This window comes from Quercus suber, unplaced genomic scaffold, assembly GCF_002906115.3.
Source record: "Quercus suber isolate HL8 unplaced genomic scaffold, Cork oak 2.0 scaffold_26, whole genome shotgun sequence".
Lineage (NCBI taxonomy): Eukaryota > Viridiplantae > Streptophyta > Magnoliopsida > Fagales > Fagaceae > Quercus > Quercus suber.
In genome coordinates this window covers 1419360-1491448 of record NW_027069491.1, presented here as the reverse complement: position 1 = coordinate 1491448, position 72089 = coordinate 1419360, and the positions used below count along the sequence as shown (strand labels likewise).

Sequence of the window (72089 nt, the reverse complement as noted above, 5' to 3'; positions counted from 1 at the left end):
CAATTAACAAAATGGAGGTGCAGGTCATCCCCCTAGGAGTCAACTGGATGACACCGATCATATCCTACCTCAGGAATGGGACATTGCCAGAGGATTGCAATGCTTTCCATAGGCTGGAGGTACAATCATCACGTTTCATCATGATGGGGGATGTCCTTTATAAAAGGGGTTTCTCCCGTCTGTATCTAAGGTGTCTGATCCCCGATGAAGCAGACTATGTCATAAGAGAAGTACACGAAGGAATATGCGGCAACCATTTGAGGGCATGCTCGCAGGTTCACAAGCGATACAAGTTGGATACTACTGGCCCACTATGCAGAAAGACACCCAATCCAAAGTAAAGGCGTATGACAAGTGCCAACACTTCAACAACATCATAGACAACCGACAGAGGAACTTGCACTGATGAGTGCCCCTTGGCCTTTTGCCTAATGGAGATTAGATATAGTTAGGCTCTTTCCCATCGCCGTACGACAGCTCAAGTTCCTTGTCATAAGGATCGACTACTTCACCAAATGGGCCAAGGCCGAACCATTGGCCACTATCATGGAAAATAATGTCTGTAGGTTCATCTAGAGAAGCATCGTTTGCCGCTTCGAAATCCTCAAGGTCCTCATCTCTAACAATGGAAAGCAATTTGACAATGAAGCATTTAGAGATTTCTACCAACAGCTAGGGATTAAAAACCACTACTCCTCTCCCGCTGACCCCCAGGCCAACGAATAGGTTGAAGTCACAAAGCGATCCCTACTCAAGATGATCAAGACTCGGCTTAAAGGGGCAAATGGCATATGGCTAGATGAGTTACACAGTGTCTTGTGCGCGTATAGGACAACGGTTTGCATACCTACAGGGGATATGCCTTTCCGCCTTGCATACAAACACGAAGCTATCATCTTGGTGGAAGTAGGACTAACCAACCATCGAGTATCCCACCATGATAAAGGAAGGAACAAAGAAGGAATGCGCCTATAGTTAGATCTTCTTGATGAAGTCGAAGCAATGGCAAAACAGAGGATGGCTCATTACCAGGACCTTATGGCAAAGCATTACAACACCAAGGTCAGGCCTCATCATTTTCAGGTCAGGGACCTAATCCTAAGAAAGGTGACAACAGCCACCAAAGATCCCTCACAGGGTAAGCTAGGCCCAAATTGGGAGGAACCCTACAAGATCATCAACTGCCATAGGAAGGGGACTTACTATTTGGAAACCCTCGACGGTTTGAAACTCCATGACCCGTGGAACATCGAGCACTTGAGGAAGTACTACTAGTAATAGTCAGATGCAGCTTATTTTATCGCTTTCTTTTTGTTTTTCCATTTTTTACATCAAAAGTTGAATGTCAAAGACTCTAAGGATGTCGAGTTTCTTTTTAGCTCTTTCTATCATTAATAAGACTTGGATGCATTATCAAAAACGTTGCTTTACTCTCTACCCTTCAGTGGACTACCTAAACCACACTAAGTCCTACCTACATGGTGGATGGATGACCAAGGATACCAATGAGTACTTGGTCCTACAACTTTTACAAAGTCCTACCCACGAGGTGGATGGATGACCAAGGATACCAACAGGTACCTAGTCTTACAAATTTTACTAAGTCCTACCTACGAGGTGGACGGATGACCAAGAATACTGATGGGTACCTAGTCTTACGAATTTTATTAAGTCCTACCTACGAGGTGGACGGACGACCAAGGATACCGATGAGTACCCAGTTCCAATAAATTATACTAAGTCCTACCTACAGGGTGGACGGATGACCACAAATACCAACAGATACCTGGTCCAAAAAATTATGCAAAGTCCTACCAACAAGGTTGACAGGTGACCACAGATACCCATGGGTGCCTTAGTCCTACTATGGATTAAAAGGATATAGAAAGTCGATGGAATCAATACAACACACGCATGCCATAATGAAGCTAAAAATTACACAAGTACAAACAACGGATAAAAACTATATAATTAAGCCTAACGGGGCAAGCGTTTAACATAAAAAGCCCAAAAACCAAAAAGGGCATTCACTATTGTCTGACAAATGAACTTACAAAAGCAAAATTTAAATACAACTTGAAAAGAAAAAAAAAGGGGAGGGGGGAGGGAGAATTAGGACAAAGGAACATCAGAGGTCATCGGGTTTGCAATAGTCGGGCCATACTTAAGTAACAGATCCATGGTTGACGAGACTATAGGAGCGATGGGGCCTTCAGGGGCAAGCTGAGTAATGATCACGCCGTTATCCTTCACCTTCTTCTCAACCGTATGAGCAGAATCATCGGTCTTACTGCCGTTGGCATCGTCCCCCCCAGGAGTCAGCAGTATGGTGTCGTCTAGAACAATCTGGGACAAGTCCAGGTCAGGGTAGACGGATCCAACCTATTTTAGGCAGTCATCAAACTCGTTGCCATAGTATGTACTGCATGTGTCAAAGAAGGGCTGCAAGACCTAGAACTCCGCTACAGCATCAGCCTTGACCTTGTCCACCTGCTCATGAAAGGTAGTTAGCTTTGTCACCAAGTTGGTCTTTGCCTTCTCTGCCTCCATCCTAAGATTGGACTCCTCTTTCAACTTTGCAAGCATGACCGTTAGTTCCTAATTGAGAGTACAAATGGCCTCCTTGTACTAATCCCGCTCTTTGTTCTCAATCTCTTGATGCTTGCGAAACTGCTAGATCACCCCCTTCTTGGCCACGCATCTATCTTGGAGGGCCTTCATCCTCACCAATGCCTAAAAATAAAAATAACGACGGCGGTTAGAATGGATACACAAGAATTACGAAAGTAAGAATGACGGATACATACCCTTGACAAATTGAAAAGTCCTAAGGCCCTCAGGTCTTCCGTTGAGTGCTTCCCACGAGGGCCCAGGTCCGTTTCCTTGATGATTGAATTGACCATCTCAACAGCATACTCCTTATGCATAACAAGCCTTTAGACGAGATCATTAACGATGGGGCCTTTACCCATCATCAAACCCTTGCCAACACCATGCCAAGGGGGAGGAGAAGATTCATGCTGCTAGACCCTAGTGGACGAACCTGTCCCCTTCTTGGGTGGATGGTCGCCCTTGGATTCACTTTTCCTCTTGTTAGATGCTTTAAGGACCACTTTGGGGACCGATGCCAACGCTTCCCCCTATTGCTTATGAGCCACAACTGATTTTCGTATCAACACCTTCTGTCAGCCTATAACCATCTCTGGTTTTTTTTTTTTTTTTTTTTTTGCAACGGGACCAATGAAAAAACGGACGAACAGGTTATTAAAAAAAAAGGTTTAGAAAAATGTTGACAGGTAAGGAAACTTATGATGTTGTGAAGAAGCGTGTAGTCGTCAGACCACAAGAGTCGACTTTGGACCACCGCAAAAGGCGTGGAGGGTGTCAAGGGTGGCCAACTCCTTCCACTTCCTCTCTTTCAAAGGGATCGCCCACACCTTCTAAAGAAAGTTCTCCTACTCATCAGTTATCTCGAGACAGACAAAAGCTGAAAAACGAAAAGATTGTGTTAGATACAAGACTAGGCATAGTAAAGACACAAAAAGCCAAAGGCTCACAAGACTCCTTAACAATCCCCCATGTGTTATCAAACCCGACGGGCATGCTAGCCGACTCCTAGGGTTTGACAAAAAATACATATTGTTCTAGTTTCTATTAGAATCTAGCATGTCAGACATAAGCCTAAGTGACGGCTTTCTAGCTAAAAAATAGCAGATGCCCTTTGGTGAGGATATTTGCTAGGGCTTGTATTAATAAAAGAACTCGTCAAACGTAAGCCAACAATTCCCTTTACTCAACTAACCCTATATCACCTCAGCACCGATAAAAATCCTCCACGCGTTTAGGGTGATCTGGTTAACAGACAGGCCTAGGTAGTTGGCAAGTTGACGGTGCAGTTCTGTCAACGACAACTACAACCCCGCAATGAACATAGCATCATACATGCCTACATCTGCTGTTTTACCCGAGTAACATCTCTCAAACTTGTCTGGCAGACAAATAGGGATGTTGTCAGGGATTTGGTGACAATCGCGAAGAGTATTAAAGACATTTTGACACATGGTTGAATAGAAGTCATTCGCCACCATATCTTGGGTAGAATAAAGGGTCTGCTACCACTACCATTTGTCTTGTCTATTGACTCGTCACTGCCATCATGACTTCCTTCACTCTTTTTTTCCTCCTCATCTTCCCTCTCCTCTCCTTCCTCCCTCGTCATTTTCTCCTTCTTCTGCTTTATACTCTTCCTCCTCCCCTTCGTCAAGAGAATGAGCAGACGGTTCCTTTTCTGGGGACCAGGTTAAGCCCTCCTCAAGCCCACAACCTAACAGGTAAACCTTGTCATAGCCCGCACCCTCACGGACTGACAATGACTATTCACGTATCGCTTCTCTACCACCTGACATCTATTCACCAACAACCAATAGAGGTATTCTAAGAACCTACTTGACGGGTCTCTATATAGATGACAACCAACTAAGCATGAAAGAAAGAGATGAAGGTAACTTACAGAGTAGATGGTAACTCCAAGCAATGAACCCCTTGAAAGTGAAGGAGTGATGTAAAGGACGGGCACTCAAAGACAATAGGCGAACTCAAGCACTCTGGTCTCTAAAGCTCTCTAAGGGATGAAAATAAAATAAAAGGGACAACTGAAGGGAAGGGGAACTATTTATAGAGCGAAGAGGCATGACAAACGAAGCAACGCCTTTAATTGGAAACAAGGCCAACCAGCAAGTGCCACATGTCACTTGGCATTTAAGCTTAGGGTTTCCTACACCATTTAATGACACACTCTCTAATAAAACACCTAATTAATGATCATAAATACTCTAGTACTTTATGGCCCGTCAGCCAAAGCTAACGGTACCACGGAGTAAGGGGAAGCTGATAGGGATATTTTAGTCATAAATTTAATACCTCCGAAGCATCACACAAAAAGGTTGATGGCACCTATGTACCCGTTAGCTTCACGAAAACCAACGGAAGACTTAGGCTAATGGCAACAAACGTGACAACCCCCCAATGAAAATTAATGGGCACCTCTATAAGCTGACAAGAAACCATCGAAGGGGTTAAGGGCCTGATAGGGTGGAGAGACCGATGGATCCAGTGTGGCCTATCTTGGTCCCCACGAATACCTATACATGGAACTATCTTGCATGACAAGCAAAATAAAACCCATTACTCACCCGTATCTCTCTCATATGGAAAGGCACCCCAAAATCTTGGAAACCTTAAGTGCTAAGCCCTTTCAGCAAGGAAAGATCCTTACTTTGAAGGGATTTCAATTCACCACTCACTACTATATAAGCACCAGACCTCCACCTCTCATAGGTGACGATGCAAAAAATCAACAGTTGAGCTCCTTGTCATAGCAAATGGACGATGCTGTGAATGGGGTCATCTCTAGAGATAAGAATCCTGCAAAATGAACTGAGGGGAAGAGTTACATGCCAATGTGGCGTCAGACAAACCACCTCCGATGGTTAAGTCAGTAAGGGAGAATGATTATGAAGAGAAAATTAGTTAAGAGTGATTTTGTAGAGTATTTGTGTGTACCTTTAATTTCTTTTGTCATCTCTTTTATAGTTATGTGCGTCATTAATGAGTAATGATGTGCTATATTTATGCTCAACGGCTAGTGCGTTACAGAATCTTTGTTAGGAAATCACAGCTTATTCTATGATTGTTGCTCCATCCATTACATTTTGTCATCAATGTGCATAATAAATGCATAACGTCTTCTTTGGGTGAATGACAATCTTCATGTAATGACTACCATAAATTTCTGGTTCATCAGCTACCCTTTTTGTTCGTTTTCTCATTTTCTAGATAAGATAAGAACAAATCTGTCTAGCGCTTTGTATTCCATGTACTCTGCATTTATGATGGTTTTGATGTTTAAGCAGTTGAACGCCACGTGTATGGCTAGGATACGCTCATCGTGTGGACATGTCTCGGTTTTCCCACACGTGTTTTGGCCACTTATTTAGCATTTTTCCCTCCTCTTTCCTTTTATTTGTATTTTTTCCTTATTCAGTTTCCATTCTAGGGTTTGTTTCTTCTCCGAGCTCCCTTTCTTTGTCCTGTGTTCCCTGGTAAGTCTTTCATGCTTCTGCTTCTTTTTTGGTTCTTCCTTGGTAGATTATTCTGTTGTTAGGGTAGCTTGTCCCTCGATAACTTTCTTTTTTGCTCATTTAGGCTGTTTACTTGATTCTGTAGAGGGGGAGTGTCTTGAGAGAGTTAGTTTCTTCGCAGGGGTGGACTATCCATACACTTCCATTCTTTCTTCGTTATTCCCTCTAGTTTCTCATTCTACTGGGATAGCCAGGTTATTAAAGATGTCTGAAGTGAGGTCTAATGATCTCGAGATAGGGTTATCTTCGTCTGATGATCGCGTGATCTTTGAAGCTACTTCTATTTTCGCCCCCTATAAAGCTTGGACTATCTCATTTTCCCTCACGGGGAAGGACGAGCAACAGATCAGGGATAGATTTTAATTCCCTAATTCTGTAAAAATTAGGATCCCAAGTGAAGAAGAAAGAGCTTGTCACTCTTATGCCGATGTGGTTTGTTTTTATGAGGCCAATTTTACCAATGGCCTTCGTTTCCCTATTCATCCCTTTGTTAGGGAACTTTTTTCTTACTTGCATCTTGCTCAAACACAGTTAGTGCCTAACTCCTGGTAGATTCTCGTCTCTTGTATGGTGGTATGAATGTCCGCCAATGATAGGGATGTCATTAGGAAGGACAAATCCCTCCATTTTTATCATTTGAGAAAATCCAAGGACCCCAATTATTATGAGTTTAATCCGTGGGATAGGGCTTCTAAGTTAATCCTTGATTACCCATCGTCTCTCCAAAACTGGAAGCCAAACTTCTTTTTTATTTTTGGAAGTGATTGGGAGTTTATCCCTAGTGGGGACCTGGACAAAGCCTCAAGTTTTTTCGTAGTTGGGGAGTTCCTTTGTCTGGTGCATCTTTCTCATCTTTTCGATTGATTTTCTCTTTCTTTATGAGTGACAATGATAGATGGCTTACTAGTCCTCTTATTTTGCAGTCTCCTAGCATCCTCGTCTAAAGAAGAGGTACCAGCATTGTGTTGAGAAAGTAAAGGAGTATCTTGAGTCTATCAAGGATTTTGACGAGCTCATTTCTCCTCAAACTTTGTCTTTACACTTTCTAGGTCTAGAACCGTCCACTAAGGTTCGGAAAAGTTTGGAAATTGTGAAAAAGAGTGCATGTTTCCACCTTCTTCATTCTTTTCTTCTTTTCTTTCTCCTTTTTTTTTAACTTTTGTTTCGTCCTTTCAGGAATGGCAACTACGTTTAGCCAACAGAAATTAGCTGAGGCTCAAGAAAAGAAGGCCAAGGGTGGAATCGTCAATGGTCTCTTGTCTAATAAGAAGACTGGTGATGTTTCTAAGAAATACCCTGTGATGACAATTCCTCTTGCTCACTCACCTGCTAAGCACCCTGCCTCTCTTACTTCGTCACTGGAGATGATTGCCTCTAGTGGGGAGGAGATTAGGAAGAGAATAAAGGCTAGTGCTAAATCCTTCCTTCCTACCTTTTGGGATGACGCTGACACAGTGGCTTTGAAGGCCCACGAGGCACTTTCTATGGACGATCTGAGCCCTCTGATGGCAAAGTCATCCGATGAGGTGATGTTGTCTCACATCCAAAAGCTTGTGCAGGTATGTGTTGTTGGTCATCTCTGCTTCTTTTTTCTTTTACTTTTCTTTTGCTGAGAGAAGATTTCTTTATAGGCTTTGAGGGAGTCCCTATTCGTTTCTAGGAAGCTCTTGGATTTAGAAAACAAGGTGGCCATGTCTGAGCCTTTGGTTAAGTCTTTATTCGTTGAGAATGAAACACTCAAGAATAAGGTTACTATCCTCACTGTCGAGGCTGAGAATGACAAGGAGCGCGTGGTAACCCTAGAGATGAGCCTACAAGTGGAGAAGGACTTCTACAAGCTGAATGACAAGTAGAATGGTGACCTGGAGCTGAAGCTAGAGAACGTTGGGGCCACGATGATACAAGATTTCAAAGACTTTGATGAGTACTCTGATGAATTGTGCAAGTACTATGTGAAGGGCTTAGATCTTCTTGTGAAATGGATGGCAAAACACCACCCTAGCTTGGACCTTTCTAGTTTGGCCGTGGATGACGTTGAGAAAGAGCTCCTATCTGCTGAGGCCACCATGGAGAAAGTGACGGAGGAAGCCACAGACTTTGCTGAAGGAATGAAGGAGGCCATTGTTATATCCCCTGCAGACCCGATCCCTGATGAGCAATAACTTTGCCTTTTTCTTTTCTTTTTCTTTTTATTTCCTTGCAAGGCAAGAACAATATTTCTTTCTGGAACCGTTGTTTTGGGCAACTAAACAATTCTTTTGGGCCCATTGTTGTGGGCAATTAAACAATTTCATTGATGATGATAGACTAGGTTACGGTTTTCCTACTTTTAGTTGTAGTAACCAACTCTTTTATGTTTTGAAAACCTTGTGTGATGATGTTAGTTGTGCTGGGACAACTTTTATTTTTAGCTTATATTTGAACAGCTTTCTCGTACTTGACCTGCATTTGAATAGCTTTTTATTGAGTCGTGTTTGAATGACGATATTAGTTGTGTTTGAACAACTAAACATTTTTTTTTAGCTATGTTTGAATAGTGTTTTATTGAGTCATGTTTGAATGATGATGTTCGTTGTGTTTGAACAACTTAGTATTTTTTTAGTTGTGTTTGAATAGCGTTTTATTGAGTCATGTTTAAATGACGATGTTTGTTGTGTTTGAACAACTTAGTATTTTTTAGCTGTATTTGAATAACGTTTTATTGAGTTATGTTTGAATGACGATGTTAGTTGTGTTTGAACAACTTAGTATTTTTTTAGTTGTGTTTGAACAGCGTTTTATTGAGTCATGTCTGAATGACGATGTTAGTTGTGTTTGAACAACTTAGTATTTTTTAGTTGTGTTTGAACAGCATTTTATTGAGTCATGTTTGAATAACGATGTTTGTTGTGTTTGAACAACTTCGTATTTTTTAGCTGTGTTTGAGCAGCGTTTTTATTGAGTCATGTTTGAATGACAATGTTAGTTATGTTTGAACAACTTAGTATTTTTTAGCTGTGTTTGAACAACGTTTTATTGAGTCATGTTTGAATGATGATATTGCGCTCTACTTGTGACTTAGAGTTATGGTATTGGAGAGTCTTTTAGGTTAACTGTTTTTGTTTCGTCTTGAATGACAATTATGTTGGTTGTATTCGAACAACTCTAATTTAGTCGACTTTGGTAGTTGTGTACCAACAGATTTAATGGCTATGATATCGTTGACTGTGCGTGAATAGCTTTTTGGTTCAAAATTTTAATGATGAAGATCCTTGAGATGTCTCCCAAAGATGACTCCTAAGCATTGCACACATTTTGATAGTGATAGATCATGGATGACTGTTGATAAGTATGTATTGCACATGGTAGATCATAGCTAATTATTGACAAATACGCATGGATAATGCTTTCATGTATTATTGACTTTATGAATGACAAAAGTAATGGTTGTCATACTTACTAATATGAAAATTAGGCAACTTGAAATGTAAAGCGTTTCTTACTGGTAGTACTTCTTCAAGTCTTCTATGTTCCATAGTCGAGGTAGTTCTTGGTCGTCTAAATACTTCAAGTAGGAAGAGCCTTCTCTGGAATGACGAATTACCTCGTAGGGGCCTTCCCAGGCTGGTCCAAGTTTTCCTTGGGATGGGTCCTTTGTTGCTTGTGACCCCCTCCTAAAGAGGAGGTCCCCTGTGTTAAACCTTCTTCCCTTAACCTTTTTGTTATAGTATCTTGCCATTGCTTCCTTATACTTGGCCATTTGTTTCATAGCTTCTTCTCTGACTTCATCAATTAGGTCTAGATTGCTGTTAAGCTCCTGCTAATTTTTCTGATCTTCATATGTTTTGGCTCGGTAGCTCGTCAATCCTACTTCTACCGGTATGACGGCCTCAGTGCCAAACGTCAGTCTAAATGGTGTTTCTCCTATTGGAACTCTCATGGTAGTCCTATATGCCAAAAAGACATTTTGTAGTTCTTCAGGCCATGCCCCTCAAGCCTAGTTTTGATAATTTTGAGCAAACTTCTATTCGTCACTTCTGTCTGGCCATTGGCCAGAAGGCGTCTTGGAGAAGAATAGTGATTCTTGACTCTTAAGTCTTGGCAAAATTTTCTAAACTTGGGGTTGTCTACTTTACATTGTCTAATATTATGACATGTGGGACTCCAAACCTACAATTGATGTTCTCCCACACAAAGCTTGTGACTCTAGCCCTTGTTATCGTCGTCACTGACTCTGCTTCTACCCATTTTTTGAAGTAATCAATTGTGACTATTAGAAATCTAAGTTGCTTCTTCCCTAAAGGGAATGTACCTCTAATATTAATTCCCCTTTAAGCGAAGGGCCATGGTAAGGAGATGGGTGTCATCGTCTCTCCTGGTCTCGTCTGGATATTTGCAAAGAGTTGGCATTTGTCGAATGCTTTGACAATGTTGTATGCATCTTTTTGTAAGGTTGGCCAATAATACCCTACTCTGAGTGCCTTTCCTGCTAAGGATCTTGCCCCAGCGTGGTTTCCACAGTTTCCCTCATGTGATCATGGAGCACATAATCTGCTTCTTCTAAACTGGCGCATCTTAGATATGGGAGTGAATAACCTCGTCTGTACAACACATCGTCAATAATGACGAAGCGAGCTGCCCTGATCTATATCTTCCTTGCCTCTATTTTATCTACAAGGAGCCATCCTTCTTTCAAGTAACAAATGATGGGAATCATCCACTTGTCTTGCTCTTTTATCTTCATAACTTGTTTACCTTCTGTGCTCGACCATCCCCTTATCTCTACACATATCAAAGGTCACATTGTAATCGTCCGACGAGGCTAATCTTGCTAGAAAGTCAACTTCTGAATTTTTGGCTCATAGGATTTGCACAAAGTCCAGACTGCCAAAGTGCTGTGAAAGTCGTTGGACGATCTTTAAGAATTTATGCACCCTTTCTTCTTTGGTTTCATAATCTCCCTTCACTTGTCCAATTATTAGCAAGAATCAGCTTGGACGATAAGATTCCTTGCTCCTAGAGCCTTTGCTAGACTCAGGCCTGTTAGCAATGCTTCGTACTCTGCCTCGTTATTTGTTGTCGTGAACTATAACCTGAATGTATCTTTCAGTGCTTCTCCTTCTAAAGGTATAAGAACTACTCCTGCTCCTCCCACTTTCTTTATGGCTGACCCATCTGTTTGGACCGTCCATATTTCCAAGGGGGGTTCTTCTTCCTTGTAGGGTAAGTGAATTCTGCAATGAAGTCCGCCAGTACTTCGGCTGTGATTGCTACTCGAGGTCAATATTCGATGTCAAACTGGCCTAATTCAATTGCCCATTGAATGAGTCGTCCTGCTGCATCTATCTTGTTCATCATCTTTCTTATGGGCTGGTTTGTCATAACGACAATAGGGTGTGCTTGGAAATAAGGACGGAGCTTTCTAGAGGCAACCAATAATGCAAAAGCTATCTTCTCCATCCTTGGGTAACTTGCTTCTGCTCCTTGGAATGCCTGACTGGTATAATAAACTGGCTTCTGAACATTCCTTTCTTCTCTGATCAGTGCCAAACTTACTGCAGTATTGGATACTGCTAAGTAGAGAAACAATTTCTCCCCTATCATTAAAGAGCTTAATAGAGGTGGTTCCATCAAGTACTCCTTTAACTTGGCAAAGGCTTCCTCACATTCATCATTCCTTTGAAAAGGTTTTTTCAATACCTTGAAGAATGGCACGCACTTGTTTGTTGCCCTAAAGACGAATCTATTTAAGGCTACAACTTTCCCTGTCAAGCTCTGTATCTCCTTCACTGTTTCTGGTGATTTGACATCGGTTATTGCTTTTACTTTTTCTGGATTTGCATCTATTTCCCGTTGGGACACCATGAATCCCAAGAATTTTCTTGAAGCAATAGCAAAAACACACTTTGCAGGGTTTAATTTCATATTGTACTTATGTAGTGTGTTAAAGGTTTCTTTAAGATTGTCCAAGTGGTTGGCTTCATATTTGCTTTTCACCAGCATATCATCCACGTATACCTCTATTTTCCTTCCAATCTGGTGAGAGAACATACAGTTCACCAATCATTGGTAGGTGGCTCCTGCGTTCTTCAGTCCAAAGGGCATAACCTTGTAGTAGTATAACCCTTGGCTAGTGACGAACGAGGTCTTTTCTTAATCGTCTTTGTCGATAAGAATCTGGTTGTAATTAGAGAATGCATCCATGAAACTTAATAGCTTGTGTCCAGCAGTTAAGTCTTCCAGCTGGTTAATCATTGGCAAAGGGAAGCTATCTTTTGGGCAAGTCTTATTCAGGTCTATGAAATCGACGTACATTCTTCACTTACCGTTGCTCTTTTTTACCATGACCACATTTGCTAGCCAATCTAGATAGAAGACTTCCTTAATGAAATCAACTTCTAGCAGCTTCTCTAACTCTTCAATTACAGTTTTGTTGCGTTTTGGTGCAAATATTCTTCGTTTCCGCTATACAAGTTTGCATTCTAGGTTGACATTGAGACGATGTTGTATGACCTTTCTATCAATTCCAGGCATATCCTCGTGTTTCCAAGTGAAGACATCTTGGTTTGCCCTTAAGAAAGAGACCAGTTTCTCTCTCTCTGAGGCTGGGAATGCTGTTTCAATCTTCAATACCTTCATCAAATCTCCTAGGACGATCTCAACTTCTTGTGGTGTTTTTGATGGTTTGGGAATGGGTTCTGGTTCATTGATCACCCATGTGTGATTCTCTCCCAATGCTAGGGCAGCTTGATAGCACTCTCTCGCTAGGACTTGGTCTCCTTTGATTTCTCCTACTCCATGGGCTGTTGGAAACTTCGCCTTCAAGTGATATGTTGACGTCACTACTTTTAGTCTGTTGAGTGCAGGTCTTCCCAAGATGATGTTGTATGTTGAAAGGTAATCAACTATGAGGAAATCAATTTCCTTGGTGACTTGTGCTGGGTAAGTTCTTGCGATCACAATTAGAGTGACAATACCTCTAGGGACGATCCTAACTGTGTTGGGTAAGTTCCTTGGTGAAAGGCCTGATCCTTTTCTTATCCAACTTCATCTGCTGAAACACGGGCAAGTAGACGATATCTGTTGAGCTTCCGTTGTCAATAAGTACTCGATGGATGTTGAATTCTTCTACTCTGAGCATGATTACCAGTGGATCGTTATGGGGTTGCATGATGCTGCAACTGTCTCTCTCAGAAAAGAAAATATCAGGCACATCATTCTTTGGCATCTTCATTGGAGGGACCTGCGAATGGGCACTGTTTATTTCTCTCTCCTGTGCTTTTTTCAAGGACTTTAATGTTCCACCTACCGTCAATCTTGTTGAGATCGTCTTTATTTCTCCTGCTGGGGGTTTGCTATACCTTACCTTTGGAGTTCTATCCTGGTTGTCCTTCCATTGGTATTTGTATGGCTCTGTCTTTCTGACGTATTTTTGCAACTTTCCTTGTCAGATTAAAGTTTCCACCTGGTCTTTCAAGTGCCCACACTCATCAGTACGATGCCCGTGGTCCTGGTGGAATCTACAGTACACTTGCTCTTGTCCCTCCTCTCTATTGGAATGCTAATTGGCTTCGGCCATTGCAGGGAAAGGTCATCTTTTATCGGCATAAGGATCTGCTCAATTTGCATTGTTAAAGGAGTGAAGTTGGTGAACTTGGGTTTCCTATCTAGAAGCTCCTTCTTCTTCTTATCTTGATTGCTGTTTATTCCTTTGTCTCTCTTCTTTTTCCGTTTCATCTCCTTTGCAAGCACTACATCCTCTGCATTCATGTACTTTTGGGCTTTATAGAGCAACTTCGCTACTATTTTTGTTGGACTTTTAGTGATTGAGAAGAAGAAATCTCCTAGTAGTAATCCTACTTGGAAGGTTGTTAGGATGACTTAATCTTCAGCTTTGTCTACTTGCTGCAGCTCCTTATTGAACCGAGTGACGTACTGCCTTAGTGATTCTCCTTTGGCTTTCTGAATGTTAAGAAGATGGCCAATTGGCTTTTTGTGCCTTTGCCCCCCAATGAAATGACAAATAAAACCCTTGCTAAGTTGTTCAAATTCTGTAATGATTCCTAGGGGTATCTTGCTGAACCATACTTTGGTTGCTCCCTTCAGCGTTGTTGGGAATGCCCTAAACATCACTTTGTCTGGGGTCATCTGCAATAGCATCAGCTTCTTAAATGATTCAATGTGATCCAAGGGATCTTTGGAATTGTCATACGAATCCAACTGTGGGAGACGGAATTTTGACGAGAGGGGATGGTTCAATACTTCAGTGGTGAAAGGTGAGTCCGTCCTTCGAATCATCCCATCCAGATTCTTTCCGCATTTGTCCTTCATAGTACTTTTTAGCTCATCCACCTCCTTCCTCATGTTGTGGAGCTCATTCTCCATTAGAGTGGAATCTTCATTTTGGTTTTCACTTGTTCGCCGACATTCTGAGTTTTGAGACTCTATCGTCTTTTGTAGCTCTTCATTTTGTTGAGTTAGCTCTTCCACATTAGGCAAGAAGGCTTGGATTTGTTGTTGTTGCACAGCATCTAGCTGAGGTCTAGTTTCTACTTCCATCTCGTACTTCGAGGAACTTTTTTGTCACTAGGAAAGATGGCTTGAATGATTAGCGTTCCCTACAGACGGCACCAAACTAATGATGCAAAAAATCAACAGTTCAGCTCCTCGTCATAGCGGATGGACGATGCTATGAATGAGGTCGTCTTTGGAGATAAGAATCCTGCAAAATGAACTGAAGGGAAAAGTAACACGCCGATGTGGCGTTAGCCAAACCACCTCCAATGGTTAGTAAGTAAGGGAGAATGATTCTGGAGAGAAAATGAGTAGAAAGTGATTTCGTAGAGCATTTGTGTATACCTTTAACTTCTATTGTCTTCTCTTTTATATTTATATGCCTCATTAATGGGCAATGATGTGTTATATTTATGCTCAACAACTAGTTACAAAATCTTTTTCTGGAGATCACAGCTCATTCTGTGACCATTGCTCCATCCGTAACGTTTCGTCATCAATGTGCATAATAAATGCGTAACGTCTTCTCTGGGTGAATGATGATCTTCGTGTAATGAAGACCATAAATTTCTAGTTCATGAACAAGTACGCAGGAAATCCCTAGCTCTCTCACTATAGAGTTCTTAGAGATTTCTCATTCATTAACTTGACCTTTGGAAGGTTCTTGGCTAGTACCACACCGATGCTTTCTGTTTGGTCCATTTGTTCTTTTTCCATCGGTACCCAAACGAGTAATTTGGAGCCTACAACTCACTGACGATTTCAACACATCATCACTCTCTAAGTTATATTAAAATATTACAAGAAAGTTTATGAAAATATTAAATTAGGATTTGATAACCACTATTAGAAATTATATTTTCTATTGTGCTATCAATCCATAGGTAGTTTTAGATATTAACAGAGTCCTTAATTTTAGCTTTAGCTTTATTTTGGCATTGGATGTTATTTTGTTCCTTGTTTTTAGTTTTTGAGCATTGCTATGATCTCTATTTATAAATGATCAAGTTAAAATAATTCGAGTCATTTATGTGAATTTAATGGTGTTTACTGACCTCCTATCAAAAAAAAAAAAAATTACTAGTGTTTACTAACCTGTAAATTAACGGTGTTTAACATTTCCCACATTTAAAGAGTCCACAAATTCTCGAACTTCACAATTTGCATAACTACCACACACCAAGCCACATGAGGATAGGATAGTTGTTGTATGATTAAGATATTGGGTAGTGTGCGCTCTTGGGAAAGTCAGCTTTATGACTATGAGCCAACAACAAGGCTAGCAAAAGAGGCCAAAATTATTTTGTGTTAGGGACATATTTTATGTAAATTGGCTAATTCTTTGACAAAACACACTTTACTTATAATTGGATAGATCTAGAATGAGTTTAGTGTTTCAAGAAATAAGTGTTCAAGTTAAGTATGAAGCTATGCAAATCTAACCAAGAAACAAGTGAAGAAGAGTTGTTCATTAAATCTCGACAGAAAAAGTATCTATCGATATTTAAGGACAAAGCTCAACAAAAGCTCGACAGAAGCTCGACAAAAGTTGAATCCCTTGAGATCTACGAAATCATAATTTTTAGATCTGATTTTTGGCCTTAGCTAACATGTATGTGTAGGGTTTATTTTCTCATAACCCTAGACATATATAAAGCTTATTTTTAAAGGCCGTCATACAAGGAAAACTTATGCAAAAAGTGACCTAGTTCATCATTCTCTCTAAAAAAAGCTATTGCATCTTTACGCAAAAGGTTTTGTAACCAAGGAGCTTCCTGATCTTCATTGTTGATGAAGTGAAGAACTTTGCAGCCAACATCTTCTTCAAGTTGTTGGTATTAGTCATGTACTTGAATCTGTGCATCATTGGTTAGTCATGTACTGGGATTCGTGCATTGAACTAGAAGATTGCCACTACAAATACAAGTCCAATTGGGTATTGGAGTAAGGGTTCAATTGTAGGTTAGTATTTTGGGATAGGCCAAAGGGTTTGGTAAGGTTCTTTATACTTGTAACTGCTTGTAATTGATAATAGTAGATTCTTGGGAGTGGTCACCTGAAATTCACCTAATGGGGTTTTGCCTCAGTGGATTTCTCTATTCGTAAACAAATCACCTATGTCAAATTTATTTTTTGCTACATTTAGAATAATTGGTGATTTGTTTATGCTGTCACGCTATTGCATGTAATTTGATCTAATTAATTAACTTTGGTAATTAATTAATTTGCAATGGGTCAATTCATTTTAACCCAACATTTTGGATGCAGTCTATTGGGTAGAGGATTCATCAATATTTTAGGGTCCGTTTGGGATTCGCTTATTTTACTAAAACTGAAATTTTTTTACTGAAAATATTATAAATAAAGATAAAAATTAGCTGAAATAGTATAGTGAGAGTCATGAATAGTATCAAAAAGTACAATAAGACTCATGAATAGTAATAAAAATAAGTTAAAAAGTAAAATAAGTTGGCAAAAATAATTTTTACCAAATGGACACTTGAAGAAGAAGCATATAGTTTTGACTTACATTCTCCGCAATATGATATAATATATTTGGTGGGAGGGATTTCAGGTAAGGAAGGACCTTTAAGAGCCTTGACAATGACATAGATACATAGTAGGCTAGCTCCAGAAGATGAGCAGGTGATTCTATTTTATAATTTAATGGCTCAAATAATAGAAACATAAGTACATCACACTAAAAAGTAAAAACATTCAAAACAATGAAAGGCCATAAAAAAAATTTCTGAGTAGAATCAAGATCAAATCAAAACAATGAAAGACAGTAAAAAAAATTCCTTGGTAGAATCTGAATTAATTCATACTTAGTGTGCATTTGGATAGCAAACACATCTGGCATTTACATCCAAACTTGGGTCCTGTGCACTGTTTACGGGACCCACAAACCTTTTTTTTCAGCAAAATTTTCATTAAAAATTGATCTCACGGCACTATTCACACATTTAAAAATTATTTTGCTACAGTGTTTTCAGTTTTCAACTGTAAATAAATGTAAAAGTTAGCTGAAATAGTACAATGAGACCCATGAATAGTATCAAAAAGTGTAATGAGACCCATGAATAATAGAAGTTAGCTTTTTAATTTGGAGCCAAACACACACTTATTCTTATATTTGAAGAATTAATTATACTATCAAGACTTCATCCTCTCCATGTAATTAGTGTTTTTTTTTTGAAAGCAAACTAGCATTAAAATTTCCATTTCAAAAGTATCCACCTAAATGAAGCTTCTCAAATTCATAAGAGCTTTCACTTCCTTGTACACACCTAGTGCTTCTACCATTGCTTTGTACTTTTTCAAATAGCGTAGCATTATAATTTTAACCCATCTTCTTGAATACTTCATGTGCTACTCAATGGTCATATCCAGCAGATGCCGTTTACATTAACCCAATTTAACTTGCTTCCCATTCTCTCCTATGATTGAAACAAAATGTAACATTATTGTGATTTGACATGAAAAACATGCAATTAAACTTTCAAGTACCCGTTAGTGTGAAGGAAAAATCAAGAAAGTAGAATTTGGATTTTCACAACAATTATGGACACCATGAAAGGAAATTGAACTACTTTTGAATTTTTTGGACCAATAATAAAATAGGAAAACAAATAACTATACAATTTACAAGTCTGCAAACAAAGAAGTTTCTAATTAATCGGTGAAAATTCAATTCGATAATTAGCTATTACCCATAAGGACAGGCATATAGTACCTTAGAAAAGAGACAACCAAGAAAGAGTAGTTATAGAAAATGTAGGAAATTAAAACCATTTCAAGTATCTGTTCTTTCCCACAAGAATTTCCTATATGATGGCACTCAAACCTCATCAAGTCATGTTTGATGTTCCATGTTGGAACATGAAGTGCTACCATGGAAGAACCATGACAGACTAACTTGGAAGCCATCCTTGACTGTGACAGACTAACTTGGAAGCCATCCTTGACTGTGTCAAGTTCCTTAATAGAAAACAAAGACTCATTTTTAAAAAATAAAAATAATAAGGTATAATTACTCTTCGGCTCAGTTAGGTCCGGTCCGATCCAGTCTAGACCGAACAGTAAGTTCTAAATAAATGTATATGATTTAAAAATATAAATAATTACTATTTGGTCCATTTAAGACTTTTCAGTCCATTTTGGTCCAGTCCAATCCAGTGTGGACCGAATTGGACAGAATAGTAAGTTCAAAATAATTTATATATATATATATATATGATTACTCTTTGGTACAATTTTGGCCCAGTCCAGTCCAGTCTGGACCGAGTAGTAAGTTCTAAATAATTATTTTGTTTTCTCTCTAGAACTAGTTTCGTCACTTCCGTGTGTGCCTTTTTTCTTTCTTTTTTTCTTTCTTTTTTTTCTTTTGATGAGAAAAAGAAAGGAGTGCAACACGAGGACTTTCCAGGAGGTCACCCATCCTAGTATTACTCTCACCCAAACACACTTAATTGTGGATAATCAAATGAATTTTAGGACTTAATTACTACACTTGACAACTAACCTTATTAATTACTACAATACTAAATGACTTATTTATCCCCCCAAAACCCTAAGGTCTCTTTATAAAATGAAATAGGGTGTCTAAATCCCAATATATTAATTTTCAAATTTTTGTTGTCATCTTCATCATTTCATTTCCATTTTATATGAGATGGCATCAGCAGCATTTCGCCAGTGCTCTTGTCTCTCTGTGAGACACTTCTCTTATGTCATTCTCACTAACACCACTTCTCATATGCCATTCTCACTAACACCAACACCAACACCAAGAGCAAGCCATTCCCATACCCTTTGACCCTAGCCCAAGCTCTGACTCCAAACCGACCGCAGCCCCATCACTCACCCCAAACCCATTTACTACTATACCGGAGCCACCCCACCCCCAGCCCCTCCAAATGACAACAATGAATTTTGTTTAGTTTTGGATGATTTTTTTTTTCTTTTTTTTTTCTTTTTTTTGCATTGTATTTGCATGTCGGGTTCGTGTCGTGTCAACTCATAAGTATTCGACTATATGGGTCAATCCTAACTTGACATGTTTATTAAACGGATCAAGATTCCTCAACTCTAACACAACTCATTTATTAAACGGGTCAGTTGTGTTGACCTATTTATCAAATTTTATCAAAATGGAAAAAATAAAAAACTAATTTTAGTTTTAATCAAATTGATATGAATTATGAAAAATCAAACGAATAAATATTTTTAATATAAAATTCAAAGCTAATGAGTAACTGCATCACAAATAATAATTCAAAACTAAAGCATAAAATGTCATTTAATTAAACGAGTCAAACATGTCAAACAAATTCCATGTGATGGACACTAACCCAACCCATTTATTAAACGGGTCAATCATGTCAACCCAAACAATGTATGAACCCATTAAGTCTCAAACTATAACCTACTAATTTCGTGTCGGGTTCATGGGTCGTGTCCAATTTTGCCACCCTTACCTAAGATGTGAAAGTGTTTTTGATCACATACTGGTCAACATGTACACAGAAAAGTTGGGCTGATAGACAACATACACAGTACACTAGCTTCACATTAGCCCCTGTTGTTGTTGTTGTTGTTGTTATATATATATATATATATATTAAATGGTGTGGGCTACCCAACCCTATGTTGGTTATGGAGTTTTATGTGGTGTCTGATGGTATAAGCATTCAATGTGTTTAATGATTTTTCTTCCATGTAAGCATATAAGAGATTTTGCCTCCATTATAGCTCATTGATGACCCTTTTATTTTGGTTTTGAAAAGCAGTTAATCAGTTAATGCCATTATGCATTTGTGTTTTTTCTTGTACTATGATTTGTGCAATATTTATATTTTCTTATTATCTTTTGGAACATGGTATCTTCTCTTTACATTTTTCCTTTGTCAAATAGCAAGATCTTATTATTATAATATTTGCTAGCAAAGGAATGTGCTTAGATAATTTACCCACCCCCCGGGGGGGGAACCACGTGCACAAGTTGTGGTATAGGCTTGGGTATTCTTAATTTGTACATTCCGAAAACAACATATCTAAGTTTTTCCTATAAAATTGCTAAGTTGATTAGTGTTATTCTATTTCATCGGGTATTATATCTCAAACAAGAATTCACTTAGATTGTGTTTGGATGACAACATTTGGATTTAGATTTGGATTTGAAATTCATTGATTTGAAATGCCTTGATTTGAAATCCATTGATTTAAAAATTCCTTGTTTGGGTCATTTTAAACAATGAAGGATTTGAAATTCATCATTTGAAATTCTATTGTTTGGATACCTAAATTTGGATTTGAATTTGGATTTGGATTTAAGATCAATAAAATATATTTTATAATTATTAATTTTCTTAATCCTTCTACATTTTAATTTTAGTAACAATTTCAATAAATACATAAAGTAATGAAGAAGCCATTGATAATCCAATTAATAAATACATGAGGTAATGAAAGAATAATACTAGAGATACAAACTATTTTACAAACTATTTTACAAACTACTGATGTAGTGAGTGATTATTAGTAAATGAAAAAGTGATATTAATGGTGAGTCTAGATGAAAACCAATAAGATGTTGACCATATCAACATTTTGTAAAAATGTTGTAAAATAGTTTGTGGCTGTAGCACTACTCGTAATGAAAAACCCATTGATAATCCAATTGTCAAGATGAAACGTCTTGCCAACTATTGACAACTAAAATGTTCTATATCAACATAGAGAGAACCCAAATGCATGGGTTTTTTCACAACATTCAAAGTATCCAATTAAAAAATTATTATAAAGTTCTTAACAATTAAAAGTGAGGAACAATACTATTTAAGAGTGGAACTAATATCTACAACTACTTCAATTAATGGACCTTTCCTACTCCTTTTTTTTCTTTGATAAGGCTCGGCTGCAGAACTTATTGATAACAAATATTGACATAAATGATGTGCAATGGGAGAATTCACCTCATTTTTTTCCTTCCTTGGCTGTAACTTCAACTGCATCGTCCATATGTTCTACACCAATGCTAGTAGCTCTATCCCTCCCACACAAGATCTGTCTTCCCAATTGTCAATAGTAATGTTTTTATAAGCACCCGCTTTTGCATTTTTCTAAAGTAAAAAAATAAATAAATAAATAAAAAGACAAGCAATGAGTTAACATAATTAAACAAGTAGTGAGTTAACTATTGAAATCTACTAATTTGTAATAGCAAATCCCAAAAACCAAAAAATTAATCACAAAAAGTCAGTGAAACCCAGCCAAGAGCTCACTTAAAACCCCACTGCAAAGCTAGCTCTAAACACCACCAAAAACCAATAAAACATCCCTGCAATTTACAAAAAACTCTACTGAAAAACCTCACAAAGACCCTCAAATTGCCCTCTATAAATCATACTAGAAAAATACCTAGAAACAGCCTCAAAAATCCACTGAAAAAGCCAAAAAAAAAAAAAAAAAAGCTTATCCCAACAGTTTTATAGAAAGTAATCCTCTTACCCCAACAGTTTTATATTTTCGTTAGAATTCTTAGCCATGTTCCATATACTCTAACAACCAAAATTCAAAACCTTCAACCTTTAAAAATTTGAACCCCATTCTTTCAAAGAAGGAACTCAAAAATGATAGTGTTCATCAATAACTTTCAATAACACTTTTTGCTGTTGTTGTTGTTGAATACTTCCAAAAAATAAAGAGAGAAAAAAAAAATTCTTTAGCATAGTTGAGAGGAAGTACTTGTTTCATTTCCAAATAATGGAAAAATAAAATGGGTGTAGGTGCATAGAATTAAACCTCAACATGAAAATTCTAATGATTCACCATCCAAAATTTGAAGTTATTTTATCAAAGTTCTATTATAGACCCTATAATAACTGTACAAACTAAAAGCTTGCAGTTTGCATAACAATCAGAAAACAAAGATGAGCAAGAGAATAAGAGTTAGAGTAAGGAAGTGTATCTTGTTGACATAGGAGAGTAATGTAACTAATATACACAAACACACACACACACACACACACACACACACACACACACACACATATATACACAAACTAAAAAGAAAGCAAGAAAGCAATTTGACTTCACAGTTCACAAACACACACATATGCACAAACTAAAAAGAAGAAATTGAATAACTAATATAGTACAGAAAATAAGCAACAACATGACTGATTTGCTAGACACAGACATTCATATTTATCCAATGTGCACAATCATTCAAACTTTCAAAGCAATATGCTATCAACCTCACAATTTTTCCTATTGTAATTTGTGTGAGATGAGATAATTTTGCAAGAAATTTTATTCTATATTGCTATTAGTCTTGGGATATGTGCTTGATACAAATTCCTAGCTTCCTAGGACCTAGTCCTAGGTTTCAGTTCTAGGAGTATAAGTCTTATAGCAAGTTAGTTAGGCCATTTTTATGTCCAAACTTCTTGTGCTATAAGATTGCCCATTGAAAACAAGACCTATTACTTTTCACATTTCCTAAATAACTCAAGGCCCATTGTCACAATTTCAAACAGTAGCATAAATCAGCCCAAACTCTATCAAATATAAGAAATTGAAGAAAGTGTTCATTTGTTACCATATATGATTGTGTGTGTGGTAGGTCTTATGATTGTGCAATGGCTTTTTTTCCTATTCATTAATCTGTAAAAAGTTGATGTGCAAGGTGTGTAAACAATAGGTTTTACAAAAACTCCTTATTGAATCTAAAAACTCTTGATCCAAACTCAGTCTCTGTCATCCTCAATTGTCTATATAAAGTTTACTCCCACATAAAAAATTCAACATGAGCAAAAAAAACTCAGAGATAGATAAATAAATGCATCCCATTTCACTANTCCTATTCATTAATCTGTAAAAAGTTGATGTGCAAGGTGTGTAAACAATAGGTTTTACAAAAACTCCTTATTGAATCTAAAAACTCTTGATCCAAACTCAGTCTCTGTCATCCTCAATTGTCTATATAAAGTTTACTCCCACATAAAAAATTCAACATGAGCAAAAAAAACTCAGAGATAGATAAATAAAGCATCCCATTTCACTAATCTCTCTCTCTCTCTCTCTCTCTCTCTCTCTGTGTCGTGTCTGTGTGTGTGTGTGTGTGTGTGTGTGTGTGCAATTAATTAATGGCTAGTTCAACTTCTATTCTACCAAATACATCTATACCACTAGATGACCAATGCTCCAACCACTAGCTGAACCAAAAAGATCAAGCCTCCTCCATAGTCAAATCATCTTTGTTACAGCCAAACACACCATCACCACACTACCCCCATCAAACTGGGGCTCAACCCAATTCATGATAGCTAAACTAGTACATCTGCCACAACAAAACCTTTCAACTCCACCACCAAACCATGAGTCATTTCTTATCCCCATGGTTGAACCAAACGTGGCATAACCCCAAAACCATGTCCATGATCAAATACAGATGTTATGGTAAGTTCTCATTTTTTTCAAATGAATATTCTCTCACTTGTTACTTCACAAATCATAGACTGTTCATAGAAGCATTTCATCAAACACATAATTTGCATTCCAAACCCATAAACGAAAATACATATAGAAAATAAAGACAAACCCAAAACAAATCATTGAAAATACAATGAAACAAGGTACACTAACAAATCAAACAAAACCCACAAACAAATCAAAAAACCACAACAAACCACCAAAAAAGAAAAATCAAATAAAACCCACTGGAAAAACCTACAGCCTTTGTCGATTTAGATTTGGTTCAAATAGAGAATTAGAGATGTTAAAAAGGAAGATAAAAGTTGAGAGGAACAAACCTGAAGTTGCCGAGAAAGAGATGGAAGAAGAGCCTGTGAGTTGCAATAAGGAAGAGAGACACAAAGAGCCTAAAGAGAAATAGAGTGAGTGAGGTGACGAATTTCTAAATTCTTGGGTTTGTGAGGTGATTTCAAATCCATGGATTTGGACCCCTGAAATCCAAGATGGATTTGGCCAAATCCAAATCCATTTCTTTTAATTTACCCAAACAAAAGATTTGGATTTGGGCCCCTTCAAATCCAAATCCAAATCTATGCCATCCAAACAGACCATTAATAGTTTTTAAATTCTTGTAGGACCTTGTGCAGTCATGGCTAGCGATGACCTGTAAATAATACTGATTTCAACTTAACAAGAAAAGATTAACAAAGCTTTTTGATGGTGTTTTGTCTCTCAATATTGTCATTTAAGTATTATGGTGAGATGGATTGTAGTTGTTATATCGATACAAAGTTCTATTATCTATCTGTGGCTACACTATTTTTATGTAATGTTTGCAATTTGGTTTTAGTGTGTTTATAGAAATTGTTAATCACTTAATTGTGTTTGTCATGCTTGCATTGTGCATTCGCTCTGTACTCCATATTAGTAGGCTTTCCCAAAGGCATGGGCTTTGGATTCCGAAACCAATTTGTTGTTGTTGTAGTTCACATGTTTTAAGTTTTAACCCTATATTCTTTAAGAAACCAATTAAAAATTATATGATTTTAGTCTTTGGGCTGAAAAATATCCTATCTAGTCTCATGAATGTGCATAGGACCTGATGAGTCAAAAATTTACTATCATCATTAAGTAGAGATCGTTATTAACCAAGAGAAGACATTACGCATTTATTACGCACATTGATGACAAAATGTAATGGATGGAGCAACGGTCACAAAGTGAGCGGTGAACTTCAGACAAAGATTTTGTAACGCACTAGCCGTTGAGCATAAATACAGCAATTCATTGCCCATTAATTAGGCACACAACTATTTAAAAAAAAAAAAAAAAAAAGGCAACAAAAGTTAAAGTTACACACAAAATACTCTACAAAAATCACTCTCCAAACAATTCTCTCAAAAATCTTTCTCCTTTACTGACTTAAGCAACGGAAGCGGTTTGGCTAACGCCACACCGGCGTGTTACTCTTCCATCCAGTTTGTTTTGCAAGTTTTTCTCCAACAAAGACAACCCTACTCACAGTTTCGTCCATCCACTACAACGAGGAGCTCAACTGCTGATTTTTTGCATCATCAGTTTGGCGTTGTCTGTAGGAAACGCTAATCATTCGGGCCATCTTTCCTAGTGACAAAAGAGTTCCTCAAAGTACAAGTTGGAACCAAAAACTACACAACAACTAGAAGCTGTGCAACAACAACAAATCCAGGCCCCCTAACTAATGTGGAAGAGTTGACTCGCCAGAATGAAGAGCTATGAAAGAGTATAGAATCCCAAAATGCAAAATGTCGGCGAACAGGAGAAAACCAAAATGAAGAAGAATCAAACTCCCAAGCCAACAGGTGAGACAGGACCTCGGGAGAAGATTCCTCCAAGATAGAGAATGAACTTCGCATGAGGAAGGAGATGGACAAGTTAAAAAGTGTCATGAAGGACAAGGTAGGGAGAATTTTGATGGGATGATTCAAAGTACAGACTCACCATTCACCAATAAAGTACTGAATCATCCCCTCCCACCAAAATTCCATCTCCCACAGTTAGAATCATATGACGATTCCAAGGATCCCTTGAATTGCATTGAATCATTCAAGACACTGATGTTGTTGTAAATAACCCCAAACGAGGTGATGTGCAAGGCATTCCCAAAGATACTGAAAGGAGTAGCCAGAGTATGGTTCAGCAAGATACCCCCAAGAGCTAATGCAAATTTTGAATAATTCAGCAAGGGTTTTGTTCGTCATTTCATAGGGGGGCAAAGACACAAAAAGCCAATTGGTCATCTTCTCAACATTCAACAGGCAAAAGGAGAATCACTAAGACAGTATGTGACTCGATTCAATAAGGAGCTACTGCAAGCAGACGAAGTTGAAGATCAAGTCATCCTAACAACTTTCCAAGCAGGATTGCTACCCGAAGATTTTTTCTTCTCAATCACCAAAAGCCCACCAAAAACAATCACGGAATTGCTCCAAAAAGCTCAGAAGTACATGAATGCAGAAGGGGCGGAGCTTGCAATAGAAATGAAAGGAAAAAGGAAGAGAAACGAAGGAACAAGCAGCAATCACGATAAGAAGAAAGAGACACGAAGTGTTGGGCATACCATAGGAAAAAAGAAGGAACTAGTGGATAGAAAGCCAAAGTTCACTAATTTTACTCCTCTAATAATGCCAATTGAGCAAGTCTTGATGCAAATAAGGGACGATCCCTCCTTGCAATGGCCGAAGTCAATCAATATTCCAACAGAAAGGAGAGACAAGAACAAATACTGTAGGTTCCACCAGGACCACGGGCATTGCATCGACGAGTATAGACATTTGAAAGTGATAAACAAAAAACGTATTGACCCCTTGTGATAAATTAATTGATTAATTAGATAAGTTTATTAATTAATCAAATTAACATGCAAACGTGTGGTAGCACAAACAAATCACCAATTAAACTAAGTATGCAGCAGAAAATAAATTGACACAGTAATTTGTTTACGAATAGGGAAAACCTACACGGAAAAAACTTCACTTCCTTCAATTCATCACACGATGAAGATCAAGAAGCTCCTTGGTCATAAAACCCTACGATGCACAAGCACAGCAACTTCTTCACAAGGAAGATGAACTAGGACAAATTCTGTCTCTGGTCACAATTTACTTGAACAAAACTTTTCTCAACACTTGTACAACTTGTGTCTCTGGTTACGACCCTTAAAATAATCATTATATATGTCTAAGGTTGTAAGAAAAGAAAGCCTAAACATACAATCATGGATTGGATGAAAAACAGTCCTGGAAAACTAAGTTTCATAAACCTCGACAGATACCTATCTGTCAAGCTGCTATTGAGCCACGAGATTCAGACAGCTCTTAAGTCTCGATAGATTGCTAGTTGCCAAGCTTTAATGAACAGCACTTTCTGCACTTGAATCTTGGACAGACTTGCATGGCTTTAACACTTGAACTTGAAACAAGGTTCCTTGAAGTATCAAATACATCCTAGATCTATCCAAATACAAGTAAAGTGTGTTTTGTCAACAGATAGCCAATTACATAACATAGTGACATATGTTCCTAACATAGTGACATATGTTCCTAACATGTGAAACACATATGTCCTAACAGAAAGACCAAGTGGAGACTTTAATCCAACAAGGGAAGTTACTGAAGTATGTCAGGAAAACGAAGCCCTACAAATACTAACGGAAGGACGATAAAGACAAAGATTAAGAAGCAGGAGATAGCAAACCTCCCACAAGAGAGATAAAGACGATCTTAAGAGGATTGACGGTAGGCGGAATGCTAAAGTCCCTGAAAAAAAAACCCATGAGAGAGAAATAAATAGTGTCCATTCACAGCTCCCTCCAGTGAAGATGCTAAGGAATGACGAACCTAGTATTGTTTTCTCAGAGAGAAACGGTTGCGGCATTAGGAAACCCCATGACGATCCACTGGTAATCATACTCAGAGTAGAAGAATTCAATATCCACCGAGTACTTATCGACAACAGAAGCTTAGCAGATATCATCTATTTACTTGTATTTCAACAGATGAAACTGGACAAGAGAAGGATCAGGCCTTTCACCTCTCCTCTGGTGAGCTTCACTGGGGATAGAATTGTCCCTAAGGGCATCATCACTCTAACCGTAATTGCAAGAACTTACCCAACACAGGTCACCAAGGAAATTGATTTCTTCATAGTTAACTGTCCTTCAACATACAACATCATCTTAGGAAGACCTGCACTCAACAGGCTAAGAGCAGCGACGTCAACATATTACTTAAAGGTGAAATTTCCAATAGCCCATAAAGTAGGAGAAATCAGAGGAGATCAAGTTATGGCAAGAGAGTGCTACCAAGCTGCCTTAACATTTGGGGGGAACCACACATTGGTGATCAATAAACCAAAGCCCATCCCCGAATTGTCAAAAACACCACAAGAAGTTAAGATCATCCCAAGAGATTCGACAAAGGTATTGAAGATAGGATCAGCACTCCCAACTCTAGAGAAAGAGAAAATGGTTTCCTTCTTGAGGGCAAACCAAGATGTTTTCACCTGGAAACATGAGGATATGCCCAGAATTGATAGAAAGATCATACAGCATCATCTCAATGTCAACCTAGAATGCAAACCTATACAACAAAAGCAGAGAATATTTGCATCAAAGCACAACAAAGCAGTAATAGAAGAAATTGAGAAGCTGCTAAAAGCTGGTTTCATCAGGGAAGTCTTCTACCCAGATTGGCTAGCAAACGTGGTAATAGTAAAAAAGAGCAATGGCAAATGGAGGATATGCATTTATTTCACAGACCTGAGCAAAGCCTGCCTAAAGGATAATTTCCCCTTGCCAAGGATTGATCAACTGGTAGAATCAACTGCTAGACACAAGCTCTTAAGTTTCATGGATGCATTTTTTGGATACAACCAGATCCTCATGGGCGAAGAAGATCAAGAGAAGACCTCGTTCATCACCAGCCAAGGGTTGTACCACTACAAAGTTATGCCCTTTGGATTAAAGAACACAAGAGTCACATACCAAAGATTAGTAAACCGCATGTTCTCTTACCAGATTGGAAGGAATATGGAAGTATACGTAGACGATATGCTAGTGAAAAGTAAGGATGAAGCCAACCACTTGGACGATATGAAAGAAACCTTCAGCACACTACGTAATTACAATATGAAACTAAACCCTAAAAAATGTGTTTTTGCTGTTGCTTCAAGGAAATTCTTGGGATTCATGGTGTCTCGACGAGGCATAGAGGCAAACCTTGACAAAGTAAAGGCAATAATCAAGGTCAAATCACCAAAAACAGTGAAGGGAGTTCAGAGCTTGATAAGAAAGGTTGCAACTCTAAACAGATTCATCTCTGGGGCAACAGACAAGTGCATGCCATTCTTCAAGATCTTGAAAAAGGCTTTTCAGTGGATTGATGAGTGTGAAGAAGCCCTTGCAAAATTAAAAGAGTACTTGACGAAGCCACCATTGCTAAGTCCCTCAGTAATGGGGGAAAAGTTGTACCTTATTTTAGCAATGTCTAACACCGCGGTAAGTTCGGCACTAATCAAAGAAGAAGAAAATGTTCAGAAGCTAGTCTACTATACTAGCCAAGCATTCCAAGGAGTAGAGGCAAATTACCCGAGGATGGAAAAGATAGCTTTCGCATTGTTGGTCGCTTCCAGGAAACTCCATCCTTACTTCCAAGAACACTCCATCATCGTAATGACAGACCAACCAATAAGAAAGACAATGAACAAGATAGATGCAGGAAGACGACTCATTCAATGGGCAATTGAACTGGGCCAATTCAACATCAAATATTGGCCTCGAGCAGTAATCAAAGTCCAAATACGAGCGGACTTTATCACAGAATTCATTTACCCCTACAAGGAAGAAGAACCCCCCATGGAAACATGGACGGTCCAAATAGATGGGTCTACCACGAAGAAAGTAGGAGGGGCAGGAATAGTGCTTATATATCCAGAAAGAGAGATACTGAAGTATGTAGTTAGACTACAATTCTCAGCAATGAATAATGAGGCAAAGTATGAAGCATTACTAATAGGACTAAGTCTAGCAAAAGCTCAAGAGCAAAGAATCTTATCATCCAAGCTGATTCTCAGCTAATAATTGGACAAGTGGAGGGAGATTATGAAGTCAAAGAAGAGAGGATGCAGAAGTACCTAAAGATCACCCAATAACTCTTGCAGCATTTTAACAAACTAGACTTTATGCAAATCGCTCGGGCCAAAAATGCAAAAGCTGACTTCCTAGCAAGGTTGGCCTTGTCAGATGACTACAATGTGACCTCAGAACTATGTGTAGAGATAAGGGGGCAACCAAGTACAAAAGGTGAGCAAGTTCCAAAGATAAAAGAACAAGACGAGTGGATGACTCCCATCATCCGTTATTTGAAAGAAGGATGGCTCCCAGAAGATAAAAGAAGCAAGGAAGATACAGATCAAAGCAACCCGCTTCGTTATTATAGATGATGTACTGTACAGACGAGGTTATTCATTCACATACTTAAGATGTGCCAACATAGAAGAAGCAGATTATGTGCTCCATGAGATACACAAGGGAATTTGTGGAAATCATGTTGGGGCAAGGTCTTTAGTAGGAAAGGCACTCAAAGTAGGATATTACTGGCCAACTTTACAGAAGGATGCACACAACCTCATTAGGGCATGCGATAAGTGTCAACACTTCACAAATGTCCAAATAAGACCAGGAGAGACAATGACACCCATATCCTCACCATGGCCCTTTGCCTAATGGTAGATTGACATTATGGGCCCATTCCCTTTAAAGAAGAAACAACTTAGATTTCTAATCATCATAATTGATTACTTCACAAAATCGATAGAAGTAGAACCAGTAACAATTATAACAAAGGCTAAAGTCACCAACTTTGAAATGGAAGAATATCATCTACAGGTTTGGAGTCCCACGCGTCATAATATCGAACAATGGAAAGCAGTTTGACAATCCTAAGTTTCAAAAATTTTGCTAAGACTTAGGAGTCAAGAACCACTACTCTTCTCCAAGACACCCTCAAGCCAATGGTCAGACAGAAGTGACGAATAGATGCTTACTCAAAATTATCAAAACTCGGCTTGAGAGGGCAAAGGGGGCATGGCCTAAAGAACTACCAAATGTCCTTTGGGTATATAGGACGACCACAAGAGTTCCAACAGGAGAAACGCCATTCAGACTGACATTTGGCACCGAGATCGTCATACCAGTGGAAGTGGAACTGATGAGCCTCCAAGTTAAAACTTACAAAGGTCAGAAGAACTAGTAGGAGCTTAATAGCAACTTAGATCTAATTGATGAAGTCAAAAAGGAAGCCATGAAGCAAATGGCCAAGCACAAGGAAGCAATGGCTAGATACTACAACAGAATAGTCAAGGTAAGAAGGTTCAACACAGGAGATATTGTCCTCAAGAAGATATCACAGGCAACAAGAACCCATCCTAAGGAAAACTAGGACCAGCCTAGGAAGGCCCCTATGAAGTAATCTATTACTCCAAAGAAGACTCTTACTACCTAAAGTCTTTAGATGGCCAAGAATTGCCTCGACCATGGAACATAGAACATTTGCAAAAGTACTACCAGTAAAGAATCTTTTACATTTCAAGTTGTCCAATCTTCATATCAGTATGTACGACAGTTATTACTTTCGTCAGTCATAGATCAATAATACATTAAAGCATTATCCATGCGTATTTATCAATGATTATCCATGAGTTACTTATCAACAAAAACATGTGCAACACTCAGGAGTTATTCTTGGGAGACATCCCCAAGTTCTCCATCGTTAAAATTTCAAATCAAAAGCTGTTAATACACAGCCGACATTGTTATAGCCATCAAAGTTGCTAATACACAACTATCAAAGTCAACTAAATCAAAAGTTGTTTAAACACAACTATTATGATTGTCATTCAAACATGAACAAACAAAAAAATAGTTAACCTAAAGACGCTTCAATAGCATGACTTTAAGTCACGCGTATAGCGCAATATCATCATTTAAACATGACTTAATAAAAAAGCTGTTCAAACACAGCTAAACATAAAATGTTGTTCAAACACAACTAACAACATCATTCAAACATAACTCAATAAAAAAGTTGTTCAAACACAGCTAGACATAAAAAAAATTGTTCAAACACAATTAACATCGTCATTCAAACATGACTCAATAAATAAATAAATAAATAAATAAAAGTTGTTCAAACACAGATAAACATAAAAAAGTTGTTAAACACAACTAACATCGTCATGATTTAATAAAAAAACTGTTCAAACACAGCTCGTTACCATCATCATTTAAACATGACTCAATGAAAGGATGTCTAATCACAACTAAGCATGAAGATGTTTAACACAACTAAAGCATGAAGGTATCCAAAAGGCTTTCATCATCTAAACACAGCAAAGATTTACTCATAAAAAATTACATGTTAGCAATTCATAAAAGGGGTTGTCATTGTCAAAAAGAAAATATATGCCCAAAACACGCAGGCCCAAAGAGATTGTTCAGAAGATTTGCTCAAAACAATGAGCCCATAAAAGACATTGTTTTTGTCTTACAAAAAAAGAAATATAGAAAGAAAATAAGTCACTACTCATTAGGAGCTGGATCTGCAGGAGTTATAGTCATGGCCTCTTCCGTCACCTCAACTATGGTTGTAGCCTCTTCCATCACATTCTCAGCTGTGGCCTCAGAAGGACAATCGGCCAGTAGTTCCTTCTCAACCTCACCCATAACAAGGCCAGAGAGGTCCAAATCCGAGTGATGCATTGCCATCCATTTTCTAAAGAGATCAAAGCCCTCCATGTAATAATCACATAGCTCGTCTAAGTAAGAGTCAAAGTCCTTGAACTCCTACATCGCCACAGCCCCAGCTTTTTGCAACTTCAACTACAGATCACCTATTTGTTTGTCCTTTAGATTGCAAAAGTCCTTCTCCACTTGAAGACTCTTCTCCAAAGCTGCCACACATTCTTTGTCATTCTCAACTTCGACGGTAAGGATGGTAACCTTGTTCTTGAGCATCTCATTATTAGCAAAAAGGGATTTAATCATAAGCTCAGACGTGGCCACTCTCTTCTCCAAATGTAGAAGCTTCCCATAGACAAACAAGGACTCCCCCAAATCCTACATATATATATATCTATATAATAAATAATAAATAAAAAATCTCTCTTAGCAAAAGCAAAGCAAAAAAGAAAAAGCAACCTACATTATCAAAACTAGCATTTAACCCGCGCAATGTGCGGGATCATTTTAAGAAAATCAACTTAAAATTTATTTACAAAAACATCACACAAATAATACTTTTATATACACACACACACACACACATATCCACAAAAAACACAATTGAATGATGATTCTTTCTTCAACCCATCCAATCATGATTCTGAAATCTTAACATGATTGAGTACTAACTGAATATATAGCAATACTACTACATGCTTTTTTGGTAGGGATATTCAGTTGAGAATAATTTAAGAATCAGGGTAGTATACACATATTGTCTTGGACAATGTTTCTTAATAATTACAATCAATAGATATTAAATGAAAATGGTTCAATCAATCATAGTAAATATAAATTGTATCAATCTTCTCTACAATAAGCTAGGAATCTATATCTATACATCAGATATATTTGCCCATGCAACTTGGATAGACTTAGATCCAGAATTACATTGTTTTCTCTAATATGTTTCTCTCTTCAATTTCAAAATTGTTTAAAAATCACAAAGCATCGGTTGTTACTATAACCTTAAATCGCAAACAAAATGTAAAACTTAAAGCAATGGAAACAAACTATTTTTCTCAAGTAGATTTCTTGCATCATATTCAAAGTTCAAAATAATATTTATAATATTCAACGAATGGATTATAGTATACTGTTTATAAAGAAATCAGCAAGTATGTTTTGTTGTTAGTTTAAATAATACAAAACACATAATACAACAATACATATAAGTAATAGAAATAAAGAAATGCACTTATCCAAAAATAATAAGTAATGACTTCATGCTTCATCTCTAAATCTTGTAGGCCCAAAGTTGTCAACAACCATGCCTTTGAACATTGCGTTTAATCTCGTAATTTCTTCATCGGCTAAACATATCAAAAATATCATCAGCCAATATAAAAAATATTCCTAAACCTAGAAATGTTTACATAATGCAAGTACAATCTTGACCAAGGAAAATCCAATAAATAAGAAAAACAAATTAAAAGTGAACATGATATGATAAAAATTCTAAGATAGCTTTGTTATAGTTATACACATAAAAAGTGAATGTAATATTTTAGCTTGGTTATATTTATACATATAAATCATAAAGGAAAAAAAAAAGTAACAATAATTAATTTAAAATACCTGCAATCACCTTTGTAATATACATTGGTTACACCTCACCCACATAAGTCAATTTTCTTTTATAATTGTATGTGCACCAACATGCAATTGTTGAAACAATCGGCCACCATAAACCTAAGTATGTCTCCCATCTTCACGTTAGCTTAAACCTTTTCTATCATCCACATTTAACTAAAGAGAAAAATCCCATTAAATGTCAATTCATAAAATTTTAAAATACATATAATAAGAAGGACAAAGTTGAAATCTTACAAACATGAGGAAGTACGTAGTGACTCTAGTGGAACACACTTGAATAACATGACTAACTCTCCAAGATAGCAAAATATTATAACAAATTAAGATGCACCAAACATGAAAAGAGCAAGAAACTAAATTCATAAAAATGGATAAATAAGAAAGGATAATGTATTAAAATTTAAAATAACAATTCCATAGCAAAAGAGTAAAGGTTTCATCAAAATTGTTCATATTATTAAACTCATGTCTCAAAGGAAACAACAATTTCTGAAAGTTTTATTGATTCAATTCTTTTAAAGAACAGGTGGAATTATATTAAATCAAATAAGGTAAGTTTAAAACCTTAAATCACAATTTGTAAGTTCTCCTGTTGCCACTCTTTCTCAATCTCTAGTACACAGTTGCAATGTTTGAATTTCCCCATCTATTGAAGAATATAAAATGACTAAAGCACCTTGCAACTGGTATACCTTCTGTCTAGTTCTATCTAGCATGTGATCTTTCTACACTTGTTTAGGAAATTCATGTTGTTCTTTATCATTACAAATGATCATTGTTTGCTTAAGCTTTGAGACCAACTTAAGTAGATAGCCATTTGTCTAAACCTACATTAGAATGTTAACAATTCAATAGCCAAAATAACAAAAGGCTTACAAAGAGTACTTGACTATTGAGGATCACACCAAACTGACTTTAAATCTCTGAAAGCAGAATCCCAGGCTGGTTATAATTTCCCTTTTTTTGCACACTGAATTTGCACTTCACTTTTGGTCATTAGGGGAAAAAAATAGCAATGTTGCAGTGCTTATAATTTTCATGTGACACTAACAGACTTTGTGAAAAATTAGGACCTAAGAAAGCATTGGTTTCATAAGTAATCTAGCTTCTTTTATATAAATACATGCCTCCCACATAATGCAAAGACCAAATTACATACAGAGAAAAGGCACAACTAACATTGTATTAGCAAATAAGATTTAGCTAACCAACTCCAAAACTCAACCACCACAAAACAGTTCCAAAAAAATAGCAAATTGCCATATGACATCATAGAAACAGTTGATCTATTTACAAAAGAGGATTCTTTCACACATAGAAATAATCATTGATTAAAATGCATTGGAGAAATGAACAAACAAAATCTGAAATTACTGAAGGATCAAACCTCATCCAATCAACCAAACTAAATCAAGAACAAAAAAAGTCAAGTAGGTATCTAACATAGCATTAATGAAAATATTGATTTTACACGAGACAAAAATTGTATTCTTTGTAATAGGTGCAGATTTTTAAACCCGTCGAAAGTAGATCTTACACAAAATATTAATAGGTTGTAGATTCTTACATGTTTTCTCAAGGTTGTTCAACACCCTTTTGTCTTGTCATCTCACTCTAGTATGCTCATGAGTCAGATTGAATACTTCCTTAACTTTTCCAGTTGTCATATCTATAAATTTTAATGAACTCTAATCACATAGCATTCAAATTAACACCCATTTGGGCCATGTGCAATTGTTAACCACTCTGGCAGCAAGAAATAAGATTTATCCAATTGTTGCTATTAAAGTGAGATTATGGAAATAACTTTAAAAAAATTCTCGACCACTCTGACAAACCTTACACATAAGCACCACCAAAGAGCATGTTGTTAGGAAGACCTGGACCTCTTCTTTTGCTGCCAGGAAATAGCATTCTTGTACCCCAAAATTTAGCTCTTTAGGAGAGATAAAAGTTAACCCACCACTCGACCAAATCTTTGAGATCCACAAATATGAAGCCACCAACTAAGAATGTGTTTGTTTCAAAGTTTTGGCTATTGAAGACGGCTTAGGTCACTATAAGAAGAATAGACCCCAAATACAGGTTTGTCCAAGTATCCTTGACAATGCAGAAGAATCCTATGCCAAATCAGAAGCTACCAGTGGATTAAAAAATTTAAAATACTAAGCATGCGATGACATGACCAATAAAGAACACCTTTTAAATTCCTAAGGTTGTTGCACTGATTAGTTCTAGCTGGAAGTATCTTATATTTTGCGAACCATTTTAAACTGTTGATTCTTGAATTTCTATTATTTACTCACTTTCATGATCATCCATCTTCTGAAAAATTTGTGAATTATACTATGAAGTGGTTTTATACTGGGAAAGAAATAGCAGACCCTTTGGAATTTGGGTTTCAAAAATAGAGAAAAAGTGTAATCTATAAGAGAAGAGGAAGAGTAGGAGATAAACTTACCACTTTGTGTCTGTATTATTGGAAAATGGTTAATCTTCTCTTGGGCCATTTTTATTGACAGGAAAGGAGATACCAAAAAATCTACAGTTCCCCAAATTTGGTGAGTCTTGAATATCAATCATTTGCAATGCTTGCAGAAGAACTTTCTAAATTCTTCTCCCCTTTCATGACAGAATGAGGAGTAAATGAAAATTACAGGAAATTGAAAAGAAAAAAAATAGAAATTTGATAAAAGAAAAGGAGGAGATCAGGTTTGGATGGACTTACCACATTATTTAAACAATAGCATTAACAAAAAAAAAATGAATATACAAATCTGAAAAATAAGAATTAGAACTGATTTTTTTTTCTTAGAACTTTGAATCTCCCTCAAACTGTTTCTCTTTGTGATTGTGGTTCTGGTGGCCTAAGTCTGGCAAGGGAAGGATGGTAGAGGAAAAACTAATGGTTATGGCGGCCTTAAATATTTATCTCTTGGTGCCCTACGAACTCTGTCTCTCCCATCTCTGTATCTCAAGCCTTTCGAGTTTCAATTGCATTTTAAGTTTTTAACTCAAATAACAAAATCTAAAGCAATCCAACAAAAAATTCAAACCTAAATCATATTTAATCCCCAGATTTGAAAAAGAGAAGGAAAAAAAAACAAAAAACAATAACTTTACTGGTTATGGGTATACAGCAAAAAAACCTAAAATAAATATCAATGCAACTACTGCTAATTAAAGGTCAATTCCCCAATTCACTCTATAATAGTAAAGGAGAAGAAGATTAAGAAATAACATCCAAAGCAGTACAACTGAAAGGGAAAAAAGAAAGAAATCAGTTTTACCGGTAGTGGTTTCACTGGCTGACCAGTGGTGGCAGGCGAGTGAAGGCAGGCCTTTGTTCTTTCTCATCAAGTGTCACTGGTTTCTTCCAGCAGAGGAAAAAGAGCATAAAAAAAAAAAAATAATTAAAAAAGGGAAAAATTGAGAGAAGAAATAGTATATAAGAAGGCAAATAGACTGGTTACATACTGAGCCGGTATGGGTTTTTAAAAGTTAACATTGGTAAAAACTTACCTTTCAAAATATTTGGTACTCGTTCTAATGCAATGCCTCAATCACTATGATCTATAAAATTAAATCTTTATTTTAATTTTTTAATAAAAAGCACTCAAATAACTAGACAAAAACGAACAAAGAGAACATCAGAAACAAAAACATAGAAAGAAAGAATGAAATAAATACCAATTGTAAAAAAAAAAAAAAAAAGTCATGCATGTTGATTTTAAACAGATATCCAAAACGAATGCAACCCAAATAGGCAAAAACAAAACAAAACAAAATATGAAACTGAAATTCATGAAAGCAAAGGAACAAAACCCAGAAAACTGAAAATTCCTAATAACAATTCAATTAGAATTTGATACAAAACCCAGAAACTAAAAATTCCTAATAACAATTCATTTAGAATTTGATCTTCTAGATTGTTTCCCTAATTTCAAATCCCTAAATTGACAGCAAACCTAAAGAAGACAGTAGGGTAAGAGATTAAACCAAATCTATCCCGTCTATCTACATAAATTAAACAAAACTACTCCTAACCGAAAAACCTAAATCATAACCGATCAAACCAAAATACCCAAATCATAAATAACGCCCAAATGATTCTCCCAAAAAAAAACCCCAATTTGTAAAATTAAAAACAGAACTTATGGGCGGAGGCCCTAACGGTGATGACAGAACTGGTTATTCAGACTTACCATCTCTCTATCGTCCCCTCTCCTTCTGTATCGGCTAATTCCAAATGATTATTAATAGAATCTTCAAACGATGTAACGATTGTTCTCTTGTGACTCTAAACTGACTTGATGGCAGAAATCTAAGTGGGCAAGTTTGCACTCTGTTGTAGAGAGGAAACAGAACATGGGGCAAACTGCAACGCAAATCGGCAAGGAAGGGTTTTTCTTTTGGCCGGCTTGTGTTTAATGAATGGAAACGCAAGCTTTTTTTGTCTAACGTTTGGTTTGAGTCTTTTATTTTTTTTATTTATAGTGAGATGCTTTCAAACGGTGTTGCAGAAGTAAAAGTTAAAATTCTAAGATTATTGAAACGATGCCGTACAGCTTTTTTAACTTAAAGTTATATAAGCGTCAGTTTTTTAAGAGGTCATTTTTCCTAACGTGGCAACACCTTCTTAAAGGCTCCTGATATTATATATAAGATTAGATATACCTACACAAGCTTCTAAATATGAGACAACATCACTTCACTGGATGACTTAGCCATCAAAGGACTTAGGCCGTCCACAGAGAGCGCCTTATGAGCCTTTAGGGCAGCAACATCGGCATTGTGCCAGAAAGTAGGGATAAAAGACTTGCCAACAACCTTCTTCTTCTTCTTGGCTTCCTCCCCAGTGGAAGCAATCACCTCCAGAGACAAGGCAGGAGAGGCAGGACGCTTAGCAGGTGATTGGGCAGAAGGAAAAGTCACTACAGGATCATCTTTGGAAACATCGCCTGCCTTCAAACGTTTCCTCGACAAGAGGCCACTGACGAGGCCACCTTTTGCTTTCTTCTATTAAGCTTCAGCCAGCTTTTGTTTGCTGAATCTGGTCATCATTCTTGAAAGGAAGGAGAAACTATAAATTAAAATTATAAAAAAAATAAAAAAAATAAAAAAATAAAAAAAAAAAAGAGAAAAGAAGATGGAACACTCACTCTTTTTCACAACTTTGAGGTTTTTCCAAACCTTACTAGACGGTTCTGAACCCAGAAAATGAAGGAATAGCGATTAGGGAGAGACAAGCTCGTCAAAATATTTGATGGTCTCCAAGTACTCACGATCGTGATATCTCTTCTTCAGACAAGGGCGTTGAGGAACTGCAAAAAGCAAGTATATTACATATCATCGTCACTCACGAAGAGCAAATAAATAACAGAAAGAACAAACAAGAAAGACGCACCAAACACAGGGGTTCCCTAACTACGAAAAAACTTAGGGGCTTCGTCCAGGTCCTCACCAGGGACGAACTCCCAACCATTACCTGAGACAAAGAAGAAGTTTGGTTTCCAATTTCGGAGGGACGACATAGTCAAGTATTAACCTAGACGCCCTATCCCATGGCTTAAATTCATGTAGCTAGGGTCTTTGGACTTTCTCAAATGATAAAAGTGGAGAAACTCATCTTTCTTGATGACATCCCTGTCATTGGCAGACATCCATACCACCATACAAGAAATGACAATCCGCCAAGAATTAGGCACTAACTGTGCTGGGGCAAGATGCAAATACGCAAAAAGTTCCCTAATGAAATGGTGAACAAGAAGATGAAGACCGCTAGTGAAATCTGCCTCATAAAAACAGACTTCGTAAGCATAAGAGTGACAGGCCCTATCCTGATCACTCGGAATCCTAATTCTAACCGAATCATGAAATTGAAACATATCCCTGATTTGCTTCTCATCTTTCTCTAAGAGGACACATTGGATATTCCAGGCCTTATAGGGAGTAGAAGGGGAAGTAAATTTGGGAACCTTCCAATCATTAGACGAAGACAACCCTATTTCCAACTCACTAGATCTAACTTCCCCAGACATTTTCAGAAACCTAGCCACTCTAGCAAAACAAGAAACCAGAGGAAATAAAGAGGAAATGACAAACCTATACAGACAGTCCTCCCCCATAAAGAAACCAACCCACTTGAGACACTCTCTCTCCACAACCTCAAGCAAACAACCTACGCGAGCAAAAAGAAAGGCTACTAAGGGACAATTGATCTTAACAAAAGAGTAATCTACCATCGAAGAACAGAAAAAGAGAAAGGAGCACAAAGAACTTACCAAGAAACGCAGAACTGAAAAAGAAAGCTTGAAGAAGAGACAAATCCTAAAATGCCAACTTAACAAGGAAAGATTACAAAGAAAATGAAACAAGAGGGAAAAATGCGAGATAAATGGCCAAAACGTGCGCGGGAAAACCAAGAAAAGTCTACACGTCAAACACATCTTGACCGTACACGTGGCACTCAACAAATCAAACATCAACTCGACATAAACGTGTCGTACATGAAATACGAAGCATCAAATGGCTATGTTTTCATCTTGTCTAAACAGACGAGAATTCAAACAAAGGGGGAACTGATGAGTCAGAAATTTACAATCGTCATTAAGCAGAGATCATCATTAACCAAGAGAAGACGTTATGTATTTATTACACTCATTGATGACAAAACGTAACCGACGGAGTAACGGTCACAAAGTGAGCTATGAACTTCAAACAAAGATTTTGTAACGCAATAGCCGTTGAGCATAAATACAGTGATTCATTGCCCATTAATTAGGCACACAAATATAAAAGAGAAGGCAACAGAAGTTAAAGGTACACACAAAATACTCTACAAAAATCACTCTTCAAACAATTCTCTCAAAAATCTTTCTCTCTTACTGACTTAAGCATCGGACCGGCATGTTACTCTTCCACCCAATTCGTTTTGTAGGTTTTCCTCCAACAGAGACGACCCTAATCACAACTTCATTCATCCATTACGACGAGGAGCTCAACTACTAATTTTTTGCGTCATAAGGACCAAAGTAATTAAATAAATTTATGTACTTATGAATCAAACATTAAGCACAATTCATTGATATATCGATACAATATAATTCATAAGTCACGCACATATGTATTGTTTGGTATATGAGGATTCCTGTTATATTCATACCATGGTATCACTTATTCAATAAATGAGCTCACCTACGTATGCAAATCAATTAGGTTAGCAAATGAAGTCAAGACCATTCTAGTTTTCTGATCTAGGACTCTCGGTAAATTATGGTAGCTAAAGCGTGAATTTCTCTCCAATAAAGAGGGGGATTAATAATCTAAGGGTTCTTATATATCATTTGTTTTCTATACCCATTCTAGCCTTTCTGCGTATTACTAAACCAAATAACGAAATATCCTTTGGCTCAAACTTGTTAAATGGTTAGTGAATCCCCACTTTGTGTCCTAGCCTTAGGTTGGGTTTTTAAAAGTTAACATTGGTAAAAACTTACCTTTCAAAATATTTGGTACTCGTTCTAATGCAATGCCTCAATCACTATGATCTATAAAAATTAAATCTTATTTTAATTTTTTAATAAAAAGCACTCAAATAACTAGACAAAAACGAACAAAGAGAACATCAGAAACAAAAACATAGAAAGAAGGAATGAAATAAATACCAATTGTAAAAATAAAAATAAAAAATAAAATAAAAAATAAAAAAAGTCATGCATGTTGATTTTAAACAGATATCCAAAACGAATGCAACCCAAATAGGCAAAAACAAAACAAAACAAAATATGAAACTGAAATTCATGAAAGCAAAGGAACAAAACCCAGAAAACTGAAAATTCCTAATAACAATTCAGTTAGAATTTGATACAAAACCCAGAAACTAAAAATTCCTAATAACAATTCATTTAGAATTTGATCTTCTAGATTGTTTCCCTAATTTCAAATCCCTAAATTGACAGCAAACCTAAAGAAGACAGTAGGGTAAGAGATTAAACCAAATCTAACCCGTCTATCTACATAAATTAAACAAAACTACTCCCAACCGAAAAACCTAAATCATAACCGATCAAACCAAAATACCCAAATCATAAATAACGCCCAAATGATTCTCCCAAAAAAAACCCCAATTTGTAAAATTAAAAACAGAACTTATGGGCAGAGGCCCTAACGGTGATGACAGAACTGGTTATTCAGACTTACCATCTCTCTATCGTCCCCTCTCCTTCTGTATCGGCTGATTCCAAACGATTATTAATAGAATCTTCAAACGATGTAACGATTGTTCTCTTGTGACTCTAAACTGACTTGATGGCAGAAATCTAAGTGGGCAAGTTTGCACTCTGTTGTAGAGAGGAAACAGAACATGGGGCAAACTGATACGCAAATCGGCAAGGAAGGGTTTTTCTTTTGGCCGGCTTGTGTTTAACGAATGGAAACGCAAGCTTTTTTTGTCTAACGTTTGGTTTGAGTCTTTTATTTTTTTTATTTATAGTGAGATGCTTTCAAACGGTGTTGCAGAAGTAAAAGTTAAAATTCTAAGATTATTGAAACGATATCGTACAGCTCTTTTAACTTAAAGTTACATATGCGTCAGTTTTTTAAGAGGTCATTTTTCCTAACGTAGCAACACCTTCTTAAAGGCTCCTGATACTATATATAATATTAGATATACCTACACAAGCTTCTAAATATGAGACAACATCACTTCACTGGATGACTTAGCCATCAAAGGACTTAGGCCGTCCACAGAGAGCGCCTTATGAGCCTTTAGGGTAGCAACATCGGCATAAAAGACTTGCCAACAACCTTCTTCTTGGCTTCCTCCCCAGTGGAAGCAATCACCTCCAGAGACAAGGCAGGAGAGGCAGGACGCTTAGCAAGTGAATGGGCAGAAGGAGAAGTCACTACAAGATCATCTTTGGAAACATCGCCTGCCTTCAAACGTTTCCTCAACAAGAGGCCACTGACGAGGCCACCTTTTGCTTTCTTCTCTTAAGCTTCAGCCAGCTTTTGTTTGCTGAATCTGGTCATCATTCTTGAAAGGAAGGAGAAACTATAAATTAAAAATAAAAATAAATAAATAAATAAATAAAAAAAGAGAGAAAATAAGATGGAACACTCACTCTTTTTCACAACTTTGAGGTTTTTCCAAACCTTACTAGACAGTTCTAAACCCAGAAAATGAAGGAATAGCGATTAGGGAGAGACAAGCTCGTCAAAATATTTGATGGTCTCCAAGTACTCACGATCGTGATATCTCTTCGTCAGACAAGGGCGTTGAGGAACTGCAAAAAGCAAGTATATTACATATCATCGTCACTCATGAAGAGCAAATAAATAACAGAAAGAACAAACGAGAAAGACGCACCAAACACAAGGGTTCCCTAACTACGAAAAAACTTAAGGGCTTCGTCCAGGTCCTCACCAGGGACGAACTCCCAACCATTGCCCGAGACAAAGAAGAAGTTTGGTTTCCAATTTCGAAGGGACGACATAGTCAAGTATTAACCTAGACGCCCTATCCCATGGCTTAAATTCATGTAGCTAGGGTCTTTAGACTTTCTCAAATGATAAAAGTGGAGAAACTCATCTTTCTTGATGACATCCCTGTCATTGGCAGACATCCATACCACCATACAAGAAATGACAATCCGCCAAAAATTAGGCACTAACTGTGCTGGGGCAAGATGAAAATACGCAAAAAGTTCCCTAACGAAATGGTGAACAAGAAGACGAAGACTGCTAGTGAAATCTGCCTCATAAAAACAAACTTCGTACGCATAAGAGTGACAGGCCCTATCCTGATCACTCGGAATCCTAATTCTAACTGAATCATGAAATTGAAACATATCCCTGATTTGCTTCTCATCTTTCTCTAAGAGGACACATTGGATATTCCAGGCCTTATAGGGAGTAGAAGGGGAAGTAAATTTGGGAACCTTGCAATCATCAGACGAAGACAACCCTATTTCCAACTCACTAGACCTAACTTCCCCAGACATTTTCAGAAACCTAGCCACTCTAGCAAAACAAGAAACCAGAGGAAATAAAGAGGAAATGACTAACCTATACAGACAGTCCTCCCCCATAAAGAAACCAACCCACTTGAGACACTCTCTCTCCACAACCTCAAGCAAACAACCTACGCGAGCAAAAAGAAAGCCTACTGAGGGACAATTGATCTTAACAAAAGAGTAATCTACCATCGAAGAACAGAAAAAGAGAAAGGAGCACAAAGAACTTACCAAGAAACGCAGAACTGAAAAAGAAAGCTTGAAGAAGAGACAAATCCTAAAATGCCAACTTAACAAGGAAAGATTACGAAGAAAATGAAACAAGAGGGAAAAATGCGAGATAAATGGCCAAAACGTGCATGGGAAAACCAAGAAAAGTCTACACGTCAAACACATCTTGACCGTACACGTGGCACTCAACAAATCAAACATCAACTCGACATAAACGTGTCGTACATGAAATACGAAGCGTCAAATGGCTATGTTTTCATCTTGTCTAAACAGACGAGAATTCAAACAAGGGGGGAACTAATGAGTCAGAAATTTACGATTGTCATTAAGCAGAGATCATCATTAACCAAGAGAAGACGTTATGCATTTATTACGCTCATTGATGACAAAACGTAAACAACGGGAGTAACGGTCACAAAGTGAGCTATGAACTTCAAACAAAGATTTTGTAACGCAATAGCCGTTGAGCATAAATACAGTGATTCATTGCCCATTAATTAGGCACACAACTATAAAAGAGAAGGCAACAGAAGTTAAAGGTACACACAAAATACTCTACAAAAATCACTCTTCAAACAATTCTCTCAAAAATCTTTCTCTCTTACTAACTTAAGCATCAGACCAGCATGTTACTCTTCCACCCAGTTCGTTTTGTAGGTTTTCCTCCAACAGAGACGACCCTAATCACAACTTCATCCATCCATTACGACGAGGAGCTCAACTACTAATTTTTTGCATCATCAGGACCAAAGTAATTAAATAAATTTATGTACTTATGAATCAAACATTAAGCACAATTCATTGATATATCGATACAATATAATTCATAAGTCACACACATATGTATTGTTTGGTATATGAGGATTCCTGTCATATTCATACCATGGTATCACTTATTCAATAAATGAGCTCACCTACGTATGCAAATCAATTAGGTTAGCAAATGAAGTCAAGACCATTCTAGTTTTCTGATCTAGGACTCTCGGTAAATTATGGTAGCTAAAGCGTGAATTTCTCTCCAATAAAGAGGGGGATTAATAATCTAAGGGTTCTTATATATCATTTGTTTTCTATACCCATTCTAGCCTTTCTGCGTATTACTAAACCAAATAACGAAATATCCTTTGGCTCAAACTTGTTAAATGGTTAGTGAATCCCCACTTTGTGTCCTAGCCTTAGGTATTGCCTATATTGATTAACACAATCTTAAAAAGCAATCAAACTGAGAATATCCACAACTAATATCGTGCAACTACAAATTTTTTTTTTTTTTTTTATCAAATGATACTTATCACTAAACATTAATAAAAAGTGTTTATCAAAAAAATTAAAAAAAGGGGGAGTTTCTCACGCTAAAAGACAAATATTTAGTGATACATGTCCCATGTTTCTCCTTCAGTGTTTGTACTAGGACTCGATGTCGATGGGCTTTTCGATTTGCTCCTTTGTAGTGTGGTGGGTATGTTTATCTTGTTGCCTGTCTAGCTTAAATCAATGTCTGTGTCTTTTGTGGGGCCTGTACGTGTTGCCTAGCCTATCTCTCTTTGCTAGCTTCTACAAACTTCTCTCTTTAAATAATAACATCTCCGGTTTATGCCCAAAATAAATAAAGATTTGCAGCTCCTAATTTTTTATTATGTTTAAGTGCCTTTTTATTGTTGCTAGGATGCATGCACAAGCTTTAACACTGGCGGTGCTCTCAAGTGTGTCAGGAAAATGGAGAGAGAGAGAGAGAGAGAGAGTACTACAAGTATTAAATTAGGATTTGATAACCAAATCACTGTACAAATTATGGGGCCCATTTGGTTTAGTGAGATATCAATTTTCATAACTCAGTTTTCAAAATCTATAACTCAAATCCGAAACTCATAACTCAATTCTCAAATTTCACATTTACTCAAAAATTACAAAACACATATTTGAACTTAGTTCTCAGTTACATATCTCTACAACTTTTCCCAAAAATTGTGGACCCCACCATTGACACTACCCAGTGTTGCTTCTATTGCTACCTGCGTCTCTCCATCTCTACTCTCTATCTTCTCCCTCCCTTCAACCCACAGCCACTCATCGGCACCATCAACCACTACAAACCATCCACCACGACTAACCCAGCCACTAGCCACCATCAACCGCTACAAATCAATCACCACCACAAACCCAACAACTATCAACAAAACCCATTTATCAACTATCGACAAAATCAAAACTTATTCATCAAAAAATAAAATAAAACCCATCAACAGAACTCATCAACCATCAACAAAACCCATTCATCAACCATCGACAAAATCAAAATATGTTCATCAAAATAAAAATAAAACCCAGCACCGGCAACAAAACCAAAAACCCAACACTGACGATCATGGTCTCATGATTTTCCTTTTCTAGGTCATTGGCTAGGGGTGGCAGAACTAGGCTGAACCAGAGAAAGGAAGAAAGAAAGAACCAGACAAAGAACCAAAGAAAGGCAGAAAGAAAGAAAAAATAGAGAGAGAGAGAGAGAGAGAGAGAGAGAGAGAGAGAGAGAGAGAGAGAAACCGGAGAAAGAAAGAAAAAGAAAAGTGGGAGAAGAAAGAGAGAGGATAAAGTAAGAGAGAGGTAACACCATCAACACATATGGCCCCCACAGAGTCCGAAAATTTACCTTAGTGCCACTAAGTTTTGTATCTCAATTTTTGAAAACACCAATTTGGTGTTTTCGGTTTTCATCACTCTCACTCAAAATTTTTGAGTTTGAGTAATGAAAACAACATTAGGAAATCAAGTCAAACAAAAAAAATTGTGTGGGTCCCAGTTTTTTGATAACTAAGTTATTAGTTCTTGATTATATCACTCAAAACTCCTCTAAACCAAACAGGCCCTATATTTTCTATTTGTGTTAAAAACATGTGCTATAATCTATAGGTAGTTTTAGATATTAAGAGCCCGTTTAGTAATATTATTCTAATAATGTTGTTTAAGTGTTGTGAAAATACATGTGAATGAAAAAATGTTATGGAAATACGTGTTTGTTGTTCCTTGATTTTAGTTTTTTTTTTTTTCGATTTTAGTTTTTGAACATTGCTGTTATCTTATGTATAAATGATCAAGTTGAAATAATTTGTGTCGTTTATGTGAATTTAATGGTGTTAATTGACCTGTGAATTATTGCAGCTAGATGAGCGATGCAATTTACAACAAAAACAAGCTTCCAGCATTCTTCTTCTTTTGAAGGTGATTCAGAGGCAGTAATAAACGTTTTTAGGTAGTGATGGTTTGAAAAAATATTAGGTTGGCCACATCAATAAAAACACTATGTTTTTTGCAAGATCTATGTCATATTTAGATTAACACAACTGACCCATTTAATAAATATATTGTGTTCATTGTCAACTCACGAGGAGTTACATGTTATTTGTTTGGGGGGGGGGGGGGGGGCAAAATAGTTATTGTATGGATTTTCTTTTTGTCTTGCGTTTATTATTGTCAAAGAAAGCCAATTTATGGTTGTAATTTATTTTCGTGGTGTCCATAATTGTTTTGAAATTCAAAATTCCACTATCTTAGTTTTTTCTTCATACTAAAGTTTAGTTACATATTTTTCATGTCAAATTACAATAATGTTACATTTTGTTTCAATAAAAAAAAAAAAATAGTGGTTTTTCCTTTCTTCTCAAAAAATAGTGGTTTTTCCTTGGTACTAAAGTTTAGTTACATATTTTTCATGTCAAATAACAATAATGTTACATTTTGTTTCAATCACAGAGGGGAGCTCGAAGCATATTCTATTGGGTTAAAGACTTAAAGTTAGTGGCATCTGCTGTATGTGACCCTCGAGTGGCACTTGAGATATACAAGAGGACAGATTTTGAGGAGTTTGCCGTAAAACTAGAAAATTCAAAAGTAATGGAAGAAGCACTGGATTTGTACGGAAAAGTGAAAGTGAAAGTGAAAGTGAAAGCGAAAGTACAAACAACATCTATTAGAGAAACGACACTATTTTGTGCCTTCTTGAGAGTGAGATTTAGAGTTTTAGTGTTAATTTTTTAAAATAATTTTTTTGTAATTATAAAAATTGGATTGAGATCCAATGCAATTACACCATGCAATTAACCCCCATCTCTCTCACAATATTTGTTTACTCTTACTTTTTTACTTTTTCTTATTTCTTGCATCAGGTGCAATATCTAATCTCAATTCATAAAAATGAGCCCACATAAGACTAAGTGGGCTTTAGACTCACATTTTATAATCTGCATGGGCTTTTTTTTATTTTTATTATTAATGGAACTGTATGAGCTTTGAACTTATATTTTATATTATGGTAAATTACAAATTACACCCCTAAAGTTTGAAAGTGTTTGGATTTACCCTTTGAAGTTTAGAGGTGTTTGAATTTTACATCCAAACATTTCAGAATTTAGATTTTATAATCTGCGTAGGCTTTAGACTCACATTTTAAAATCTGCGTGGGCTTTTTTTTTTTTTTTTTTAATTAATGGAACTGTATGAGCTTTGAACTTATATTTTATATTAGTGTAAATTGCAAATTACACCTCTAAAGTTTGGAAGTGTTTGGATTTTATATCATGAAGTTTCAAAATTTGGATTTACCCTTTTGAAGTTTGGAGATGTTTGAATTTTACACTAACGTTTCAGAATTTAGATTTTACCCCCTAAATTTTAGGGGTGTTTGAATTTTACTCTCTAAAGTTTAGAGATGTTTGGATTTTACATCCTAAAGTTTCAAAATTTAGAGGTGTAAAATCCAAATACCTCAAAACTTTGGCATTAAAATCCAAATTTTAAAACTTCAAGATACAAAATCCAAACACCCCCAAACTTTAGGAGGTAAATTCTAAATTCTGAAACTTCAGGTGTAAAATCAAAATACTCCCAAATTTTATGGGTGTAATTTGCAATTTATCCTTTATATTATTTCTTAACTTATAACAATTGATATGTGAGTATCAAGAATATTGTTTAAGGATTGGTTAGGCATCATTTATTTGAATTTTAATGATTGTTTGCTTTAAAATAAAAACAAATTATAAATATACCTAAAGTTAAATATTAATTCATTCATTGTCATACCCCAACGTCTTGTATCTTAGGTTTCAACCGTAGTTAAAACTTAAGAAGATAAAAAGAAAATTACATTTTACCACCTTAAACTATACTCCATAATACACTTTACACTATAAATTTTTTTGAATGCACGTTTTTCCCTTAAAATATAAACATTGTTACACTTTGCACCTCAACATTAAGTTTGCCGTTAACTTGGATGGAAATTTAAAGTTTAGGTGCAAAGTGTAAATAGAAACATAGCTTATGGTGGTAAAATGTAATTTCTCATTTGTTTGTAAGGGATTAAGAAGATGAGCAATTAGGTCTTTTCATATTATGACATATTTTCCCATCCAACTTAACGGCAAACTTGATGTTAAGATGCAAAGCGTACATTCGAAAAATTTAGGATGCAAAGTGTAGTTACGGGTATAATTTAGGGTGGTAAAATGTAATTTTTCCAAGATAAAATTGAGAGTGTCTTTGTTGCCTCCCTAAACTGTTTAACTTCCTCCCTTAGTTAGTTTATCTCTTCCCTTTAGCTTGAGCTCCTCATTCACTTGACTGATTTCTTGTTTGAGCATCACTTTGTCCCTCAGCTCATTCATTTATTGTTTTAGTTCTATTTCGGCATTTTCTACTCCCTCAATTCCTTATTTTTTTCCTAAAACCACAAGATTTTTTTTTTTTTTTTTTTAAAGATGAAAATATAGAAATAAACCTACCGCCTTGGAAGAGCTTTGCAGAGGAGGTGCAAGAGAGTGGGCTTGGTGATTGCTAACTTGGAGGGCTCGAATACTAGGGTAGCTTTTAAAACAAATATTCATCTATCGAAATTCTATCTATCTTCTTGCCAAAGAATTACATTTTAAAGAGTTCTAAACTCGTTAAAACTTACAAGTACTCAAAAACGAAGTTGCACATCAATGCCAGTTATACTAAGAGGCCCCCGAGGAATACAAAATGCGGGGCTTGTTATGAGTGAGCCAGGAGCATAATCAACCAGATAAATAAGCTTGAAAATGAAAAGGCAAGGAATTCGTTTCTCATTGTTTGCTCGATTTGTTAGTTTGGTGCATTCGATAATTTTCATGATTAGGTCCTTCCTCAGTCACAATTATTAGCATGACTAGTCCTACCCACTGCCTCAAATCAAATCACCATGTTTTGTTGTAGCCCAGAATGAATCTTGCGTTTTTGGCGTGTTTGTACTGAGATTAATTTAAGAATTGTAGTTCTTTATTGGTTTCATTTATGTGTTTATCCCATTACTCGCGGAGGTGTTGCTTAGCAAAATAGCATATAGACTATAAAACCCAATAACACCCAACAACTTACCCTAAAACCCAAACTATCTAAAACCCAAAACAGAAAATGAATGGACAACTTTGCTTGTGAGAGCAGAACCAAAACCAAACACACACACACACACACAAATGGGCACGAAAGCCCACAGATCTTGAGAATGATATTGCCATCATCAAAAGGCACTCATGTATTACTTAGCAAAATACACCCCTAACGTTATTGGCAGCCTCTTTGTCAATGGCCGTGCTAATGTGTACGTTAAGTGACATGTAAGCTTGCCACATGTATTAGACTGTCCAATCAAATTATGCCACATCACTTAAATGAACTAAAAAGACTTTAAAATAATTACAATAATTCGATAAATATACCCAAAAAAAAAATTATGTAAATTATAAACAAATAAATTAAAATAATTTCCTGCCTTTCTCCCAAGCACTTTCTTGGCATCCAAATGGAATTTATATAGTGAAGAATCAAAGAAACTCATATTATTATACTAAATAATCTTACATATAACACTACTACAAATCCCATAACACTATGAATCATCACTTTCTCACCTCACTAAAAATCCCAAATTTAGATTGAAATTTTAGCTATAAAATTAACGCAGCACTCATCCTAACGAGTTTCGATTATATCCAAAAAATCATATATAATCAGAACATAAATAAATTTTTCCATGGTGGTTTTGCATTTACTGCAGCATGATTCCTTCCACCAACAACCAAAAAAAAAAAAAAAAGAGGTGATAACAGGGCAAACCAACTAGAGCTTTTAAAAAATCTCGAATCAATTTCAGAACAAGTAGCTAAATTTCTAATCAACCATGGAAAGTCCACTTATACAAAATGTTATACTCCTGGCAGTCAGAGTCAAGAAATGAATTGTTTGTGCAAGTGCATGGCAACCCTTTTAATTCCAGAAGGTAATGTGTGTAGGAAATTCAAAGCATTTTCATTTAATTTAAATAACAGTGAAAATGTGCAATATTATGATAAATATAACACGTGGCTAATTTATATCATAAAATTCATCCCCCCATCAGAACTTCCTTCTCTCTTACCTTATAGTCCGTTTGGATTGAGGGAAGAGAGGGAGAGTAGAGTAGAGTAGATTTAGTACAAAATTAACTTATTTTTAGCTAATTCTACTCTACTCCCCTCCACTCCCCCTCCTTCCCCCCTCTATCCAAATAGGCCATTAGTGGGGATAGAAATTTGAAGAAGGTTCATCCAACCATGGTCCGCTTTCGTCCTCTTTGTCGCACTGCAACAAATAGCAGAAGAAGGTCACAACTATCAAATGCAATAAGAATAACACAGAATATAGTACTTATTCCTAGTTCCTAATTAGCCAGAAAACAAACAAATGGGAGGAGAGGCAACACCTTGAGCAAGCTTGTTCAGTGTAGATGACCACTGCTTTGAGGACTTGCGATATGCAGCAAGTATCCGATCCATCTATCCAAGTTAACAATGAAGAAGTCAATCTCCATTCAGAAAGCATGCATATAATAAAAATTGGGGAAGAAACCAAAAGAATTTACACATAACTGGGGGATTCTTTGTTTTGTAGTCAAAAATAATTTTTCAAAAAAAGAAAATGATGCATTAAACACTAATAATAGTAACTTCCTAGAATCTTTTTTTGAGAACAACTTCCTAGAAACTAAACTTGTTTCTCCCAAAAAAATCCATTTCCTGGTAATAAGAAATAACATTAAGTAATTTCCACTGCTTTCAATCTAAATCTTGTCCCTAAGAAATGATAGTATGCAAAATAAGCAAAAATATAGAAAGAAAAAAGATTAGAGTGCAGAAAATCTAATGGTCGTAGAAGTTCACTGTTTTCATTCTCAAGAATATTGCAACTTCTCATCATCTTTAAAAACAGCATCCTCAAAATGTAATTAAACATGCAATTTTGTTTGAACTGCTCTAAAAATGACAAAGCAAGGTATTTAAAATATACGTGTGTGTGTCAAAAAGGAAAAGTAATATTAAACAATGTTTAAAAACCAGACCATATAAAGATACAAAAAATAGAGAGGTTTCAGGCTTCTGGGGTATAATTGGAATTCGGACCATTATGATATCAAATAAAATTTAGTAATTAATTAAAAAATAATAAATTTGTAAAAAATTATGGCAGTACCTAAAAACATATTTAAAGAATTTTAAGGATTTAAACAGTTTTTCAAGCATATTTTCACTTAAAAAGTTTTGAAGTATACCTTGATTAAAGACAAGATATTATTTTTCACAATTTATTATGGAGATTAGATAGATACTGTCTTGGCCATGCATGAATTTGAGCAAATTTGTACTATATCTCATTAAGTACAACGAATATAGTAAAAAACAATTGCAGTGATATGGAACATATAATCCCATATAGGGAATCCTTTGTCATGTGTGCAGATTGTGACATTGCCTGTGAGTCATGAAAAAAATTTAAACAAAAACAAACAAATAAAAACACCCATATCTGCCAGCTGCATTTTAACTGCTAGACAGACAGAACACCCACTCCCTCTCTTTTTCCCTCAATGAACCACTGAACTCCCAATCAACAGCCTACATTCCATCCTTGAAATCCATCTCCTTGCTACCCAATTATTGCCCCCAACCACCCCCAAAAACAGCCACCCCTCCCCTAATTAACTCAGCTCATTCAATCAATCAACAATTCAATCCTCACCACCTTTTAGATCCAACAACCCACATTCCATCCACGAATCCACCTCCTCACAACGTAATTATTGATTCCAACTACCCCCAGATAGAGCTCAAATAAGTCATCCCTTGCCTAATTAGCTTAACCATTGTTGTTAGCATCATATGATACATATCAATCCATAAATAAAGGATAACATGGTATGTGTGATGCAGGACAACCAGAACAAAACTAAACAACAAGAAAAATAAATGGATATAACCTAGAAGTCAACACCTAGGCCTAGCTTGGAGGCTATACCAAGCGAGGAAACCACTAAGAGTCAACACTTTGGGTAGACCTGGAGTCAGCACCAGACTAAGAGAAACCAAATGGCCATTTTTTCATTCATCAAAATATTAACTATCCCCTCAAGGAGTATAATAGATTGCTTATAAAGGATTGCTAAACCCTAGTTTTAAATGGTTAGGAAACCCTAATAGCCTTATTACAAAAATAACCTTATTTCCAAATTAAAATACTAATAGCCTAATAAACTACTAGGACCTAAAACATAAAAAATACATTTGACTTACAAACATAAATAATACTAAATAAAAATCTTCTTGTGTCTTCTGAATCATTCTCCTCTAGTTGGAGAAAACTTGACCTCGAGTTTTAAAGCATTGAAGAATTAGAATGCTGACAAGTAACACCTGCTTCAAGTCTGGAATCACCTTAGGGAGCACAGGGAAAAGAAAAACCTTGAATTCTACCACATCAAACTCATTTGGAATAACCAAATCAATGTGTAGAATCAATATAATCTTGTCTTGAACCTAATGAACCATAGGAAACAGTGTGGTTTTAACCTCTTCGACTTCACCAAGATGTAGATCTTCAAGCATCATGGAGGGTTGATCAGAAGCACATTCAACAACTTCAATTTTCACATCATGGGCACCCTCAAGCTTGTTGCACTGTTTTTGAGTGGGTGCCATTATCTTTTCCAGCTGGGCATTAATCCTAGTGATTATTTGCTCCCCCCAATTTCCACGACATAGGTGAAACATTCTGATTTTCCTTTCTTACACTAGCAAAAAGTCAACTGAGAAGATCCAAGGAAATGTCTTCACTTTCATCTATGACCAGATTCATAATTGTTTCCATGGCTGAAAGTACAGCAGGTGGATAGTTGGATCTAATTATCTTTAAGAAATTTTGAAACATCTCAACAACCAATGCATCACACTCAAGATCCAGCATCACCAAGCATAACTTGACCTTTGCAATGGTATCAATAATTGAAACCACCTTATTATAAGAGTGAGTAGACACATGAGGCATATTTTCAAATGCTGCCCCAATCAACTGAAATATTTCTTTCATTTGCTCATCTTTATATGGGGCATCGAGTTCTGCTATCCTGGTAATCTCAATAATGCAAGATACAACTGAAACTTTCACATCCATTTCAGCATGTCTCAAAAGTTTATTAGTGCTCAATGCCTTCATTGAGGGTAAAAGTGCATCTCACATTGATTTGGATGGTTCTTGCTCCACATATGCTAAAAAGTTTTCAACTTTATCAGGAAGAGTGAGAAGATCATCAGTGGAGGAAGGAAGGTTAAGGAGTCTATTACCAGCCTCCTTAACTTGCTTCTCAATTTCTCTATCTTTAAGCTGCTTCTCAAGCTTTCTATCAAAGTAAGTCATTTTTAGCTATAATGCACAAAATAGTGAAACACAGAGATTGAAACTAAATTTTATGCTCAAAGTTGAAGTGCACAGGTTCGCTTCTGGGTTTAATGGTTTTTATTTTTATTTTTTTTAATTTTTAATTGGCAAGTTGGGTTGGTATGTCTTTTATGGGCTGAAACAAGTGTGTATTGAGAGTGAAACAGGACGCTAGTGCCGCTAGGAAGAAAGAACTCAAATGGGATTATCGGGTTACCTCTGATATAGGCTCAATGGACTATCTATTTGTTGCAACAGGGGTGGTCTTGTGATGGCTGTGGGCAGCGGCTTTGGGACGACAGGGTGAGATCGACATTAACGAATTCTTGCGATACTGTTCTGGTGGAGTGGGTTGGCAACGTGGTACTCTAAGACGACAAGGTGGAGCGGTGTTGCACTGAGACAAAGGAGGAACTCAAAGCGGCCGGGGAATTGGTTGGCGCTTCAATCATTTATTGGGACGGCAGTGTTGGCTTTCCAATGGGTGGTGGCGTGTGAAGAACCTTTTGAAAGAACTTGACCAGGTTTGGCTATGGGGTATGTTGGTTGTTGGATCAAAAGGCTTGGGTTGATGGGTAACCTTTTGGTGGCTTGATACGTGTGGCCCCGTGGGTATTAACAGATGGTTTTCTAATGTTGGTTTGGCAGAGATGTGGCAAAGGTATTTTGAAGGTGGTACGGTGGCTGGATTTCTAGTGGTGGAAAAATAGGTGAATGTCATTTTTTTTTTTTTTTTGGTCTAGTTCTAGATTGACTTGCGATGATGCTTCAAACAGATCAGTGTTTGCTCTGATACCAAAACTGACGCAGGACAACCAGAACAAAACTAAATAACAGGAAAAATAAACGAATATGACCTAGGAGTCAGCACCTAAGCCTGGCTTGGAGTCAGCACCAAGCGAGGAAACCACTAAGAGGTTGTAGGGTAGACCTGGAGACAGCACTAGACCAAGAGAGACCAAATGGCCATTTTTCATTCATCAAAATATCAACTATCCCCTCAAGGAGTACAATAGATTGCTTATAAAGAATTGCTAAACCCTAATTTTAATTGGCTAGGAAACCCTAATTGCCTTATTACAAAAATAACCTTGCTTCTAAATTAAAATGCTAATAGCCTAATAAACAACTAGGAACTAAAACATAAAAAAGAAAAATACATTTGACTTACAAATATAAATAATACTAAATAAAAATCTTCTTGCGTCTCCCGCATCAATGCGTATGCCAGGGATCCTTATGTACCAAACTATACATGTATGTGTAACGCATGAATCATATCGTATTATTGTATCCATGAATAGTGCATAATGTCTAATTTATAAATTACATAAATTTATTTTGGACCCATGCATATTCATGAGACTAGACGAGATAATTTTCAGCCCCAAAACTAAAAACATATAATTTTTAATTAGTTTTCTAAAAAGAATAGGGTTAAAACATGCAAACTACAACTACAACAACAACATCACATGTTCAGCTTTTTTTTAAATGGTCTTTTCTCTTTTGTCTTCTTTTTTTCCATCCTTTTTGACAGATTGTATTCCTCTCAACCTTTTTTTTTGAAGATGATTACTGATTAGGAATAATAAGTAAATGTTGATGATGATGAAGAAGATGCATAAGAACATTTGAACTAATGAATATGACAAAAACTGTGACTCAGATTGAAGCTGAAGAGTAGGCATGATGATGAACATGAATAAAAAGGATTTATTTTACATTATAATCATGTATTATCACTTTCTGAGTGTGACCAATTTGAATGTAGATGTGATAATTATATTTTTAATATACTGTAACAAAAAATACCTTTTTATATGTATATTTATATACTCTTGAAAAGATAATAATAATAAAATAATAGAGAGTTCATATCCCGTATGATACACAACATTATACACAAATAAAAAAATCAATGCAAAATATGATTTGCTTTTCGAAAAATATGAGCTTTACTCATTCAGTAATGAAATGAAATGCCCTCACCCCCCCACCCCCCACCCCAAAAAAATTAAAAAATTAAAAAAAAAAAAAATCCATTCCACAATAACACATCATAATAAACAATCCAACCAACTCCCCCGTCTGAGTATGCACATACACTCCAATCCTTTATCACTAAACCCCTTTAACAACAACAACAAAGTCTTAGTACCAAAATTATCGGGTCAACAACTATGGATCCTCAACAGAATAATGAGAATTGGAAAAATCTTCTTCTCTACAATTCTATCCTACTTCATTATCACTGTCACCCTTTTAATTAACTTATCATTGATCACTATTTGCCCTTTTGGGATAACTTATCATTGATTCATTTGGATAAAAAAATATAGTAAAGCTTTTAAAACTTGTACATATAAGCTGAATAAGCTGGAAAAAAATTATTAAAAAAAAAACATATAAACCTCAGCTTCTCCTAGAAACAATTATTTGCAATAGTTCTCTCACTGGGAACAGTTAAAGCTCTCAACTTTCTTTCTTTTTTCCAAACACTGTCATATATTTCATAATCACAAAATGGGAAAAAGAAACAAAACAAGAAAACAAAATTTTCAAACCTCTTGGTCACGGCCACCACAAAAACGGTGGCTCCGGCGTGATTTTCCAGACTCCGGTGGCTTCTCTGCTTGGCAAGTTGGAGCAGACACAGTGGGTTTTCCAGTTGGGTTTTTGATTTTATGGATTCTCTGAAATAGTAGGGTTTTATTATATTATAGTTATACTGAGGAATCTGTCAAATGCTGACGTGGAAAAAAATTACAATTCTTGTCTTAAAATTTAGTGTTGGTTTCATCTTGGAGACTGCCAAGTAATGTCTTTTACTTAAACTAAGCACTGATATCAGGAAGCAAATTTGTTATACAAAGAAAAGGCTCACCCACTACGGCTCACCCACTACTCATGCCTATGCTAATCCCCCTCAAAAATGAAATTTCTGTTTTATAAACCCTATTCAGATTTAGTGCTCTTCTAGTAGGGAGAGAATCTAAACCCTTAAATGAGTCCCCATATAGACTAAAAACAAAGTAATGTGTTCATCTTGACTGTGATTCCCAAAAATTGTTCAATTTTGTCTTTTGTGTCCCAATTTGACCCCTTACTATTCCGTATTTGATTGTAAACTTGCATCATACTGCACAAATTTGTTTCCAAACCTATTTCAACTGCAGCAACTGCTAAAGAACTATATAATGTTGCAAAACCTTCTGGCCTTGGTGAGTACGACTTCTCAGCGATTATTGAAGCATCGAGCTGCTAAATTGCAGCTTGCGGCAAAATAGAGAAATCCAGTGGGCTGAGAATTCACTTGAGTATGGTCTTTGAGGTTTTTGTCTATTTTGTTTTTGTACAGGCTATAAGAATTAAGAAATAAATCAAATAATACTTAGTCATTAAGATGAAACAAGATATGCGTATGATAGTCAATACCCATGTTAAATATAGATAATAAAGCCTTTATGTTTTACTCTTTAGATGCTTTCTATTGTAACCTTCAGCAACCAGATAAAAGAGTTGAGAAAGGCTTAATTACTACAACCATGATAGACAAGGTGGGCTAATTTCTAAGGATTAAATTCAAATTTCTGGGAGTGTAGCTTAGCTTAAATCAGATGATAGAATGTGAATGACAAATGATGATCTAACACTTGTGTTTCTGTCTTCAACTCCTAAATTCCATGCCGCCTCCAAATAAGCCAAACTCACCTACTTTTAGATCCTGTCAATCAGACTCACAATGGTTCTACATACCAAGGCAGTAAATTCAGTTCCCTGCCTCCAAATAAAGCACCAAGATCTATTCTCTCAGGAAAACTCAAATCTTATCTCGCATTAAACTGAAAATCCACCTCCAAGAAACATCAAATCTATGACTATGACACTAAATATTATAACAAACAGATTCCACTCCTTATCCCGATATGTGGTTGCTACATAAGATAGTTCAACAAAAGTTACATATACGTTCATCTCATTCAAAATTACAATAACTAGGAAAACATAAAAAAAGGCCCCTGTAAGGCTATAATAATCATCTCATTCAAAATTACAATAACTAGTTTTACATTCAACAATTGACAAGTATCATCATAAAATCCAAATTGAACCCAGTTCACATCACCAACCCAGTATTACCTGATTATCAAAACCCAAACACATCCAGGGATCAAACAAAGTCACAAGTCGAAGAACATCTCCTCCTTGCTAAAATCAATAAAATTAGGGAAGAGAGAGAGGCATCATACCTGCCGTGGTTGATGCTCTTCTCTGCACTAAGAAGATCGACCACTCCTCTTGCGAGACTAAAGTGAGCCGAGAGAGAGAGAGGCGGAGAGTGAGCGAAGAGAGAAAGAAAGTAGAGAAATATAAAAACGTCGGCAAAATTTGTCAAACAGCACATTTCTAAAAATAAATTAAGTGCGTGGCATTTGTTGAAAATTATTTAGTAAGTTAAACTATTTTTGAAAGTCGAGTTTAGTAAAATTGATTTTGGGTTAGAAATCGAATATTATTGTGGCATTTACTACTAAAAAAAGGTTATTATAGTATTCGTTTTTCAGTCTAAAGTTGAAAACAGCACTATAGGGTACCTATAGTGGCGATTTTACAAACGCCACTATTGTGTTCGTTNAAAAATATTTTTTTTTTTTTTTTTTTTTTTTTTTTTTTTTTTTTTTTTTTTTTTTTTATAAATAACTCTCTTCCCTTAGAAGTACAACCATTCCTTTATCTCCTGTTGCACCACATTAAACATAAAGAATTCATCTTCCTCACTTTGATACCATCTTGTTTTACCAAATTATCCCTTCCAACACGCCAATAAGTCAACCATGCTGCTCTTGGCATCACCCATTTAACCTTAAACAAACAAAACCATAAGATTCCAATTCCACACTACCAATAACACATCATAATAAACAATCCAACCAACTCCCCCGTCTGAGTATGCACATACAGCTCCAATCCTTTATCACTAAACCCCTTTAACAACAACAACAAAGTCTTAGTACCAAAATTATCGGGTCAACAACTATGGATCCTCAACAGAATAATGAGAATTGGAAAAATCTTCTTCTCTACAATTCTATCCTACTTCATTATCACTGTCACCCTTTTAATTAACTTATCATTGATCACTATTTGCCCTTTTGGGATAACTTATCATTGATTCATTTGGATAAAAAAATATAGTAAAGCTTTTAAAACTTGTACATATAAGCTGAATAAGCTGGAAAAAAATTATTAAAAAAAAAAACATATAAACCTCAGCTTCTCCTAGAAACAATTATTTGCAATAGTTCTCTCACTGGGAACAGTTAAAGCTCTCAACTTTCTTTCTTTTTTCCAAACACTGTCATATATTTCATAATCACAAAATGGGAAAAAGAAACAAAACAAGAAAACAAAATTTTCAAACCTCTTGGTCGCGGCCACCCCAAAAACAGTGGCTCCGGCGTGATTTTCCAGACTCCGGTGGCTTCTCTGCTTGGCAAGTTGGAGCAGACACAGTGGGTTTTCCAGTTGGGTTTTTGATTTTATGGATTCTCTGAAATAGTAGGGTTCTATTATATTATAGTTATACAGAGGAATTTGTCAAATGCTGACGTGGAAAAAAATTACAATTCTTGTCTTAAAATTTATTGTTGGTTTCATCTTGGAGACTGCCAAGTAATGTCTTTTACTTAAACTAAAGCACTGATATCAGGAAGCAAATTTGTTATACAAAGAAAAGGCTCACCCACTACTCATGCCTATGCTAACCCCCCTCAAAAATGAAATTTCTGTTTTATAAACCCTATTCAGATTTAGTGCTCTTCTAGTAGGGAGAGAATCTAAACCCTTAAATGAGTCCCCATATAGACTAAAAACAAAGTAATGTGTTCATCTTGACTGTGATTCCCAAAAATTGTTCAATTTTGTCTTTTGTGTCCCAATTTGACCCCTTACTATTCCGTATTTGATTGTAAACTTGCATCATACTGCACAAATTTGTTTCCAAACCTATTTCAACTGCAGCAACTGCTAAAGAACTATATAATGTTGCAAAACCTTCTGGCCTTGGTGAGTACGACTTCTCAGCGATTATTGAAGCATCGAGCTGCTAAATTGCAGCTTGCGGCAAAATAGAGAAATCCAGTGGGCTGAGAATTCACTTGAGTATGGTCTTTGAGGTTTTTGTCTATTTTGTTTTTGTACAGGCTATAAGAATTAAGAAATAAATCAAATAATACTTAGTCATTAAGATGAAACAAGATCTGCGTATGATAGTCAATACCCATGTTAAATATAGATAATAAAGCCTTTATGTTTTACTCTTTAGATGCTTTCTATTGTAACCTTCAGCAACCAGATAAAAGAGTTGAGAAAGGCTTAATTACTACAACCATGATAGACAAGGTGGGCTAATTTCTAAGGATTAAATTCAAATTTCTGGGAGTGTAGCTTAGCTTAAATCAGATGATAGAATGTGAATGACAAATGATGATCTAACACTTGTGTTTCTGTCTTCAACTCCTAAATTCCATGCCGCCTCCAAATAAGCCAAACTCACCTACTTTTAGATCCTGTCAATCAGACTCACAATGGTTCTACATACCAAGGCAGTAGATTCAGTTCCCTGCCTCCAAATAAAGCACCAAGATCTATTCTCTCAGGAAAACTCAAATCTTATCTCGCATTAAACTGAAAATCCACCTCCAAGAAACATCAAATCTATGACTATGACACTAAATATTATAACAAACAGATTCCACTCCTTATCCCGATATGTGGTTGCTACATAAGATAGTTCAACAAAAGTTACATATACGTTCATCTCATTCAAAATTACAATAACTAGGAAAACATAAAAAAAGGCCCCTGTAAGGCTATAATAATCATCTCATTCAAAATTACAATAACTAGTTTTACATTCAACAATTGACAAGCATCATCATAAAATCCAAATTGAACCCAGTTCACATCACCAACCCAGTATTACCTGATTATCAAAACCCAAACACATCCAGGGATCAAACAAAGTCACAAGTCGAAGAACATCTCCTCCTTGCTAAAATCAATAAAATTAGGGAAGAGAGAGGCATCATACCTGCCGTGGTTGATGCTCTTCTCTGCACTAAGAAGATCAACCACTCCTCTTGCGAGACTAAAGTGAGCCGAGAGAGAGAGGCGGAGAGTGAGTGAAGAGAGAAAGAAAGTAGAGAAATATAAAAACGTCGGCAAATTTTGTCAAACAGTACATTTCTAAAAATAAATTAGGTGCGGGGCATTTAGGAAATTAAACTATTTTTAAAAGTCGAGTTTGGTAAAATTGATTTTGAGCTGGAAAACGAACATTATTGTAGCATTTACCACTAAAAAAAGGTTATTATAATGTTCGTTTTTCAATCCAAAGTTGAAAACAGCACTATAGGGTATCTATAGTGGCAATTTTACAAACGCCACTATTGTGTTCGTTTTCCAACCTAAAATTGAGTTTACCAAACTCAACTTTCAAAAACAGTTCAACTTACTAAATAACTTTGAACTTTGAACGCATGCCATAGGCCTAAATATTTTTGGAAAATATACTGTTTGGCAAATTTTGCCTAAAAACGTCAATTTGATTTTTTTTAATCATGTAGCGAGTGAAAAGAATTGCCAGGTCTGGCTAAAATCGTTGTTAAAAGATTGAGACAAGTTTTTTTTTTTTTTAAACTATTAAAATAGTTATACTGATGTGAATATTTTTATAATTTTCAAAAAATTTATTTTGAGTTTTAAAATTTTAATTCTTGTGTTTTCATTTTTGTTTTCATCTATTAAGTGCTCTTTATGTTTAACTATTTTATGAAATAGTAATTTAAATATCTCGTGAAATGTTTTTTTTTTTTTTTCATTGTAGGTAGATATTGATAGTTTTTATTTCTAGTGAAAATGAGTGCCAAGCAAATCATAAATGTGATGTCAACTTATAAAAAACTAATAATAATAATAAATGTGATGTCAAGATCTATTAAGTTCTCTTTATCACTTTATGTTTAATTGTTTCATTCATGAAGCACTAATTCTAAAATGCTAGAAAATATATGAATTTTGATTAAAAAAACAAAAGAAGGTATATATGAATTTCACTGTTATAGGTAAATATGTACAATTAGGGTCTGTTTGGCTTGAACATAATTCAAAACTCAGTTTCCATTTCTCATTTCTCATCATTCAAACTCTATTCTCATATCTCATTTTTTTTATCTCTACTTTTTCTATAACTCGAATAGATTTGAGTTTGGTTTTGTTCTCAAGTGCATAACTCACTAATTAAACTCAATTTTTTGATAAAGTGGTGGAGCCCACACACTGTGCATGGTCAGAACGGTAACAAGAAGCACAATACCCACATATGCCCAGCAGAATTACAAACGAAATTGAAAGAGAAAACGAAATCAAACAAGAATCACAATACCAATAGCAAAATCTAGAGCACACAAATGTGACAAACACAATCGCAATCGAGGCAAAACTCACCACTGTTAAATGCATAAACCAAAACTACCACAATGCACAAAAACCCATCAACCACCGAGGAGTACGCCACCATAAATGATAACGGTATTTTTGGAATAAGAAAAGGATTCTTAACTATAGTGCCCGTCAGTAAAGAGTGTCATACCAATGATAAAGCCGACAATCCCAGTCCCCGAAGGAGCCGTCGGTCACAAGAAGCCCCGTCTGGAACCTTGTACCCTACACTAGCAAAAGCTAATGGCTAAGTAGACGAACCACTGTTAAGCTAACATGTACATTCTTGTACTAAGCAGACGAAGAGGCGCACCGATGGATCCCATGTGGCCTTGTGTGGTCTCTACGCATGTTCTTATATGGAAATATCTTGCGCATCACGCACAAAAACCTTACCACACAACTTTCACTTTCCCAATATGGAAGGTATCCCTAAGATCTTGGTGGCATTAACTCCACCTCCTCCCTATAAGGAAAACCCCTTGTATTCCTAGGATCTAGGTCTCCTCCACATCGCTATATAAATAATAGGCCTTCTCTTTTTCAAGATACGCAGAAAATCCCTAGCTTTCTCACTATAGAGTTCTTAAAGATTTCTCATTCACTGACTTCACCTTCGGAGGGTCTTTGGCCAACACCCCACCGGTGCTTTCTGTTTGGTTCTTGGTTTCTTGATCTTTAGGTACTCATTGGAATGTTCGAGGACAATTAGCTCATTAATGATTTTTATGCATCATCAATTGGCGTCGTTTGTAGGAACGAGTGATTAGCCATATCACCGCTTCTAACACAAAGAGTTGTGTGGTCCAAACACGATCAATGGCTACCATTAACTAGGAGACAGGGAACCCTCTTGGAAAGACAAGTGCAAACCCTGGTAATGGCAGTTGAACGGCTCACCCAGCACAACCAGGAGTTGGAGCAATAGCTAAACCAGAGGAATAAGCGACATCTTGAAGATCAGTGTGATGGATGGGACAACGATGAGCAAAATAACAGTCACCTCCCAACAGGAGACCAATAGGAGAGGGAGGATCAAGAAGAAAGCAACATCCCCAACAGGCGAAAAGGGCAAAAAGACACTAACCACCCGTCAGAATTAGAAATCAGCACAATGCGCATGGTCTAAGACATGCAAATGATGAAGGAGAAGATGGACATGATAATGAACACCATGAAGGGACGGGTATCCACCAACTTGGACGAGTATCTAGTAACTTGGACGAGTTAGTTCAGCGGATGGACTCACCTTTCACAGTGTAGGTAACTTCCTTCCCCCTCCAACCCAAGTTCCAAATGCCACAAGTGGAAAGCATACGATGGATCACGGGACCCGCTCGACCATTTGGAGTCATTTAAGACCTTCATGCTCCTACAAGGGATTCCAGATGAGATTATGTGCAGGGTGTTTCCCACTACACCTAAGGGACTAGTGAGGGTATGGTTCAGCAAACTGATACCCAATACCGTCTCTACCTTCAAGGAATTGAGCGGACACTTCATCACACACTTTATTGGGTGATAAAGGTACAAAAGGTCTTCAACAAGCCTGTTGAACATTAAGCAACGGGAAGATGAAAGCCTGAGGTTATACGTGAGTTGTTTCAACAAGGAGACCCTTTTGATTGATGAAGTCGACGAAAAAGTTTTGGTCACCACGTTCACCAACGGATTCCAGTCAGGAGAGTTCCTCTTCTCCATCTACAAGAACTGAAAACAATGACCTACATGTTATATAATGCCATAAAGTATATGAATGCTGAAGACGCTATGATTGTCCGAAGGGGTAGACCAAAGAAAAAAGAGAGACAAGACGATCCCCATCTCAACAAAGGAAGAAGGTCTGCCCGAACGAATGATCGAAAGGACGATAGGAGATCAAGACCCCTACCTAGGAGGACTGTCAACTTCACGCCACTAAATGCCCTACTAGACCAAGTCCTCATACAAATAAGAGACAATGCGATGCTGACTTGGTTAGACAAGCTGAAGGGCGATCCAAACAAAAGGCCTAGAAATAAGTATTTCCGTTTCCACCGAGATCATAGGCACGACACTTCCGAGTATTATGACCTAAAACAGCAAATTAAAGCCCTTATCAAGTAAGGAAAACTACAACAGTTCATCAAAGGCGGAAAGAACCCGCCAAAGGACCCCGAACCCAATCGACGAGTCGAAGAGCAACCAAGGGCCCCACTTGGGGAGATAAGGGTGATTATATGAGGAAATACAATGGCTGGCTCCTCTAAGAAGGTGAGAAAGACATACTTACGGATGGTGCAAAGTGTCTAGATTTCTAGTTGACTGCCTAAAATGACTAGGGTCGACAACCCAACCATTAGCTTCACAGAAGAGGATGCCCGACGACTCCACCTCCCTCATGGCGATGCTTTGGTCATCAACTTGTCGATAGCAGACTTCAACACCCGACAAGTGCTAGTAGATAATGGGAGTTCTGTGGACATCCTTTACTATCCTACTTTCCAACAAATAAGGATCGACAAGTAGCAGCTTCTACCCTTAGACACACCTCTAATTGGATTTGGCGATACCAAAGTCTTCCCCGTTGGGACCATCGCCCTACCAGCAACCATCAAAACATACCCTCAGTAGCTTACTAAGGAGATCAGTTTCCTAGTCATTGATTGCTCAGCCGCCTACAACGCCATCATCAAACGACCTACGCTCAACGAGTGGAGAGCAGCCACATCTATATACCAATTGTTGGTGAAATTCCCAATGGAGTACGGGATAGGAGAAGTACGCGGGGATCAAATGGCCTCTTGAGAATGCTATATAGCCATGTTAGAAATGGACGATCGTTTGTACAGGTCATGGTAGAAATAACAAAAGACCTAGAGGAGATCTCCCTGAATGACAACTTCCTAGATTGGATCCCCCGTATCAGTACGTAGGTGGATCCTTTAGTCCACAAGAAGCTCACCTTCTTCCTGAAGAATAATCAGGACATCTTTACTTAAAGCCATGAGGATATGCCAGGGATTAATCCAAATGTCATGGTTCACAAGCTCAATGTGTCCTTATCCTTCCCTCCCATCCAACAGAAGAGGAGAGTCTTTGCCCAAGAAAGAGACAAGGTCATAGCAGAAGAAGTCTGCAAGCTGCTAGAATTAGACTTCATCAGGGAGGTGTATTATCCTGAATGGTTGGCCAACGTAGTGATTGTTAAAAAGGCAAATGGCAAGTGAAGGATGTGTGTGGACTTCACCAATTTAAACAGAGCCTGCTCAAAGGACAATTACCCACTCTGATGTATCGACCTCCTTATGGACTTGACGGCTAGACACTAGCTATTGAGTTTCATGGATGCTTTCTCCAGCTACAACCAGATCAGGTTGGACAAGGCTGACCAAGAGAGGACTTCGTTCATCACGAGCCAAGGGCTTTTTTGCTACAAGGTCATGCCATTCGGGTTAACGAATGTAGGGGTGATGTATCAAAGCCTTGTGAACAAGATGTTCTTCTAGCAGATTGGGTGGAATGTTAAGGTATACGTGGACGACATGCTTGTGAAGAGCATGAAAGAGGAGGAGACATTCGAAACTCTACGCCTCTACAACATGAAACTCAATCACAGCAAATGTGTATTTGAGTATTGTTAGGAAAGTTTCTAGGCTTTATAGTGTCACAGCAAGGCATAGAGGCCAACCCCGACAAAATTCGAGCCATACTGGAGATGCCACCTCCAAAGAACATCAAGGAGGTACAAAGCTTGAATGGTAAGGTTGCAACTCTTAACAGGTTTGTCTCCAGAGCGACAAACAAATGCTTACCATTCTTCAAAATGCTCAAGAAAGCCTTCAAGTGGATCAACGAATGCTAGAAAGCCTTCGAGAAGTTGAAGACATACCTAGCATCCCTACCGCTACTCAATCCATTTAACCCTGTCAAAGAACTCTCCCTCTACTTAGTTGTATCCCCAATGGCCTTCAACTCAGCCCTCATTTGAAAAGAGGATCGCATACAGTTACTCATCTACTACACCAGCCACGTGCTTTGAGGGGCAGAAGGAAGATACCCCCTATGGAAAAGTTAGCTTTTGCTCTGGTCACAATCGCCCAAAAACTTAGGCCATACTTCCAGGCACACACCATAGTGGTCCAGATAGAAAAACTGTTATGAAGGGCGATGAACAATCTGGAATCTGCCAGATAATTGGTCTTATGGGTGATAGAGCTTGGCGAGTTCAACATACTGTACTGGCCAAGAACTGTGATCAAGGCCCAGGCCTTGGCTAACTTAGTCGCTGAATTTACAGCAAACGAAATTGAAGATAAGAGACTAGTGCCATGGATAATACAAACGGATAGCTCGTCCAACCAACGCGCAAGAGGAGTCAGGATCTTCCTGCAGTCACCAGAAGGAGATTTGATAGAGTGTGCAGTCCGTATCCAATTTCTGATAACTGACAACCAACAACAAAGCCGAGTATGAAGCGGTCCTAACAGGTTTCAACCTGGCTAAAGCAGCAAGGGCTTTGTCAATAGTCAAACACAGCAACTTGCAAGTCATCGTCAGATATATCAACAGAGACTATGAGGCCAAAGGGAAACAGATGAAGGAGTATCTAAGCATGATCAAAGAAAGGGTAAGCCAAAAGTTCTTGGCTAAATCTGTGCAAATCCCGAGGGAATAGAATGAGCAAGATGACCTTTTAGCCAAAATAGCATCCATAGAACACGTGAACATCAACATCAACGGGCAGGTATTATCCTTTGTCTAGTACTCACCTGCCATAGACAAAATAGATGTACAGATGATCCCCACAAGAGCTGACTAGACGACACTAATCATCTCTTACCACAAGACCACAATGCTTCCCGAAAACTAAAGGTGCATTATCATGTTTCATACTGATTGGAGTGTCCTTTACAATAGAGGCTTCTCTCGTCCATACCTGAGATGCTTGGTCCCCGACGAAGCAGACTACGTAAGGAGGGAAGTCCATAAGGGAGTATGTGGAAACCATTTGAGAGCATGATCGCTGGTTCACAAACTCATACAAGTGGGGTACTATTGGCCTACTATGCAGAAGGACACCGAGTCCTACGTGAAGGCATGCGACAAATGCCAACGCTTCAACAACATCATACGGCAACCATTGGAATAACTTATCCTAATGAACACTCCTTGGCCATTCGCTTAGTGGGGGCTCAACATAATGGAACCCTTCCCCATGGCAATGTAACAACTTAAGTTCCTCGTCATAGGGATCGACTAATTTACTAAATGGGTCGAGGTAGAACCTTTGCCCACTATCACTGAGAAAAATGTCCAAGGCTTCATTTGGAAAACCATCATAAGATGCTTCGGTATCCTCTCTAATAATGGAAAGCGATTTAACAACGGCATATACAGGGACTTCTGCCAACAACTCAGGATCAAAAACCACTATTCCTCCCTTACCCACCTTCAGGCTAATGGTCAAGTTGAGATTACAAACTGATCCTTGCTTAAAATGATCAAAACTCGGTTCAAAGGGACAAAGCGTATATGGTTGGACTAACTACCAAGTGTGCTATAGGCATAACAGATGACGACTCGCACGCCTATGGGTGAAACACCTTTCTCCCTTGCATTTGAAAGTGAAGTCGTCATCCCAGCAAAAGTCAGATTAACCAGCTACAGGGTGTTCCACCATGACAAAGGAAGGAATAAAGAAAGAATGCGTGTACAGTTAGACCTTCTAGATGAAGTTAGGGTGATGGCTGAACAACGGATCCCACATTATTAGGACCTAATGCCAAAGCACTACAACACCAAGGTCAAACCCCGGCACTTTCAGGTTGGGGACCTAGTTCTAAGGAAGGTGACGACAGCTACCAAAGATCCCACACAAGGCAAGTTAGGCCCTAACTAGGAAGGACCTTACAGGATCATTGGCTGCCATAGAAAGGGGACCTACTACCTAAAGGCCCTCGATGGGCAAAGGCTCCATCACCCATGAAACACCGAGCACTTGAAGAAGTACCTTCAGTAGCACTGTTAGAAGCTACAAACTATGTTTCTTTTTCTGTTAAGTTTTCAAGTTTTTAGACTTTAATGCCTGACAGGTGAAAGTATCTACATTTTGTATTCAAGTCATTTTTAATAAAGGAACCATTAACAAGAAATTATGTTTACAAACAAAAAACCTTAACTCTTACCTACGGGGTGGACGAATGACCAAGGATACCAACAAGTACCTGGTCACAAAAAACTTAAGTCCTACCTACGGGGTGGACAGATGATGACCAAGGATACTGACAGGTACCTGTTCACAAAAAACCTTAAGTCCTACCTACGAGGTGGACGGGTCATCAAGGACACCAACAAGAGCCTTGAACCTAAAATATATTAAGTCCTATCTATGAGGTGGACAAATCACCAAGGACACCGACGAGTGCCTCAATCCAAAGAATCTATTAAATCCTACCTACAGGGGGGTTGGACTATCATAGACACTGACGGGTGCCTAGTTATAAAATATATATATATATATATATATATATATATTCTAAGTCCTACCTATGGGATGGATGGATCCCCAAGGAGAGCCTGGTAGACAAAATTTGTCTCTACCTAGATGGATGGTCAATAAAACCAACGAAATAGGAGAAGAATAAAAGCAACTAATACCCACGGATATAAGATCGCTTATAAATAATCCAAGACCTTATGACAGATAGGGGGCATGCCTATAATCGCAATAAGCATACAAGTGAAAGAAAATCAAACCATGAACAAAAGCAACGAATAATAAGAACAAAAATAAATATAAAGTCTCGATGAACTCGTTGAGGACAAAAGTTAATACATAAGCCCAAAACGGGGCACTCCATTGTTTTGAAATAATTCTTACAAAACACAAAAATAAATGACAAAAGGGGAAAAAGATAAAACTAGGAAGGATGAGCATCAGGGACGGATTGGCTTTCAGAAGCTGACAAACCCTTGGGGACAGACGAGTCTACGATAATAGTCTGGCCTTCAGGGATGCTCAAACTATTTGTCTCAGCCTAAGCAGGCTTCTTCACCTCTCCCTCCACCAAGTAGACAATATCGTTGGCTTCACTCAGGACAGCGTCGGCAATGCCAGGCATCGGCAGAATTAAATCATCGATCACCACTCGGGACAAGTCTAGGTCAGGATAAAGGGCAGCTACCTACTTAAGGCAATCCTCGAAGTCGTCGCTGTACAAGCCCCCCAACTCATCATAGAAGTGCTGGGAGGTCTAGTACTCTACCACGACGTCAGCTTTAGCCTGCTTTATCTGCTTACAAAGGGCGGCCAACTCTGTTGTTAGATTGGTGTTTGCCTTGGCTAACTTTTCGCACCGACGGCTAGTTGTCTCCAACATAACACTTCTTCCTTGTTAGCTCATCGTTAAGAATACAAGTAGCTTCCTTATATTGATTTAGCTTGTCAGCTTCATATTCCAGACGGGTATGTTGGTGACGGACCACCCCCTCTTTAGCTTCGTATTTAGCTTGAAGGGCCTTCATCCTCACTATAGCCTACAAAGGAAAATGGTTATAATAAAGAAGGAAATAAATGGGACAAAAGAAAGAAGCAAACCGACGGATACTCACCCTCACCAGATCAAAGAAACCAAAAACCCCCAAGTCCTCGATGGCATGCTTGCCACATTCATCCATGTCCATGTCCTTAATGATCAAGTTGACCATCTCGACAACATACTCCTTGTGGCTCACAAGTCTCTAGATGGGGCCAGAGGCGACAGGACCTTGGACTATCATTAAGCCCTTACTAGTACCATGGTGAGGAGGTGGGGGAGCTTTCTGCATTGGATTCCCTTAATTTGTTGCAGTAGATTGGCCTGTCACCTTCTTGGTAGGACGCTAATCCTTACCTGTGCCCTTGCTTTAGAAGATGGTCTTAGGAGGAGGCGTCACCTTAGAAGGAGAAGCTGACGTCTTCCCACGTTGCTTGAAGCGAGTGGCAATGGCTTTCCTTACCAACGCCCTCTGCCTCCACTGTCCATCTCTGAAAAACGATAACAAAAAGAATAAGGAAAATAGGCAGGTTGA

General features: G+C 37.2%; 1 protein-coding gene and 5 long non-coding RNA genes across 9 annotated transcripts; all 6 read right to left on the bottom strand.

Annotated features, from left to right (window-relative positions):
* Nucleotides 1-21414: 21414 nt before the first annotated feature.
* Nucleotides 21415-24670, bottom strand: LOC136065426 (uncharacterized). The gene is made up of 2 exons (XR_010627046.1): nucleotides 24452-24670; nucleotides 21415-21757 (listed from the first exon to the last, which is right to left on the bottom strand). It is a non-coding gene; the product is annotated as an uncharacterized LOC136065426 (long non-coding RNA).
* Nucleotides 24671-32547: 7877 nt separating this feature from the next.
* On the bottom strand, nucleotides 32548-39011 carry LOC112039337 (uncharacterized). 4 transcript variants are annotated; one of them, XR_010626954.1, is made up of 7 exons: nucleotides 38733-39011; nucleotides 37818-37893; nucleotides 36989-37149; nucleotides 36366-36664; nucleotides 36095-36196; nucleotides 34510-34680; nucleotides 32548-34244 (listed from the first exon to the last, which is right to left on the bottom strand). It is a non-coding gene; the product is annotated as an uncharacterized LOC112039337 (long non-coding RNA). The 4 variants fall into 4 exon arrangements; XR_010626953.1 differs by lacking the exon at nucleotides 37818-37893; XR_010626956.1 differs by lacking the exon at nucleotides 37818-37893 and having other exon boundaries at nucleotides 32548-33267.
* Nucleotides 39012-51933: 12922 nt separating this feature from the next.
* LOC136065317 (uncharacterized) lies at nucleotides 51934-52606 on the bottom strand. Its single transcript, XR_010626952.1, has 2 exons — nucleotides 52528-52606; nucleotides 51934-52406 (listed from the first exon to the last, which is right to left on the bottom strand). It is a non-coding gene; the product is annotated as an uncharacterized LOC136065317 (long non-coding RNA).
* A 2293-nt stretch (nucleotides 52607-54899) lies between these two features.
* Nucleotides 54900-55511, bottom strand: LOC112025840 (sister chromatid cohesion protein PDS5 homolog C-like). Its single transcript, XM_024058525.2, has 2 exons — nucleotides 55333-55511; nucleotides 54900-55221 (listed from the first exon to the last, which is right to left on the bottom strand). The coding sequence occupies exons 1-2, from the start codon at nucleotides 55509-55511 to the stop codon at nucleotides 54900-54902; spliced, it is 501 nt and encodes a 166-aa protein (XP_023914293.2).
* Nucleotides 55512-58160: 2649 nt separating this feature from the next.
* On the bottom strand, nucleotides 58161-59941 carry LOC136065307 (uncharacterized). Its single transcript, XR_010626944.1, has 2 exons — nucleotides 59786-59941; nucleotides 58161-58228 (listed from the first exon to the last, which is right to left on the bottom strand). It is a non-coding gene; the product is annotated as an uncharacterized LOC136065307 (long non-coding RNA).
* Nucleotides 59942-61018: 1077 nt separating this feature from the next.
* Nucleotides 61019-62799, bottom strand: LOC136065305 (uncharacterized). Its single transcript, XR_010626938.1, has 2 exons — nucleotides 62629-62799; nucleotides 61019-61086 (listed from the first exon to the last, which is right to left on the bottom strand). It is a non-coding gene; the product is annotated as an uncharacterized LOC136065305 (long non-coding RNA).
* Nucleotides 62800-72089: the final 9290 nt, after the last annotated feature.

Coding starts and splice junctions, on each gene's coding strand:
- LOC112025840 (XM_024058525.2), bottom strand. CDS start 55,511: ATGACTTACTTTGATAGAAAGCTTGAGAAGCAGCTTAAAGATAGAGAA. Junction 55,222..55,332: donor CAAGAACCATCCAAATCAAT/GTGAGATGCACT, acceptor TGAGATTACCAG/GATAGCAGAACTCGATGCCC.